The sequence below is a fragment of the Staurois parvus genome, unplaced genomic scaffold, assembly GCF_062004578.1.
Source record: "Staurois parvus isolate SC_StPar_1 unplaced genomic scaffold, SC_StPar_1.0 ptg000356l, whole genome shotgun sequence".
NCBI lineage: Eukaryota > Metazoa > Chordata > Amphibia > Anura > Ranidae > Staurois > Staurois parvus.
In genome coordinates this window covers 271,698-343,786 of record NW_028318152.1, presented here as the reverse complement: position 1 = coordinate 343,786, position 72,089 = coordinate 271,698, and the positions used below count along the sequence as shown (strand labels likewise).

The following is a 72,089-nucleotide window of genomic DNA, read 5'->3' as shown; positions in this document are numbered from 1 at the left end:
GCCCTCTAAAAGGCTAGCTATGTTTACTACCCTCAGAAGGTCGTCTCCTTCATTATTCTGCTTGCAGGAAACTCATCTCCACCCACACACTTTACATTTTTTGAAAAGGAATCAATACAATTTCCAATACCACGCTACATACACTTCCTATTGCAGGGGAGTTTCTATTTTAGTGGCTAATGGTGTGAATTTTTATTGCAGGCAAGTTCAAAAGGATCATAAGGGACAGTTTATCTTCTTATATTGCACTCTGTTTAAGAAGCCTTTTGTATGAGCCGCTGTTTATATTCCACCCCCATATTCTCCTGAGGTCTTCAAAGAATTCCTGCAACTTGTCTCAGACAAACCTGATGTCCCATGGTTATTATCTAGATTCCTCTTTAGATAAGTATCATTCCACAGGGCAGCCTGTACTGCTTTTGTTACTTATCTCCAGGAAATTGAGTTACTAGATTGCTGGAGGCAGGGCAACTCACTTGATAGGTATTTCTCCTGCTTTTCTTGCACCCATAGAGCTTGGTCCAGAATTGACTTGTCACTGGATACACCCTCAGTTCTGCTCTTTATTTCAGACATAACCTATGCAGCGAGGGGTCTGTCTCATCACTCCACCCCAGTTCTTATTAAGTGTTCTTGCATGGCATGACCACCTACTGTTATCTCACATATATATTCTTATTATTATAGCCAAATTTACCACCCTAACTCCTCCCACAGTTTTTACACTACATAGACAGTAATATGCCGAAATGTGCGGATTGTTCCCAATTGGTGTGCTATTACTTTGTGGAACGTTTTGCTGGATGGTTCACGAAATATGCATTTTTGTGGTGAAATTGGTCCCATAGGAATGAATGGCGGAATGTTAAAAACTAGAGTGGGAGCTGACAAAAGCTAGAGTGTGAGCTGAAAAATCAGGACATGATTTCTAAACTGCCATCACTCCTTCATTTTCAAGCCCACCTACACAAATCTTATAACAAAACATTCAGCTATCCCTGCTGCCACTAAAAATGTCCACGGCTAAGCCATAGTCCTGATAGTTTTCACAATATGACCATTTGTTTGCAACTCACGCCGCCGATTGACATTCATTGAAACTCCACTCTAGCCACCTCAAATTTGAAGGGCAATTTCTAAACTGCGACTGTGCCTTCATTTTTAATATTTCAGAGACATACTATGCATCAAAATGTAGGTCTGGGTCTTGTGATTCTCACAATCTAAAGCTCTTCGGTGTAGGATTTATAATTTTTACACTACAACCGTTTGAAGATGGCAAACACCAGTGAAGTGAGCAAGTTGGAGCAGTATGTTTTTAACAGCTCTTCTCTGCCCTTGCTGTAGAGTGAGTTGCCATAGAAACCCAGGTGTGTGACAAGCCACTCCACCCATTTACTCTGCCCACTCCAGTTGTAGACTACTGGTGGAGGCAAGAACACTTCACACAATTTCTCAAGAAATTGTAGCTTTTCTAGTTTTTTCTGTTATCCTCTGCACGAATAATATCTGGTTTGTTGTGAATTGGGTGGAAAGGATAGAAAAAAATTTGTTTCCCTAAAGTGAAGACTAAAAGAACTAAAAGTTTCTAGTACTATTATTACAATTAGATCCACCCCTCTGAGGAGGTCACTGGATCTTGGGCATAATATTGAATTTAGAGGCTGATTATATTTGGTGCAATTGAGCACCCATCACATGTGAGTGTGCATTTTATTTTGATAGAGATATGTGGAGCCTTTTATTCATGACGTGATGTGATGGATGGAGTATAAATCCGGGAAGCTGTGAATTGTATTTGGGGTGATTTATTATTGATTCTGTAGCGCTGCGCTAATCACTGTATTTGTAAATTGGATCCACCCCACTACTTTTGGAAAGTGAACCCCTATTAGTTATTACTAATTTCTTCCCCAGAAGGTATACTGATAGACTTAGAAGTATACGGTACCACTAATAAGTCCTCCGTGGCACTCCCTGTATGTTGGGAGTCACTGAAAGCTTACCTGAGAGGGATCCTTATTTCACAAATCTCTGAGATCAAAAAGCAATACAGGGCATGAAAAAAATAGCTAGCAGACACAGTAGTTAGGGCAGAGGCAGTGTTATAATATATTGTCAACCCTACTGCAGACAGTCAACTTGATTCGATGCAGAGCCAACAAGCTTACACATACGTTTCTCTTAGGAAGGAAGAGCAGAAACTTTTTTTGCTCCAAAAGCCGTACTATGAGAAGGGGGAAAACACAGGCCACCTATTAGCTACTATAATAAAGGCCCAAAGATTGTCAACATATATTTCAGAAATTCAAACACCCTTAAACACCATGTTATTTGATACTCAGGGGATCTCCCCAGTTTTTTGTGACTTTTTTCAAAATGTGTACAGTAGTAAGGTCTTTTACTCCAATGTGGACCTATCTGGCTTCCTTAATTGTAATAAGCTGCCAGTACTGTCAGTAGCAGATAGAGAGGCCTTAGATAGTCCATTAACTCTAGAAGAATTGAAGACAGCTATTGCTAATGTCCCTAATCCAAAGCTTTTGGAGTGGATGGCTTGCCCAGCAAGGTATACAAAACTTAAGAGGATTTATTTTTACCAGAATTACTGGAGAACTTTAATGATGCTTTTGACAAGGGGTATCTTTCATCTTCCATGACAGAGGTTGTTATAGTTTTGTTGAAGCCTGGTAAGAACCCGTGTAGCCCAGAATCTTACCACCCGATGTCTTTATTTACCTCAGATGTAAGGCTTCTTGTAAAAGTATTGGCCACTTGGCTTTCAAAACATATTGCTAAAATTGTCCACCCAGATCAGTCTGGGTTCATCCCAAATAGGTCCACACTTATCAACAATAGACGTCTATTTCTTAACATACAAGTCACAGTTACATAGTTAGTCTGGCTGAAATAGTCCAGCTAGTTCAACTATAAAAAAAGTTATAATCCTATACCCACAGTTGGTCTAGAGGAAGGCAAAAAAAACCCAGCAAAGCATAATCCAATTTGCTCCTGCAGGGGAAAAAAATCCTTCCTGATCCCACGAGAGGCAATTGGATATTCCCTGAATCAACTTTATCTATAAATGTTAGTATCCAGTTACTGTATATTATGTGCATCTAGGTAAGAATCCAAGCCATTTTTTAATCAATCCACTGAGCTGGCCAGAACCCACTCTTGAGGGAGTCTATTGCACATTTTTACAGCTCTTACTGTGAAGAAACCTTTCTGTATTTGCAGATTAAATTTCTTTTCCTCCAGATGTAAAGAGTGCCCCCTTGTCCTCTGTGATGACCTAAGAGTGAATAACTCTGCATCGAGTTCACTATATGAACCAATGATGTATTTATATATGTTGATCATATCCCCCTTAACTCTTCTTCTCAAGAGAGAATAAATTCAGTTTCTTTAATCTTTCCTCACAGCTAAGTTCCTCCATGGCTCTTATCAGTTTGGGTGCCCTTCGCTGTACTTTCTACAGTTCACCAATGTTCTTTTTGTGAATTGGTACCCAAAGCTGAACTGCATATTCCAGATGAGGTTTTATTAATGATTTGTACAGGGATAAAACAATATCTCTCTCTCTCTCTCTCTGGAGTCTATACCACTTTTAATACAAGAGAGGATTTTGCTCGCTTTAGAAACTGCAGCTTGGCATTGCATGTCATTATTAAGCTTATGATCTACCAGATCTCCCAGATCGTTCTCCACCATTGATTCCCCCAGTTGTACCCCCCCTAGTATGTATGATGCATGCATATTTTTAGCCCCCAAGTGCAGAACCTTACATTTGTCAACATTAAACCTCGTTTGCCACATAGTTGCCAAATTAAGCAGTGCATTGAGGTTGGCTTGTAAGTTGAAGACATCCTGTAAGGACGTTATTCCACTGCAAAGCTTGGTGTCATCTGCAAAGACTGAAATGGTATTTTTAATCCCAGACCCTATATTGTTTATAAATATATTAAAAAGTAAGAGTCGCAACACTGAACCTTGGGGTACACCACTAACAACCCTAGACCATTCAGAGTATGAATCATTAACCACTACTCTCTGAATACGATGTTTTAGCCAGTTTTCTATCATTTACATGCTGATTTTTCCAAGCCTGTAGACTTTACCTTACACATTAGCCATGTGTGGGGAACTGTGTCCAACGCTTTTGCAAAATCCAAGTAAACCAAGTCCACAGTCACCCTTCTGTCACCTCCTCAAGTCCCAACTATTAATACTGGTAATAGAGCTGTACTAGTGGCACAATGTGGCTAAAGCTTTTGATAGTATCGAATGGGATTTTTTATGGCAGTGTCTGTGTCAGCAGTGTTTTGGAGTTGGACCTCGTTTTCTTCAATGGGTGCAACTTCTTTATGCTGCTCTAGTGGCCAGGGTGCATTCCCTGTGCTCCAATCAGGTAGTAATGGACCCCAAACTAGCCCTGCTGGGGCTACTACCTGAAGAAATGCATTTAATGTGGACAGGGTCTCTTTATTTGGTCCGTAAACCCATACTGCAGAAATGGGTCTCGCACATACCCCCCCACACTAACCCAATAGTGTGATGCCAGTACCTTCACATTATGCAGAAAGGAGATTACTTATAAATACAGGGGATGCCAAAAAAAAGTATAAAAAAATATGGTCCTGGTGGTTGGAATCCAATAACCCCTCCCACCTCTCTGATTCTCAGGACAACGAGGTAGATAGTTGACAGTAAAGGTAGAGCCAATGTGATATGTGCTTAAGTTGTGGAGCTGGTCAACATGAAATTGGGGTAGAGGGTAAAGATAGCAAGAAAATTCTAGTACTTCTGATATAGCCTTACTGGTTGCTCTCCCTGGTTCACTTCTCTTTTTCTTTGATGACTACTGTGTGTCTCATATGTATTGTATGATATAGTAGAAACAGCATTATGTACGTGTCCAGCACATCCACCTATGTGCTAGATTTTATGTTCAGTATTTGGAATGTGAAGTGTACTATTCCTTTTTCTCTATATATACTATGTAGTTTTTGTAATTTTTCTTTTTCTTTCTTAACAATAACATATAAACCCATTTATAACTCTGCCTCAAATTACATCACCAATCTTGTCTCCAAATACCACCCAAACCGTACTCTCAGCTCCTCGCAAGACCTCCTTCTCTCTAGCTCCCTTGTCTCCTCTTCCCATACTCGTCTCCAGGACTTCTCCAGAGCTTCCCCCATCCTCTGGAACTCTCTACCCCAATTTATCAGACTATCACCTACTCTGCTCATTTTTAGGCAATCTCTGAAAAGCTATCTCTTCAGGGAAGTCTATCCTGCCCTCAGCTAATAATGGAATCTTCTACTCTTCCAACCAGTCCATTCCCCAGTTACTACCTTTTGTACCACTAGCCCCTCCCTCCTAGATTGTAAGCTCCAAGAAGCAGGGCCCTCCTATCCCTCTTGTTTTGAACTGTATTGCTGCTGTATTGTCTCCCGTTATATTGTAAAGCACTGAGCAAACTGTGCTTTACAATATAATTGTAATGCAATTGAAAAATCTGATTAATAAAAATTACCTAATTAAAAAAAAAATATATATATATATGTATTTCATCTACTGTATGTTCACCTGAAGATCAACTATAATATTTTTTGAAGGTAAGATCACAATATGCAAATTTGGGTTAGCCTTCAATTAATTTTTCTAAAAGTATTGTTAAAAAAGCAGTCATGACCTGAATTACTTGTTCAATGTTTCTTTATATTATCCGGTAAAATGTTTCAGATTCAAAGATATAAATATTACTCTCTTCCATACTTCTACCATCTGCACTTACTCATTGAAGAGGGCTACATGACTATATTTTTCCCTTACTGAACATTAAGTTTAACACTGGAGCTCTGTTTCTCATTCCTCCCTTATATGTATTATTATATCTTACATCTCATGTGTCAAAATATATTTGTTATTTTATATGAAACTTTTTTCTACTCTCTGATTGCCTTTGTGTCTGCTCCCTCTCATTATTACAGTAACCCTGTTTAATGATCTGCTTTGGCATACTGTAAAATTGACAATCTTCTCACACACAGTTTTACTTCACGGTTGACAATTTTATGGCCCTTTCATTACATTGAAAAGCTCAGGCCTGTTATAAATAATAGAAATGGTTGTAAAAGAATAATTAAAACACATTTTTTCAAGCTTTGACACATTGCAGTGTGCAGGGTTTTTTTTCCTCTTTTCACTGAGGGAGAAATTCAGTTTTATCGCTTTGAACACTTTAAGATCCCTTAATTTGATATAAAAATAACTGAATATCTGCAGGAAAGCAATATACATTTAAATTATATTCATGGTGAATCATGAAACATCATGAATGTTGAGGATGAAAGAATCAAGCCATGTGTCACAGTTATAATTTAGCAGGATTGTGAGTCAGTATTCTGTATGCTGCACAAGGTGAGATATACTTTAGAAAGCAATTTATTTTAGTTAAATAAAACAGCATTTTTTTCATTGAAGTATGAGTACTTTTTATGGAGTAGTTTCAACATGTTGATGTGATGCTGTACATTTTCTACATTTCTTGAAATAATAACTATAGTACTGCACATACAGTATGTTTTGATGGTAAGTATTAAAGAAATAATAAAATGATCAAAGTATTTAGAGTTTTCCTCTTAATAAAACATACACTACATGTATCAAACTGCATGCATACAGCATGAAGCATACGTATGTATGGAGGAAAATAATGTATTGGGTTGTGCGATTTTTTAGTAAAGGAACCATTGCATCTCTATTTTCTGCTAAACATACTAGTTGCCTAGTCACCACCTCTGACCTTAATACTTTCTAAACAGCACCTAAAATTAAGCGGTATATGCTATGCTGCCCATAGTAATAAAATAAGCAGCCCAGGGGGGCCTGAAATGACATGGAGTAGGATTCGGATGACTGAGGCTTCACTCAGTCCACATCCTTTGTACATATCCTGAGGATTCCAACACTGACTACCTGTTCTGGTCTGTGAGGTCCATGGTGCTCATACATCAGGCTGAGATATCCCATCCTTGAAGAACACCTGACTCTATGCTGAACAAATACCCGTGACACAATCAGTAAGTAGTTGGAGAAGTTGGCAGCTCTTCTTCTTCAGCCTTAGACCAGGATGCACCCAACACCTCATATCCACCTGCCAAACCACAATGAATTCTAAACTGGAAGAAGTCAAGGTGGATATCTTCTTCATATGCCAAGACCAACGCAAGCTCTGAGGCAGAGTGACAGGGTCAGGGGACCTGTTTGGTCAGGTTCAAGAAAAGCTCCCACCATTACAATGTGTCTCTAGACACAGGCAATAGAAGCTTCAACTGATGATCCAGAAACAACATGATCTTGAAAGCAGGCTTTGATGCAGCAATCTGTGACTCATTGGCCTCATGGAGGGTGTTGACAACATTTACCCAGCCACATTTTTTGAGTGCCTGATAATGAACACCTATGCTAAGAACTTCTCATCCTCTTTTGTGGAGTTTTTCATATTAAATATTGCATGCTATGCTGGCTCATTTTTGGATATTGGGCAGGAAATACACTCATTTCTTTTAAAGCCCATAGAATGAGCTGAATTGAACACAGATCAGGTCAGAGATCCTGATTTGAGGTGGTTGTGTAGACAATTCTTCTAAACTTGTGGGTACCTCTCCCATTTTTTGCTCTAAGCACTCTTCATCATATAATATCCTTGCCAGATGTCAGATTGCCCCTCAGTTACTTGGTTCACTTGATTGAAACCTCCTTCGGTTCCTTTACTCGCAGAGCCTGTATACATATGTAGGCCCCATATACACCTGAGCGTTTTGTAACTTGAAGCTTGAAGCTCCAAAACACTTGAGGAGAAAAAACAATTATTCTCACATCTCCACTCCAAGTCGCCTGAAATAAAATGCCTGTACCTTAACCTCCCTAGCGATATGGTTATTTCAGATTTTTGGTGCTGAAAGCGGTACCATTTTTTTGCATGGAAATATGTCGTTTTTTTATTGTAGGACTGTAATTTAGGAATAACTCACTGAAATCTGTCCAAACAAGAGTCTAGTAAACATTCCGGATATGATAAAACTTGAAACACGAAATCATAAATTATAATTTAATAAATACTCATAAAAATTAATAATATAATAATAAATTTAATTCAATAATATAATCAAACCAAAAACACTGAAATTTGAAATATAGCACCAAGTTCGCACATCGCTGAGCAAAGCCGCAAAATCATTTTCAGTGTCTGATGACGAATTTCCCCACAAATCATTATCACTCAATTCTGCAAGTGGTTCTGATTTACTATCGCTGTTCTCTAGCCGGTCTAAAACCGATTTTGACATAAAGGGACGCTTTTTGGACGCCATAGACTTTTCTAAGTTTCCAGGCAGAAAGAACAGTCAAAATGCAGGCAGGGCACAGGACAAAGCAGTAGGGACAAAATGTATGTGAAATGCTTTGAAACAGCAATGTTTTACTATGTAATAATCGTTTTAAAAAAAATGTCATTTTATTAAAACTTTCAAATTTGCTGCCGGTTTTGGCGCCCGTACGTCCCGACGTCACAGGGACCGGAACACGGAAGCCGGATGCCGGCATCGGCCGAAGGAGATGGCTGGGGACGCTGCAGGGGACTCATCGCGGGAGCGAAGGACAAGGTAAGCGCTGCAGGGAATCTCTGTGCAACGCTGCATGGTAAGCCCGAGTGTAGCTCGGTAAGCTTTTGGTACTGAAAATTGGGCATATTTGTGCATTTTTGGCATATTTTTATTCCCATAATTGAAATGCGTGATTGGCTTTGATGTTCTGCTCAAATAAAAAAAATTAAAAAAAAAGAAATAGTATTAATATCTGAATAAATAAATGTAAAATAAATACATAAATAAATAAAAAATCAAGATAAATAAATAATACATAATAATTAACCCCAAACCTTAACCCCCTAACCCTAAAAAATATATTTTAAATAAATAATAATAATAATAATAATAATTAAACACCCAAACCCGAACAAAAATTCAACAATAATAATAATAATAGTAATTATTATTATTATTATTATTATGTTACTATTTAGGGGGTATGGGGTTAAGGTTAGGGGTTAATTATTATTTATATATTATTACATAGTATTTATTTATGATTATTATACATTTATTTATTTGTGTATTTATTATACATTTATTTATTAATTTATCATTATTATTATTAACACCCTAACCCTACAAAAATGAATAATAATAAATAAATATTAAGATGATAATAAATACAATATTAACCCCAATCCAAACCCTAACCCCTATCCTAACCCAAACCTAACCTTAATTCTAATCCCTTACCCTAACAAAAAACAAATTAATAATATATTAATTATAATAATAAAAAAGAAGGAAAAGCTGACAGAAAAGTTAAAAAAAAGCAGAAAAACCTAGCAACAAATGATGCAACAGATGTTATTTTTGTCTACTGGTTAAAAAAAAAAGATTGCAAAAACGTGCAAGAATCACTGTAAAATATGCGCAAAAGTACTAAACTCAGATGTGAATGGAGCCTTACTGGGACTGGCTTGCCATGCTTTGCGTATGCCTGAATATTTCTCTGTAACATGCATATGTCCCATTAAGAAGAACTCATTGCACTTTTGTTTCTAAATGGGCCTCTATGTCTACTTTATCTCAACAGTTCCATTGGCCTCATCTATGCACCCTCCATTGTGCGGAAGCAGCTGTTTGTTCTTTCTGTATTGTATTATTTACAACATACACGCACTACTGAACTTGCTTTTCTCCTTCCATTCAAGAGTGGATATACCAAGCAGTGATAGTGACCTGTTATCACCTGAAGCCTCTATATATGATTCACACGGCGTCATCTACACTATAGTGCTATTCAGAGAACAGTAGTCCCACTAGTTTTGTTTCCAATTTGTTTCCAATTCCTCCCCGCACTATTGGCCTAAAACCTGGGCTGCTTTTCTTGTTGGATGGAAGAATATATTGTCTATATTGTCTGAGGCCATGGTTGGGAATACTGTTCAATGGGTATTATGCTTACACAAAATAGTGTCGGTATACAGCTGGGTAAACTAGGATTTTTACACTTGTTTTGTTTTTTATGTGCTTTGTATATCCAATACATTTTTGCAGTGCTCCATCTATTTATGAAATGATCCACACACTATTAGTTTACCTGCTACATGTGGTGATGCTATATTTTTCTATTGCTTGCTTTGATGGTCTGGTGCCTCTCCTATGCTTTACATATTGTCATGGTTGGCAATAGCAGTACTAAAATGTATCACCTAGCACACTTCGGGTCTCTGAGAGCATACAAAAACAGGGCATTATTGTCCTATTAGAAACTAACATTGAAGGCCACTGCAACAGGTGTTGAGATACCATGACTTGATTTGGCTTACCATGAAATCTACACTGCAAAATCTGTATTAGTTTCCAGTGAAATTTGAGTTATTGAAGTTGGCATCGAACTGGCAGGGAAGATAGGTTTTTATGCATGCTCTTTCTTTTTGTACCCCATTACTTCATTAAGTGTTCTTGCATGGTAAGACCACTTACTGCTATCTCACATATATATTCTTATTATTATAGCCAAATTTACCACCCTAACTCCTCCCACAGTTTTTACACTACACGTTTCGCCGGATGGTTCACGAAATATCGGCGTTTTTGTGGTGAAATTGGTCCCATAGGAATGAATGGCGGATTTTTCAAAACTAGAGTGGGAGCTGACAAAATCTAGAGTGTGAGCTGAAAAATCAGGACATGATTTCTAAACTGCCATCACTCCCTCATTTTCAAGCCCACCTACACAAATCTTATATCAAAACATTCAGCTATCCCTGCTGCCACTAAAAATGTCCATGGCTAAGCCATAGTCCTGATAGTTTTCACAATATGACCATTTGTTTGCAACTCATTGACATTCATTGAAACTCCACTCTAGCCACCTCATATTTGAAGGGCAATTTCTAAACTGCGACTGTGCCTTCATTTTTAATATTTCAGAGACATACTATGCATCAAAATGTAGGTCTGGGTCTTGTGATTCTCACAATATAAAGCTCTTCAGTGTATGATTTATAATTTTTACACTAAAACCATTTGAAGATGGCAACCTTCAGTGCAGTGAGCAAGTTGGAGCAGTTTGTTTTTAACTGCTCTTCTCTGCCCTTGCTGTAGAGTGAGCTGCCATAGGAACCCAGGTGTGTGAGCAAGCAGCAGAGTGACAAAAGCTAGAGTGTGAGCTGAAAAATAAAAGCTGAAATGCATTTCTTACTCTATGAAGCTTGCCATGTGCACTTTTTAAATTTGATCAATCGATTAGTTAGTGTAATGTTTACTATCTTTACTCACTCCAAACACTCCACACAGTTACTTTGCCCACTCCATAAAGTTACTCTGCCCAGTCCAATCTTTTCACAGTTACTCCAGCCACTCCAACCACACAATAGTTACTCAAGCCACTCCACCCAGTTACTCCGCCCACTCCAGTTGTAGACTACTGGTGGAGGCAAGAACACTTCACAAAATGTCCCCAGAAATTGTAGCTTTTCTACACCGCGTTCCAAATTATTATGCAAATTCTATTTAAGTGTCATAAAGATTAAATATTTTGTTTTTCAGTTTAACTCATGGATGGCATTGTGTGTCAGGGCTCTTTTGATCACTGAAAACAATCTCGGACACCTGTGATAATTAGATTGGCCGGTAAGCCCAATTTAAGGAAAAACTACTAAAGGAGGATGTTCCACATTATTAGGCAGAGCACCATTTTCAAGCAATATGGGGAAGAAAAATCATCTCTCTGCTGCCGAAAAGAGTGAAATAGTTCAATGCCTTGGACGAGGTATGAAAACATTAGATATTTCACGAAAACTTAAGTGTGATCATCGCACTATTAAGAGATTTGTGGCTGATTCAGAGCACAGACGGGTTCGTGCAGATAAAGGCACATTGAGGAAGATTTCTGCCAGATCCATGCATCGGATCAAGAGAGCAGCTGCTAAAATACCATTACATAGCAGCAAACAGATATTTGAAGCTGCTGGTGCCTCTGGAGTCCCACGAACATCAAGATGTAGAGTCCTCCAGAGTCTTGCAACTGTGCATAAACCTTCTATTCGGCCACCAATAAACAATACTCACAAGCAGAAATGGCTGCATTGGGCAGAAAAATACATAAACACTAATTTTCAAACAGTCATGTTCACTGATGCGTGCCGTGCAACTCTGGATGGTCCAGATGGATAGAGTAGTGGATGGTTGGTGGACGGCCACCCTGTTCCAACAAGGCTGCGACGTCAGCAAGGCGGTGGAGGAGTCATGTTTTGGGCCGGAATCATGGGAACAGAGCTGGTCGGCCCCTTAGGGTCCCTGAAGGTGTAAAGATGACCTCTGCAAAGTATGTGGCATTTATGACTGACCACTTTCTTCCCTGGTACAGAAGGAAGAACTATGCTTTCCATAATAAAATCATCTTCATGCATGACAATGCACCATCTCATGCTGCAAAGAATACCTCTGCATCAATGGCTGCTATGGGGATAAAAGGAGAGAAAGTCATGGTGTGGCCTCCATCCTCCCCTGACCTCAATCCTATTGAGAACCTTTGGAGCATCCTCAAGCAAAAGATCTATGAGGGTGGGAGGCAGTTTACATCCAAACAGCAGCTCTGGGAGGCTATTCTGATATCTTGCAAACAAATTCAAGCAGAAACTGTCCAAAAACTCACAAGTTCAATGGATGCAAAACTTGTGAAGCTGCTATCAAATAAGGGGTCCTATGTTACAATGTAACATGACCTGTTAAAATGTTTAAAAAGTTAAAATTTTGTTAAAAGTTTGATTGAAATAGCTTTTGATTTCAGTAAATATGCTGCAAACACAACAAATGACAATTTTCAGTTCTTTACAACCTATAAAGTGTTTTGAAACTTACAGTGCGTAATAATTTGGAACAGTGCATTGGAAGTGTTTTATGTTTAACAAAAATACTGTTATCATTAGGAGGTTTGTTCAATAAAATTTGAATTGTACTCTTAATAGTTGATAACATGAGAATTATGCTGACTGTTATTTACATCAATTATTTAGGTAAATGAGAAAAATATAATTTGCATAATAATTTGGAACACGGTGTAGTTCTAGCTTATTATCTTTCTCTCCCATATACTGTACATCTGATGATGATCGTGATTAGTGAAGGTCTCAACACCACAAAGTTCCAGAAATCTGGCTGGTCAATTTTATTACTGTTATAGATCTTTCTGTAGGTAAATTACATCCTGTGGGAGAACCCCCTGTTTCCTCATCCTGCACCCAATGTGGCCCATTGCTAGAGGAATTTTCTTTAACTGAGGCCTGGTGCTACAAATGCTAAAATTATTCTCTCCTGCTTTTTAGCCTCATACACCACAATGTTCTGCAACAACGCATTTACCTTTTATCAATAAATGAGTTTTTGAACATGGGAAGTGTTGTGGTAGATTGCTAGCCTACCTATCCCATAAAAAATGCCTATTGTTAAAACTCTGCAAAATTGAGAAGTAGGCCTTATCAGGAACTCAAATTTGGTAACTGAAGGATATTGAAACTCCATTATTACTTTGTACCCTTTCACATTTGAATGTTTAGACAACGGCAATAATGTTTTATTGAATCTAATGTATTCTAATTAACACCTGAACAAGTGCAACTACTGGAGACAACACTAAAATTCAAGGAGATAAAATTGTCCATTACACAGTTTTCAAGGTCTAAAGCCCCCCCCCCCTGCCCATTGAATCCTATGCATTACATTTGGAGATTCTTGCTCCAAAGTTAATGTAGGTTTCATTCTGCCTTTAACTCATTTACTCTTCCTAACTCAATGAAAGGTGCCTGATGTGTGTCACAGCATTGAGCGATAGAAGTGGAAATTGGTTCCAATGGATCTACTGTAAAGTGATTTTTTTTCTTCAAAAAAGCAAATCCAAGTCCATAATTGAAGTCTAGTATAGGTGGACCCTGTTCTACTCCCAGGCTGCTATCTCTCTGATAACAACAAAAGAAGTACTCACCAGACAATTATCTGTTGCATGTGTACAGAGGAGCACCAAGGATAAAAAGTTCACCTCACTTAAAGGATGTTTTAAACATTTTAATAATTAAGAGTATCAGATGTAGCCAACATATTTCAGAGGGGAAAAACCTCTCCCTTTTTCAGGACTTGAGCAACACAAAGGGACCTGCGGTAAACCTAAATGTAGACTAGTGACTAACACAGGTCCATTTGTACTTTGTATGAGATTTTATTAACATCAACTGCTCAAGCCCTGAAGAATGGGGTGGTTTTCCCTTCTGAAATATGTTGGCTGTATCTGATGCTCTTAATCATTAAATGTTAACTATTAAAAATCTGTTAAGTGAGATAAAGTTTTGTACCAGCAACTCCTCTGTGCACACTCAAGAAATAACCCAATGAAAGAGACATGGAAGGGCTGGTAAAAATCTTTTTTTTTTTCCTGAATTGTAAAGACCTATTTCTCTCCTTCAAGTTCATAGTAAAATCCTAGCCAACTAATTTAATCTACCTGCACTGTCCCTGATCCATACTGCCCAATCAGACTTTAGACCAGATAAAAACACAACCTTTACTACTAGACAGTTGTTTTTGTATCTCTAGGTACCACATGATTGTAGAAGCACAAGGGTGATTGACTCCTTCCATGCTGTAATAGCTTCAACTCAACAGAGTTGCTAGAGTGGCAATGCCTACATAATTATGGGTTTAGTTCTAACTTTATTAAATGGTTGCAATTACTATGCCAACATTATTTTGCTAGGCTGTTAGCAAACAAATGTATCTTAGAGCCCTTTCCTTGATTTTGGGTGACACAGTCTGTTATCCCCCCTATCATATGCTCTTGTTTTAGAACCATTGGCAATCTCTCTCTGTGCTAATCCAATAATTCAGGTGAGAAGCTTTGTAAAAAAAAATGTGGTTTCTCTGCTACCTGTGGTTTTACAAGCATGTGTTCTGTTCTCACTTCCTTGCTGCACAGAGCCAACAGCTATGTGTGTCATCCTCCCCACCTACTGATTAAAATACCTTACTTCTTGGGCACTACCTGCCTAATATCCCAATTTCTCTCATTATTTAAGTTAGTCTCAAATCAGCTCACATTGTTTGAGAAACATATTATTCTCATTTTGTTTGACATGACTCCTATGGATGCTCCATCACACTGGCCAGAGGCTCACAGTTCATCTGGACAGTACAGTACTTAAGTGCCATTTGGTTCATCTGTTTTTAGCTTCCACCAGAGAAGAGGATGGACTTATTACATCACTAGGCTGTCTTGAATACTGAAAGATATTTAGATATATACCTGGTTGGTGAACCTGCCTTTCTTTTGAATTTTGAATATATGCTAAAGCTAAGCTAAGCAAACAAATGACAAATGCTTGTTTCCCTTCTAATACTGGCCTCTACATTGCTACTGTGTCATGAAGTAACATAGATTCTGGCAGGTGGAACTACAGTACGCATTGAGAGACAGGAATCCAAAAATGTAAATGTAGGATAACAGCATTGGCTGTGATAATACATGGTGTCTCAGCAAAATTTTTGTTCTTAAATATTTGGCTTTAAAAAAATCCAAAAATAACCTATCAAAAAATAAAAGTCAGCAGCCACAAAAACTGTAACTGCTGACTTTTAAAAAACAGCCACTTACCTGTCCCTCGGTCCCGTGGTGTGTCCCCGGCAGGTCGTTTCACTGGCTGTCCTGTATTCCAGGAGGCTGGCATCTTCAGTGTGGGGAACCGGGTGTGATAGCTTGCGGCTTCACAGCCGGGTACTCACTGCTCATGCGCGAGTAGCGCTGAACTTCATGAATGGTCGTGTAGTCTTCTGGGACCTGTCACATGTCCCAAAAGACTACAGAGAGGGAGGGAGAACACCTTCTGCTTCTGATTGCCTAGGCGATCGGACCGTAAGTGGGAGCGGGAACCTGTCAAATTTGGGTACCCTCTCCCCCCGACCCCCCAAAGGTGCCAATCCTTAATGGGGAGCGGGGGAGCAGTCCTTAAAGCGGAACTTCCCATTTTGGGTGGAGCTCCGCTTTAAAGTATATGTAAACTCATTGAATAGGACCCTAACCAAGAAAAACTAGAGGGGCTTTGAAGGTACAAAACCATATATATAAACATAAATTGTACAAAAATGTAATGACAGTTAGTAAAAGTTAACACCTTTTATTAGGTAAATAAATAACCACCAACAGGTGGAGCATAATCATCAGACATATACATGGAAAGTCATAAAATACAATTGGTGAGACCTGGCCACAGTAATTGTTACTGATGTCCTAGATGAAAAAATGCATCACGAGCCTCAGCTACATATAACCAACAGTTACAGCCTCAAGACACCAAGGCTGGGCTGTAGATAATGATAGACATTAATAGTACATGGCTATCAACTTGGAAACAAGAAGTGATACTTGGTTGGTGTAAAATACCTAAACTGATAGTATCATATTATAGGTGTTAATAAACATATAAACATATAGTTTCCACTTGGGACCATGAATGGGCACTTTGTATCAACATTCCAACACATTTCACAGGACAAAGCCCACTTCTTCAGGGAAACAAAACACAAATTCATACAAAACACAAATTCCTACAGCAAGCAAATACAGAACTAAAGATATATAATCATACAAAATTATACAAAAAAAACAACAAAAATTAATAAAAGGCTTAACAGCAATTACCAGTTGATGATACCAGCACATTCCTAGATGGCTCATGCAAAATATAGGACCTGTAAATCGTATCTGATGGAAAGAGGGGGGCCTTCATCAACTATGAGGAATGATCATCAATCAGGAAAGGAGCTATATCCACTCGTAAACTTGTAAAACAGCAGAATTGTCATTCTAGGGAATCACAAAGTACATTGGTAAAAAAATCTAATCCCAACTTCACCCCTACTCTCCATATTGGTCATAAGTCCAAACCCTCAAAGAGGGAGAGGGGGAAAGAAGAAAGTTGTTACAAACAATAAATATTGATCAGTTCCGCAAATCAGATTCAGCTTAGATAGATAAGCAACAAAGTACAAACATGTCTATAGGTGTGTGAGCCCAACTCCATCCAAATACATACCACACAATTAGAAATACCTTGGCCAAATGCTTCAAAGATGGGGTACCGTAAGGCTAATATTGTTTCCCATCAACAGAAGGAAAAACCATGAGAGGCTACGATTGTTTCCTGTCGAAAAAGGGGGGAGAAAAAACCTCACCCCTAATCCCCCTGTGTAGTCCTGAATTGAATCAAGCCTACAGAGCTTTAATAGTGGTCAATTGGCATCAAAATGGTGCTGTTGGGGATGTACTGCACATGCGCAATGACATCAGTGACGCACGGTGATGATGTCATGATCTCTGACATCATTGCATCATGCAACGTGACGCAAAATGTTAAAAAAGGTCATGGCCATCTTAAAGAAGCCCACGATAGAGGACAAATAACAATAAAAAGACAGGGAATCAAAAAGGGGAAACAACCTCAGTACAGCATGGCCAAACATGGCCCTGTAAATCAAACAACAGGGAATCAATAAGGGGAAACAACCTTTATAGAGCACAGCCAGGCATGCCCCTGTAAATGGACAACAGCTCGTTTAGGACCCATTAAGAAAAAAAGTAATGGCAAAATAATCGTAAAGGTAAAAATATATGCCAGAAAGTCCAAAAAGCATCCGGGAGGTTGGTATCATCAGCTGGTATTACAGAGCACTGTTTTATTATAGTGACTGCAACAAAAAAGTATATAATAAATCCAAATCATCATACATCAAGGAAATATTTACATATATCAAATTATGGAAATTGTTCATAACAACAAGAAAAAAAAGGGGGGGGGGCATAAAAGGGGCTGTGGCAAAACCAGACAAATTTAAGACAAAAAAGGTTTGAAGCTTATATAATCATTTAAGCCTGGTGGCTGAGTAGCTGCCAGGTTATGTATCCATTGTGCCTCTTTTTGGAGGATACGGCAGTCCCAATCACCACCTCTTGGATCTCTACAGGGAAGGATATGTCTCCCAACTGAATAGTGGAGACATGATCATAGATCCTTTCCAGAATCGCCATTTGCTTTTACCTATGTAGAAACTTCCACATTCACATATCATCATATATACCACCCCTGCCATTTGGCAGTTGGTATAGTGTCGTGCCCTATGATGTCCCCATTTGGTAAAGTATGGTTACAGTCTTGAGAGATGAACTGACAGTATGCACATAAGAAAAAATTGATGTAGCGCTAAGACAAATGTCACTCAACATACATATATAAACAAGTGCTAATAAATGGTCATGCATATATAGACCTATTGCTTATCCCCTAATGGGGGAACGTGACTATATGCTTGTGATAATTGCACAAAACACCATGCAAAGGAATAATATATTCCTACAAGTGACAAAGGTGAATATATTACAGTCCACTGCACACAAATACTGTGATCCTTTTAACAGGCGTGAGAGTGCCACTGGTGTCACTGGTGCCACAATCCAGAAATGGTTTGAGTGCCTCCTCACCTCCCCGCACTGACCACAAGGGCCAATACGCCTTTGAAGAAGGCCAGTGTATCACGGAGGATGCTGGGAGCTCCTTTATATCTGGGGCTCAGTGGAGAGGTGCGGGCAGAGCGGTGTGAGAGGAGCTGTGTACACAACAATGGCAGAGGGGGACAACAGGAGCACCAACCAGCTGGCTGCAGAGACTGCTAGCCTGGAGGACCATTTTCATGGATGGGGTGAAGTGGTCCTGCTTTCAGATTGTGTCCTTCGCTGGGAGAAGCAATGGTTTCCAGCTGCTATAATGGGAACAGTGTCTTTTATCATCCTGATGATCTATTACCTGGATCCTTCAGTTCTTTCTGGTGTATCTTGCTTCGTTATGTTCCTATGTCTTACTGACTATCTTGTTCCCACATTGGCTCCCAGAATCTTTGGCACATGGACCACAGAACAGCAACAGAGGCTGCATCATGAGATCTGCAGCAACCATGTGAAAACCCAATGTAGGATTATTGGCTGGTGGAGCCGGCTCTTTGTTTTGAAGGAAGAATATGTATTTTATGTCTATGATCACGCCTCTTGCTCTTGTACCTTGGATTGGACAGCAAGTTTATAACCTCTTCCTAACCAATCTTAGGGCTCGTTCACACTTGACTGTTTTACCAACGCTTGCCAAATGCCCCTATAGAGTTTGGCAAGCGTTGGTCCGGCGTTTCCGGAGCGTTTTTTAACGCACCACAAATGCTGCAGGCGCAGTTTAGCAGCAGTTGCTAGGCATTTGCAGAGCGTTAAAAACGCCCCACAAATGCCTATAATGAAGTTTAAATGGTGTTACCGCTCCGCAAACGCCCCGCAACCATGTCGCAACCGTGCCGCAAACGCCGGCTGGGTGTTTGCGGAGCGGCACCATAGACTAGAATAGGAGGCTTCAACACCTCCTGACTCGACCAGAGGCGTCCGTTTTGCCGCGACGCATCACTGACGCTCCCGTTAGAACAGCACCATGTGCTGCAATGTGCAGAATTCTCCGAGGCGTTTGGTAAGCGGTAAAGACGCTTCCCAAATGCCTCTCTGCCGCCTGCACACAAAGCTAGTGTGAACGTAGCCTTATAGTGAGGTTTGCACTTTTGCTACCTGGTCTCAACAAACATGGAATTATTACAAAATTTGTAGGAATGGGTAAGCGGGAAATAAATAAACTTCTGAAGCAGAAAGAGAAAAAAACTGAATAAGGTCAAGTCAACTATCACACTGAAATTTCCATGGGAGAATTTAATTTTTTATTCCAAGTTTGCTATTTGGGGATAAAGTATACGCTGACCTTTTGCCGAGCACTCCCCCAATAACTGCCAATGCTGTATCTTTCTAAACTTGTTGAGCTGAAACTTGTAATGTTTCTCTAGTGTAAAAAGTCTTTATCTCTGGAGTGTTTGACAAACTGTTGTAGTTCTCAGTCGTCCATGTCCTGTGGACAAAATTCCTGTGTCCCTCTATTTTTAACCACTTGCCCTCCAGAGGATTTACCCCCCTTAATGACCAGGCCTCTTTTTGCTACTCAGTGCTGCAATAATTCAATAATAATAGTAATAATAATAAATAAATATAATAATAATTGCACGGTCATGCAATGCTGTACCCAAATGAAATTTATGTCCTTTTTTTTCACACAAATAGATCTTTCTTTTGGTGGTATTTGATCACATGTGTGCTTTTTTTTCCGTGCTATAAACAATAAAAGACCAAAAAGTTTTAAGAAAACCGGTATTTTTTACTTCGGCTATAAAAAAATATATAGTAAACTCAAAGTTAGTTATAAATTTAGGCCAAAATGTATTCTGCTACATGTTATTGTCAAAAAAAAAATCCAAATAAGTGTATATTGACTGCTTTGTATGAAAGTTATAGCGTGTACAAACTATGGTATAGATACTGCAATTTACACCATTTGTTTGCTATACAGCACTGCACTAGTTTAACTGACAAATGCAATACGGTACATAAATGAAATTTATGTCCTTTTTTCACACAAATAGAGCTTTATTTGGGTGATATTTGATAACCTGTGCGCTTTTTATTTTTGGCGCTATAAACAAAAACATTTTGAAAAAAATGTTTTTGAAAAAACTATATTTTCTCATTTCTGCCATAAAAAAAATCCAAAAAAACTAAAATTTCATCATAAATTTAGGCCAAAATATATTCTGCTACATGTTTTTGGTTAACAAAATCCCAACAAGTGTATATTGATTGCTTTGTGTGAAAGTTATAGCATCTACAAACTATGGTATAGATAATGGAATTTACAGTACACAGATTTTACTTTCTGACTGCACATTTCTTGAGGTGCTAAAATACCAGGATAGTACAAACACCCAAAAACGACCCCTTTCGAAAAGTAGACACCCTAATCTATCTTCTGAGGGGCATATTGAGTCCATGGAAGATTTATTGTTTTTCCACAAGTTTCTGAAAAATGACAAAAACATTTTTTTTGCACAAAGTTGTCATTTAAATGATATATTTCTCACACAAGCCATGGGTATATGTGGAATTACACCCCAAAATGCGGTCTGCTACTTCTACCAAGTATGGGGATACCACATGTGTGATACTTTTTGGGAGTCTAGCCACATACAGGAGCCTAAAATCCAATGACCACTTTGAAAGCCTGAAGGTGCGTAAATTCCTCATTTCTCAGGATAGCACAAACCCCCCCCCCCAAATGATCCCTTTTTGTAAAGCAGACACCCCAAGGAATTTAAATAGAGGCATGTTGAGTATTTTGAAGATCTCATTTTTTCTCACAAGGTTTTGAAATATAAAAAAAGAAAAGAAAAAAATATGTTTTTGTTTTCTTTCTTCACTTTCCACAAACTTGTGGCAACAAACAAGATCTGTAAAATACTCAACATGTTTCTTATCAAATTCCTTGGGGTGTTTACTTTCCCAAAAGGGGTAATTCGGGGGTTTGGTGCTATCCTGGTATTTCAGGGCCTCCGAAACGGTGATAGGTAGTCAGGAAGTGTAATGAGGAAATAAAGCCCTTTAAAAGCCTGAAGGCGCTTATTGGATTTTGGGGTCCTATACTTGGCTAGACTGCCAAAAAGTCTCTCACATGTAGTACCCCCACACTCGGGAAAAGTAGCAGAATGTATTTTGGGGACTAATTCCACATATACCAATGGCACGTGTGAGCAATAAATTATTTAAGTGCCAATTTTGTGTAAAAAAAATTTATTGTTTTTGTCATTTTCCAAAAACTTGTGGTAAAAAAATATATTTTTCTATTGATTCAGCATGCCTCTCAGCAAATAGTTTGGGGTGTCTACTTTCCAAAAAGGGGTTGTTTTGGGGGGTTGGGGCATTTTATGCCCAGCATTAGAAGTTTATGCCACACATCACTCACTCTTCTAACCATCTGAAGATCAAGCCTTTTCTGACACTTTGGCCCTGATTTACTAAGACTTGAGTCTACCAGCAGACTCTGAACATTCAGGCAGACTCAATTAAATCAATCAAGACCTGTCAGTCTTCTGAGCGGCGTCTAGCAATCTCATTGACGAACCTCTACTTTACTATTAGTAAATGTGAAATTGCCTCTGGCACATTTTTAGGTGCAATACCGGATATGTTCGCTAGATGGCGCACAAGCGTGGGCATGGTACCATTGGCGTTTTTATGTTAGCAAAAGAGAATACTTAGAATGTAACATAATTAGTACACCTATATTATTTTTTTTTTTTTTTTTGCTGTTTCTCCAAAATGATCAGACAACTAATGCATTTACTAATGAATGTCATACATTCTATTTTCAAATGTTAAACATTTCACACTTATATCTCAAATAATTTGGAATGTCTAGTTCTAGTTTCCCAATATAATGATATATCTTCATTCTCTTTAATCACGTAACTATTCTATGTTAAAGTCAAGTGCAGCACTATAAATGCATGTGATCAATAATGAACGCATGTAAAAACCAAAAAGTGCAAAGAATTGCAATAATGGTGTAAAATGGTAAATGGTGCTAAAATAAGTTCATATAATCATTCCTGAATAATGGAATGTCCTTCGTGTGAGAGTACCAACTCAGAGAGTGCCTATGAATGGCACGTGTGGTTTCTCCGTGACGGACAGTAGTGCATGAACTCGTGAAAGATAAACCACCCTTAGGACTGGTCTACACTCACCAGAACAAAAGTATTAATGCGCATGGGTTATACACATCACACATCTGGGGGTGCAGCGGTATGCTGGCAGCTATGGGTTAGTAATCCAGCTCCAGCCATCCATCCATCAGGGTGGGTGCCCAAATGGTCCTGGGGAGGAATTAGCTCAGCCACAGGAGCCAGAAAGGTGCTTAATAGTGTAGTACACTGTCACAAGGGTGGATGACCTTTCACGAGTTCATGCACTACTGTTCGTGGTTATATTTATCTTGTGTAATACCATTTTAGTAGTCTATATAATTTGACCAGCGCTTGCGTTATCATTTTTAAACAGCACTTGGGTCATGGGTTCTAATCCCAGTCATGGCTGCATTCCAGTTTGCATGCTTTCCCTGTATGGATGTGTTTCTGCCAACACTCAGAAGACATGCTGTTAGGTTTGTTGGACCTAGTTACATGGCTGAGTTTCTGCCCTTAGATTATAAGTTCCTTGACATTTATGAACATTAAAAAAAGGGAGATCAATTTTCTGGGTTGTGTCAGTGCCAGGAATATTGATCAATCAATTATGATTTTTCCTAATGACTAGAAAGTGGATGAATGTTACCTGCGTCCTGTTCTTCTGCCAATTAGGAAATGTGCAAGTTTCATGCTGTGTATATTTCATTGTAACTTTTTTTTCTTCTTTTAAATCTGTCTCCTTATACAACTTGACCCCCTCCCCCACCCCATCATCCCCTGTCCCATATGCAAATCTATGGATCACCGCCCCACTCTTTTTAACTATTTACTGATCAGGTGAATGTGTCTCATTTTCTATCAGCTACAGCTCAGATCTCACATTATTATACGATTGCTGATTGTATATCACCACTAGTCTGATTGAATTCACAATCCCTGGTCAGTCCCATTCCCTTACCTCTAATAATCTTTAGGGCCAGTTCACACTACATGTGTTTCAGTTGCTTTTTTGGCATCATAAACGCACAGAAAGAAGGTTATCTGGTTGTCAATGTTATAGTTCACATCAGCGCTTGCATTTTCAGTGCATTGCAGGTGCGGTAAAGAAAGTTGACCACACTGCATTGTTTCTGCACAGAACTGTACTGGAACACATTGAAATGTCCTTGAATGTACTAAAACGCACATGTCCCTAATTAAATTGAATAAAAAGAAAGTAGAAAAAACTAACTGGAAGGGATACAAAAATGCAATGCAACGTGTCCAAAACGCATCCAAAATGTACTGGAACACACTAAACATGCATGCCAAAAGGGCATGCAAAAACACATCAGGAACACATCTAGACTGTTTCTATAGTGTGAACTGGTCCTTAGGACTTGTTCACACCATTGGTGGTGCAGAAACGCATGCAAGAACACACATTTTCCAGCACAGCAAAGAAATGCAGTGCCCTTTGCATATGTGCGCGGTTAGGTGCAACACACTTTTAAAATAATATGCCTGCAGTATTTTTGCATGTTCCCACACATTAGGCAGCCCATTGAAATTAACGAGCTGAGGAAAAAAAAAAGTAAAAAATGCCACATTCACACAGGTCCTCTGGCCTGTACAGCATGAATGAGTGGGTTGTTTATGTGGCTAGAACCACCTGTTACACTATGGGGACACAGCAGCTGTATGAACACAGGTTTTAATCTGACAGGTGTGAAGGCGTGGGGAAGTGGCCCTGAATGCTCTCACTGTCTGTGTTCAGGGCTGTACACCTGCAACCATATGCTTGTCAATTTATGACCTGCAGCAATTCCATAGTGTAACATAGGTTGCCTGCAAATGGCAACAGCCACAAAAACAAACCACTGATTCCCACTCTACAGGCCACAGCACCCATGAGCCCCAAAACCTCAATTACACCTCAATTACACACACAGCTTTATTTATAAACGCAGTACAGTTTTATAATTTAGATTTCACAGGAATATGGTTGGGATTATGTCCATTAATAATGGTTTTAGTGTATTTTTACCATAAATATAATTTGGATATTTTCTCTGGCGGTGGGGGGCTGTCAGGTATGCTGTACAGGGCCCCATGATATCTAACAGTGGCCCTGGGTGTATGCTTGTGTCTGTGCCACCTGTATAGTTAGGAAGAACCTTGAACCTCTGCTATGTACCTCAATGGATCTAGGAATTGGACATGTTTTCAACTGAAAATACAACAATTATTAGTAATGTTTCCCCAGCAAATGAGGATCAGCTCCTCGGTGGAGAACAGCGATCTCGCCATGTCCAGATGTAGTTTGGAATTCCACAAAAGAACAATTCACAAAACTAAAAAATAGACTTGCAAATTACCACTAAACTCTCCTAACTACACTCCCATCCACTCACACTCCCCACTTCCACTTCCGGGTGTGTGCAAACGTCCTTCCGGTATGACAGCTGCTCTAGCGCCTCCTCCAACAGCCGTCTTGGCGTTTATTTGTGCACCATAGCAATTTTACATGCGGCTCCATTGTGTATATGACATTCGCAAATATATGTTTGCAGTTCTATTGTAGATTTGGCATTGGTGAATGTATGCTTGCAGCTATACTGTGTATATGACATTGGCAAATATATATTTGCCAGTAAAGGCCCAAAGTCAACATAAATTGGGGGCCCAATTTATTACTGTTAAGAGGATTGTAGAAAAAGAATAGCTAGCTGCACATTGAACACGACCTATTCATTGGTACATAACATAGTCTTGTGGTGCAATAGGGGGCTTTTGGTTTGTTATTTTGGACATACTTGCACATGTGCGCTCTAACAAGGATGATTTGGGCATATTATATAGCTAGCAAAAATAAGCGTTAGGGGTGCTAGTACATTTCAGATACTTATATAGCGCTGTCAATTTACACAGCGCTTTACATATAGATGTGGTAAATTCACAGCAGTCCCTAACCCTCAAGGGGTGTACTAAGAGCCCTAACTTACATTCATACATATACTAGGGCCAATTTTGACAGGATCCAAGTAACCTACCAGCATGTCTTTAGAGTGTGGGAGGAAACACAGGCACAGGGAGAACATGCAAACTCCAGGCAGGAGGTGCTGTGGCTGGGATTTGAACCAACAACCCTAGTACTGCCAGGTGGAAGTGCTAACCATTTAGCCACTGTGCAACATTCAACTAGACCATGAAATAATGCCCCAAAAAATACATAGTACAAATGTTTATTGATCAAATACACATTCCACATTTATTTGGACAGCAACAAAAAGCTACATTCAATATCTTGGTGTGAAAACCCCCCCAAAAAAAAACAGGATTGATGTTGCTAAAATAGAACGGTCCTGCTCATAAGAGCTTACAATCTAAAAGATTATACGTATAATGAACTGTGCTTTCACAGGTTACAGCAGGAAACAAACGGTTAAGATCACTTGGGCTTATTCACAAAACAAGCTGCAGATCGAAATATCAATATAAAAATACATACGTGCCAAAAAAAAAACACCTCCCACCTCCCCAAATCCCACACACATACATTTCTCACCTTGTTTGTCTAAAAACTGCATTTCATTCTAAATAAAGCAAACTTGGAAGAGCAGAGCAATGGACATGCGTTAGGATTACAATGCAAAAATAATAAACACAATCATTGTACAATAACACACAAACACACCTTCGAAGGTAGAACATGCAAAACATTTACAGCCTACATCAAAACACAGCGTGAGTGTGGCCTGGGGGCAATTCACCACAATATCTCTTCCTCCCCAAACCACCACAGACAAGGACATGCAAAAATAATGTGCCTGTACAAGGCACAAAATCACCACTACTGGGTCTCTTTATATAAGGTAGGCCACACCCACCACTGTCATTCACTTGGTCAGAGAAAGTGTTTGCACCTGATTAATTCTCTTCCCACTTGCGTTAACCCTTGGTATACAGGCCCCACAAATCAGAGTCAGAAAGAAAGCCACAGTGAAGTGTACCTGTGCAGCATACAACAGAACATTGAACAGGAATGTGAAAGGGAACCCTATTGGCAATATTTCTTGGCCCTATGGGCACAATTCACTCCAGATTATCGCATGAGTTAAGGCAGTCACATGACCACATCTCGCATGCAGTACTGAAAATGTCAATTCACTTTTGCTAGTATGTGGCATTTCCCATAAATCGGAAAAACACTCAGGAAATCAAACATAAAAAGACCTTACACCCCAGTCACATCAAAGCCGATTTAGAAATTGTGCGACGTACAGTGAAGATGCTGATTTCCTTACGATTTGCAAGACATCTGACACAGATATCTATGCAAATTGTCACAAAAGTAGTACATGTACTACTTTAGAAATCAGTGTCGGAAACGCACCCATGTGACTGCTCTAATAGAAGACAATAGGGTGCGACTTGGCATACGATTTGCAAGTTGCATGCCATGCAAATCGCATGCCAAGTCGCATCCAGGGTGCACGATTTCAGGTGCGATTTGGGAATTGAAATTGTACCTAATATCCGATCTAATGAATGTGGATGTGAGTGTCTTAACGTAAGCGATTTGCTGCAACACAATTTCAAAAGTAGTTCTCGTCTAACTTTTTCAGCATTTTGTAGTGATTTCACATATAGACTACAATAGAAATCGCAATGCAAAAAACACAATTGAAAACGCAATAACTCATTGGTAAATCTACAGAAAACATGGTGAAATTGCCAACAAAAAGCACAATTTTAAATCACATCTAGTGTGAACCAAGCAGGCAATTCAACAAAGGAAATAAATCTTTGAAGGCATGCGGTATCTGCATGCTCAGATAAGGGTCTGTTATGGATTTGGGGGGGGGGGGGACTCCATGCCATTATTTTTTTTTCATGGTTTGACAAACTTTCCCAAAAGGAGGTGGAGTGCAAACCAGCATTATCCAATCAATCATTAGTCCAGGCCCTTATCTCATCCCATCATTTGACATTCACATAAGGTGCTACTTTAAAGGTGTTTGAACAGACAAGGCCTCATTCTAATTCACATTCTAGGGATCATTTAAACAGAAAGCATAGATGCTGCCACCAGCACATGTATGTGAGGGTAGTCACATGGAGATCATGAAAATTCTTTGCTGTGGTTGGGATTCAAACCAACAACCCTAGCGTTATGAGGCAGTAGCACTAACAACTAATCCACGGAGCTGTTGAACACTAAACCTGTATTTCTGTGGTGTGAATCAATCCTAGGTCCCTGGGCAAGGTCAGTGTGACTAGCCAGATATCTCAAATGCGACACAAATGTTATGCTATGTTGCCAATTCAGATGTATGTTGGTTCTATGTATCCCAATACAAAGGATTGCAATACTAATACAGGCGTACCTCAGTTTACCAACGCCTCGCTTAACGTAATTTTCTCTCTACAGTGAGTGAAATTCCTCTGGAAAACCCTGACTACACACTTTTTGTGGATGGCTCCAGATATGCAGATGAAGGAGGCAAGTACCACACAGGTTATGCTGTGACCTCAGAATTTGAAATTCTACAAGCAGGAGCATTACCACCAACTTTATCTGCCAAGGAAGCAGAGCTTCAAGCCCTCACTACAGCGTGTAAGATGGCAGAAGGTAAAAGAGCCAACATTTACACAGACTCAAGGTACGCCTTTGGAGTAGATCATGACTTCGGTATCATCTGGCAAGCCAGAGGGTTTCTGACAGCGGCTGGAACACCGGTGAAACACGGCCCAGCCATCAAGGATTTAATGGATGCACTGCTCCTGCTTGCCCAAGTGGCTGTCTTGAAGATTAAAGCACATGGCAAACTGAATTCTCAAGAGGCCAGAGGGAACCACTTGGCGGATATAGCTGCCAAAGAAGCAGCGAAAAACCAACGAAAAACGTCCGAGGTGGCTGAAGAGGAGAGTGAGACCTCAGCACAGATACTTTTGGCGGTGCATGTGCCATCTGACAAGCAATACCTGATCTCTATGCAAATGGCTGCTTACACAGAAGAAAGATTGGAATGGATTGATAAAGGAGCAGATTACGATGGAGAATTGTATTCGATGAAAGGAAAAATTTGTTTACCAAAACATATGTATCCAGCAGTTGTCCAATGGGCGCATGGACATGCACATCTCTCTAAGAACTTAATGAACTCACTGATCAGCAAGTATTACTGGGCTCCAGGGATAACCACCTTAACCAGAAATTACTGCGCCTCTTGTGTAGTATGTGCAAAATGCAACCCGGGAGGACAGAAAAGACAATGCAGAAACATCTGGCAAAACCCCTCTATCCATTCCAGAGGGTACAGATTGATCATATACAGATGCCAAAAAGTGGCCAATATGAATATGCCCTAGTGGTGGTGGACATGTTCTCTGGTTGGGCGGAAGCCTATGCTGTTACAAACATGACAGCCAAGACCACGGCTAAGAAACTACTGAGTCAGGTAGTCTGTAGATTTGGGGTCCCAGAGGTGATAGAGAGTGATCAGGGTCCAGCCTTCACAGCAACCCTTACAAAAGAGATTTGGGCAGCACTGGGGGTTCAGTTGGCCCTACACACCCCATATCACCCTCAAAGCAGTGGGAAGGTAGAAAGGATGAATGGGACTCTAACAAACAGGATGCTAAAGATGGCCCAAGAGACTAACATGAGTTGGCCAGACAGTTTGCCCATTGCTCTGTTTAGTGTCAGACACACCCTCCGGGGGGAAACATGCCCTATCCCCTTATGAGATTTTGTTTAGCTCAGCCCCAGACTTGGCTGTTACTTTCCACAACAGTTGCAATTACAATCTGATGTGTTAACTAATTATATGACTGCATTATCCCGTGAATTAACCCGTATCTATGTCCAAGTGTTTTCTCCATTCCAGATTCTGAGTCAGATACAGGAACTCACAGTCTATTACCCGGAGATTGGGTATTAGTAAAGACATTTATGAGCAAACATTCCCTTGAGCCAAGATATGATGGTCCATTCCAAGTTCTGCTGACCACAGCCACTTCTGTCAAGGTGGGAAGAACACTTGGATACACACCTCCCACTGCAAGAATGTCCCAACCCCTGAGGAAAAGGTGTCATCTACACCATGACAACTATGTTGTATATCCTTTTTCTTATGAGTCTGACAAAGGCTCAACAGGTGGCTAACACTGAAATAGGTGACACCACTATATTTTGGTACAACTCATCCAACACTCATGTAGCTATTTTCACCTTTGATTTCTGTAGTATAGATCCCATGTGGTGCTATGACCGTGATCCATATGATCTTGACACAACGAGCATGTTCCGATAGTAGTGACCAGGTATACATATGTGTCATGGATGATTACTGGGGACCAAAAGATTAGAACCAGATTGGAAGGGATTTGGACTGGTGAGTATGCTCTTGCAAAGGCCGATATGATTCTCCACACCCTAGCAGAAAATACCCATGACCCAATACCTGGCCGTAGGAGGAAGCGAAAAGCTCCTTCTGGTGGTTTAGACCCACATGTGTATATAGATGCCATTGGAGTCCCAAGGGGGGTGCCTAATGAATTTAAATCCAGAGACCAAGTAAAAGCAGGCTTCGAATACCTGATTCCCATGATAACTGTGAATAAAAATGTAGATAGGGATAACTATACTAATAATTCTGATTCTTCTGGTCCTGGTTGTATGCTGTGTTATACCATGTGTGAGGAAATTGATGAGCAAATCTGCAGACAACAGTACACCTATCTTCCTGAACATGAAGCAAGAAGATCTCCACATGATAGATGAAGAAAAACCTTATACCCCATTACGGTCCCTCCCCGCCAACAGTAATCTCACAATTTTGTAGGGATAGCATCTGACTTCCTTATGTACAAAGTCTGTGGCAAGGGGGGTGATGAAATAGTCATCCCCTGTCTAACGTACAGCATAAAAGAGTTCCAAGGTACATAAGGACAGATGAGCTAGGCTTTATAGGGACAGAGTAAAATAGTCATTTTAAGGGGGGACTGTGATGGATTTGGTAAAATGCCTATTCGGTTTCCTGTTTAAAATATACATTTTATATATATATTTACTTTTATACTTTTTCATATTTCTAAATATATGTGTGCGTATATATTTTGTCTGCTGGGCTTTGCAGTCCTCCTTAACTTGTTTGTTCAGAGCGATGTTCTCAACCCCTCCCTTCACACTGAGAGGATCTTACTTAGGCTTTGAAAATGTGAGGGGGAGTGAATAGATAACGGGCGAGAAGCAAGCATCAAGTTTCTGCATTTCTCCCATATTTCAGCCAAGCAAAATGTGCCTTTTAGAATGTGACTGTATTTACATAATAGTGACGTATACCCTATCGTTCTCCTTGTATAAAAGGTTAAGCACCGCCCTGCAATAAACAGAGATGATGTGAAAGTGGTTGTACTGGACAGTTGTCCGTGTAATTATTCTGGCGTGCACGCAATCCATATCTCAAAATTAGGAGCAGGAGCAGACATTTAACCCTGAGCCCAATTTCGGTTCCCAAAACCTTTATATGTGTCTAGGCTCCCAAAACGTCTCACACATGTGGTATCCCCATACTCGGTAGAAGTAGCAGAATGTATTTTGGGGTGTAATTCCACATATACCCATGGCTTGTGTGAGAAATATATAATTTAAATAACAGCTTTATGTTTTTGTCATTTTCCAGAAACTTGTGGAAAAAAAATAAATCTTACATGGACTCAATATGCCTTTCAGCAGATAGCTTAGGGTGTCTACTTTCCAAAAAGGGGTCATTTGAGGGTGTTTGTACTGTCCTGGTATTTTAGCACCTTAAGAAATGTGATGGGCAGTCAGAAAGTAAAAGCTGTGTAAATTACATGATCTATGCCATAGTTTGTAGATGCTATAACTTTCACACAAAGCAAGAAATATACACTTACTGTGATTTTTTAACCAAAAACATGTAGCAGAATACATTTTGGCCTAAATTTATGACAAAATTTCTGTTTTTTTGGATATTTTTTATGATCGAAATAAGAAAATATATATATATTTTTTTTAAATTTTCTTCAAAAAGTTTTTTGTTTATAGCTCCAAAAATAAAAAGCGCACAGGTGATCAAATACCACCAAAATAAAGCTCTATTTGTATGAAAAAAGGACATAAATTTCATTTATGTACCGTATTGCATGACCGCACAATTGTCCGTTAAACTATCGCAGCGCTGTATAGCAAAAAAATGGCATAAATTGCAGTGTCTATACCATAGTTTGTAGACGCTATAACTTTCACACAAAGCAATCAATATACACTTATTTGGATTTTTTTACCAAAAACATGGAGCAGAATACATTTTGGCCTAAATTTATAACTAACTTTGAGTTTACTATATATCTCTGCGGCTTTGGACACGGCCGACCACCCCCTCCTCAAAAAAAAACTATACTCTCTGGGCCTCAGAGACTCCGCTCTCTCCTGGCTCTCTTCCTATCCATCACAACGCTCCTTCAGTGTTACCTATAACGCTGCCACCTTCCCCTCACTCCCCCTTTCTGTTGGGGTCCCCCAAGGTTCTGCCCTCGGGCCCCTTCTCTTATCCATCTACACCTCCTCCCTTGGCCAACTGATACACGCCCACGGCTTCAACTACCATCTCTATGCTGATGACACGCAAATCTATCTCTCTACCCCTCGCCTCACCCCTTCAGTTTCCCCCGAATCACTAGCCTTCTGAATGACATATCAGATTGGATGTCACTCCACTTCCTCAAATTAAACCTTTCCAAAACTGAGCTCCTAGTTTTCCCCCCAACCCACCCCCCCCTGACTTCTCCATCACGACCAACAATGCCACCATCAGCCCCACCCCGCAAGCCAGAGTACTAGGTGTCATTCTAGACTCCAAACTGTCATTCCAGCCCCAGGTCCAATAGCTGACAAATTCATGTAGACTCCACCTTCACAACATCTCCAAAATACGCACGTTCCTAACCCCAGGAACTACAAAGCAACTCATTCACTCCCTTATTATATAACGACTTGACTACTGTAACTCCCTCCTCACCGGCCTACCTCATCACAGGCTATCCCCGCTTCAGTCTATCCTGAATTCTGCAGCCAGACTCATCCACCTTACTAACCGCTCCGTATCCGCCACCCCCCTCTGTCATTCCCTCCACTGCCCAAAGCATAAAGTTCAAATTACTAACATTGACGTACAAAGCTGTTCATAACACTGCCCCAAACTATATCACCGACCTGACATCCATTTACCACCCAAAACGTACTCTCCGCTCCTCACAAGACCTCCTACTCTCTAGTTCCCTGGTCTCCTCCTCCCATGCCCGTCTCTAGGATTTCTCCAGGGCTTCCCCCATCCTCTGGAACTCACTACCCCAATCCATCAGACTGTCACCTACCCTCCTCACCTTTAGGCGCACCCTGAAATCCTTCTCTTCAAGGAAGCCTACCCTGCCCTCACCTAATTGCCGATCTCCCCCACTCTTCCATACCACTCCATCCCCCACAGCTATTTCCTCCTGTACCACTATCCCCTCCCTCCTAGATTGTAAGCTCCAAGGAGCAGGGCCCTCGAACCCCTCGTGTATTGTATTGTATTGTTACTGTGCTGTCTCGTGTACTGTCTCCCATTATAATTTACAGCGCTGAGCAAACTGTTGGCGCTATATAAATACTGTATAATAATAATAATTTTTTTTATTGTTGAAAGTAAAAAATATTGTTTTTCTTCAAAATTTTAGGTATTTTTTTGTTTATAGCATAAAAAATAAAAAGCACACAAGTGATCAAATACCACCGAAAGAAGGCTCTATTTGTGTGAAAAAAAGGATGTACATTTTGTTTTGGTGCAGCATTGCATGACACCGCAATTATCAGTTGAATTAGTGCAGTGCCGAGTAGCAAAAAGAGGCCTGGTCATTAAGGGGGGTAAATCCTCTGGAGTGCAAGTAGTTAACGGCTTATTACCAGCTTCTTAATGTGAGTCTAATTTTAATAAAAAATCATTTGGCATTGTATATACTATACTATGGTGGCTTCCTTTGTCCCTGTGAGTTCTATCTGACAAATTGACAGCAGTGGGAGTCTACCATTACCAGTGTGCAGTGGAAGAGAGAGAGACTAGAGACCTATGGAGACATTTATACAGATCCCCCACAGATGGGGATTTCAATTAAATAGGTTCATATGGGAAGGTGAGGGTTCATTTCAGACACACAATTTGCTGTGGTGCACAGAGAGTGGATTTGACAGCATTGGGGAAAAGGGCACAGTCTTCAGCAGGAGGATCACACATTGCATTCTGTTGGATACTAGTGGACGTATACATGTTGATTGTGTGGGATACATGATAGATTGTGTTATATAACTTGGATTGCCGTATCAATATCCTGCACTATATAGAATTTTTTTGGGATGGGGATTATTTTTCACTTATGTATACACTAGTAGCAGAACAACACACTGTTCGATATCATTTTTATTTTGGTTAGAGCTACAAATATACTATTGCTGCACTCCAACAACAGAGTCTAGATACACTACAATTTTATTTGAATCTTTTGGATTTTTAATCATATATAATAACATATTTGCCAATATATGTTGAGCATAGCTATTTTTGGAAGAACAAGGTAATTAGATTTGTTAATATACACAATTTTAAAACAATACAATCTAAGTAGTTTCAGCACTGAAACAGTTACCTTAGATTAACTGACAAAAAAATGTTCATTTTCTTAAGGGATGCAATAAAGAAATTACATACTTATTTGAGGGTAACATAAATAAAGATTAATAGGTTAATGAATTATTTTCCTTTCATTACTCAACTATTGTACTTTATTATAATTGCCTTGCACTTGTTTAATTAAATTTGAACTAAGGCCAGAAGAAGATAATTTGTTTTTCCCTGTACCAAACAATGAGTATGCAGATTGGATGTACTGAAGCAATAATCAGCCCTGTGTTTTTGGAACATTCTCCTACCCTGTGTAGACATTATAATTGATAATTTGATTGTTACAGCACTCAGTACAATATATTTTAAGGCTACATTAACATAATAGAAATTATGTTGTGTGTCTAATCTTAGTGTTTCATTGTAACAGCACAGAGAATCTTCCCTGTATGAAATTAAATATTCACAATATCCCGCAGATGATAGCATTTGCAGAGAATAAATTAAATAGATTAAACTTGGAAAGATATTGCTAAATTCCTATCTATCTATCTATCTATCTATCTATCTATCTATCTATCTATCTATCTATCTATCTATCTATCCACAATTGCTAATATATACAGTATATTGTCCAGGGGTTATAGAACCTCAATGGCTTGTCCAACATGTCCCAGACATATGTCATCATCATCATCATCATTATCAATTCTATTGTCCAATTAGGTACCAGTAAGACCTTAAAATATGTCAATAACGTGGTATTACTTTAAATATTGGTAGTTAGGAACAGAACAGCTGACATATTATCATAACGATTTTTTAATTATTAATTTTATCATGTTTATTTTTGCAAAATAAGTCAAATCACAAATACGGAAGATAGCTACTACTAGTAGATGTTTGCTTTTGTGCAAAACATGGACTTGAGATACAGGTTTTAACAATGTTATTTGCATGTCATCTGACACATCAAGTTGATTTCTCTGCTTTGACTTCAGAATTAATAATGTAGAGATTCCTGTTTCAATTTATTTTAAATTATCCAGAGATCCAGTCTAATACCCCCATCACTGGATTCCCATACCTGCAGTCATGTCACAACCTTTCTATAATCCAAAAGCTCTTGTGTTAATGAAAGTTACATGTTCCACGTACTTAAACTGTTAAAACAGTAGTATGTATGTAAACTCCATTACCTTACAGTCTTTTTTATGTCCCATTCCACCCCTTTTATCAACAGTTACCATGCATCTCCTTCATTCCCATTCACTCCTTTCCTGCACCAAAATGAACATACACAAACTGACCTTTCCACTTTAGAAATCAACATGTATTCTGCAATGTCCACTGACAGTATAAAAATATTTCCCACAGCATGGTCCTACAAATGCCTGTCCTGGTGCTAAAAGTATCTGACGGAATATTAGTCACACACCTTGACCAACACTGATTTAAAGCAGGGGTGTCCAACCTGTGACCCACAGGCCACATGTGGCCCAAGACAAAATTGTAAACTTTCTTAACCACTTACCCTTTTGAGGATTTACCCACCTTCCTGACCAGGCCATTTTTTGTGCAGCACAACAATAAAGCAAAAACAGGCCACCAAAAATGACACAAATTACCCGTGTCATTAGCATATCTCCGACTCACTTGTATAAGTGTGGATACAAAAACCCAAAAACTACATACTAAACAATATGGTAGTGTGACAAGAACACCCCTACCTAAAAAAGCAGGTTACTAGATGATCCACGCGGAGTAATATGAATTCAAAAGAATTTTTAACAATACTTTATTTGATCACATAGATCATAGGGAGGTTAAACATAAGCACGGTGTACATATGAAAAAAATAAAATCATGTTAAAAAACACTTAGCGTCTTCAATTTAGGGTCATCTTAGCAAATAGAGCACCATATAAGGCAGAGTTGTGTAATGATGCGATAGTTATCCTGGATTTCCGTGGGTTTCCCACTTAAATTCGAGTAAACCATGTGTTCAACAGATGTGTTCCCCATGTATGTCAGGGACCTCCTGGAATGTAAAAGCTGGAACACAAAAATACATAATGTATGTATAGGAATATGAAAACCAATTCACATCCAAAAATCACCAGGCCTCCCTCCACATTAGTCAATGGATACTACTGTTACCTTCTCAATAATGAGACTATCATGCCCGCTTCTCAAATGTAGGGACTTCCTGGATAGCCACCCCAAGTAAAACAAGGTCCACAGTACCAAATGATTCTGAGGATATATATAGAGAAAAATGACAAATATATAGATCATAGGCATCAAGTGACCCCGAAAACAAAACACACACAAAATGTGGATATATTACCATCAATAAAGATCAAGAAGACTCCTGTCAACTTGAAATAGGATCAGGTCCTTGATGCTTTTTCAAAAATGCATATGGGGGTGAGGAGCCAGGTAGTCACAGTGCGTGGATTCCAAACACATATATAGTGTGTATGTAGCATATAGCAGGCCGTAGATACCTGAATTTAATATACCCAATACAGGGTTTCCAAAAATTGCTCAATTAGAGAAGGTTATTGCGGTTTTATAAGGATGTGGCTATGTCACAGCAAAAAATGCCTGAATAGGATAGCGTATATATATATATACATGTAGATTATCCTCCAAAGAGGGTTTCCAAAAAATTCCCCGAGTATGCAGGGTAAATTAGGCCCATAAAACATGCCCTATTGCCACCATATAGGCTCCATATAGGCTCTATAAATCTCAACAGCCGTAAGCTTTAAATAAGTTCTGACGAAGTCTGCGTTGATTGGCGGACGAAACGCGTCAACGTATTGACGTCACTACGCCCGGCGTCTTCACTGGGTGCGGCGCCCACGAGGCGGGAAGGAACGGCGGTGTCACAGCTCCCTGCTAGGAAGGCCCAAGACCCTCTGAGAACTACCACTGGGCTACTATTACAGCGGTTCGCAAAACGGCAATCCTTCAGGGAAACATACCTTCCACCGGTGGCAAGTTATTTAAAGCTTACGGCTGTTGAGATTTATAGAGCCTATATGGTGGCAATAGGGCATGTTTTATGGGCCTAATTTACCCTGCATACTCGGGGAATTTTTTGGAAACCCTCTTTGGAGGATAATCTACATGTATATATATATATATATATATATATATATACGCTATCCTATTCAGGCATTTTTTGCTGTGACATAGCCACATCCTTATAAAACCGCAATAACCTTCTCTAATTGAGCAATTTTTGGAAACCCTGTATTGGGTATATTAAATTCAGGTATCTACGGCCTGCTATATGCTACATACACACTATATATGTGTTTGGAATCCACGCACTGTGACTACCTGGCTCCTCACCCCCATATGCATTTTTGAAAAAGCATCAAGGACCTGATCCTATTTCAAGTTGACAGGAGTCTTCTTGATCTTTATTGATGGTAATATATCCACATTTTGTGTGTGTTTTGTTTTCGGGGTCACTTGATGCCTATGATCTATATATTTGTCATTTTTCTCTATATATATCCTCAGAATCATTTGGTACTGTGGACCTTGTTTTACTTGGGGTGGCTATCCAGGAAGTCCCTACATTTGAGAAGCGGGCATGATAGTCTCATTATTGAGAAGGTAACAGTAGTATCCATTGACTAATGTGGAGGGAGGCCTGGTGATTTTTGGATGTGAATTGGTTTTCATATTCCTATACATACATTATGTATTTTTGTGTTCCAGCTTTTACATTCCAGGAGGTCCCTGACATACATGGGGAATACATCTGTTGAACACATGGTTTACTCGAATTTAAGTGGGAAACCCACGGAAATCCAGGATAACTATCGCATCATTACACAACTCTGCCTTATATGGTGCTCTATTTGCTAAGATGACCCTAAATTGAAGACGCTAAGTGTTTTTTAACATGATTTTATTTTTTTCATATGTACACCGTGCTTATGTTAAACCTCCCTATGATCTACGTGATCAAATAAAGTATTGTTAAAAATTCTTTTGAATTCATATTACTCCGCGTGGATCATCTAGTAACCTGCTTTTTTAGGTAGGGGTGTTCTTGTCACACTACCATATTGTTTAGCATTTTTTGTGCAGTCCTGCAACGCTGCACCCAAATAAAACTTACATCTTTTTTTCCCTACAAATTGAGATTTCTTTTGATGATATTTGATTGCCTGTGCATTTTTTTTTTTTTGTAGTATAAAAAAAAAGACCGAAATTTTGAGAAAAAAACAATATTTTTGACATTTTGCTATTAAACATGTCCAGTAAAAAATGTTTAAAAATCAAATTTCATCATAAGTTTAGGCCAAAATGTATTCTGCTATTCTGTCTTTGCTAAAAAAAAATCCCAATACATGTAAATTAATTGGTTTACGTGAAAGTATTAGCGTTTACAAAATATACAGTATATACTGGGATTTTGTTTTTTTTTACTAGTAATGGCGGCGATCAGCGACTTATAGCGGGTCTGCGATACTGCGGTGGGCATTCTGACACTGGCGGGAACTGACTTGGTGTCACTGACATCCACAGTGACACCAATACAGTGATCAGTGCTAAAAAAAACACTGGCACTGTACTAATGTCACTGGACAGGAAGAGGTTAACATGAGGGGTGATCAAAGGGTTAACCGGGTGCTGTGTGCTATCTTACATTGGGCTGTGTCTGTGTGCTTCACTGTAAGCACACTGCTTTGCATGGCTTTGCTGTGCACAGCCATCCAAAGCAGTGTGCATGAGCTGACAGGGAGGAGAACTGTTTTGTTTACAAACAGCTCTCCACTCCATAGGGGATGCTCGGCAATCACCAGGTGCTGGCATAGCACAGTCTTGCAAAGCAGTGTGATTACAGTGAAGCACACGGACACAGACACAAGTAAAACAGCACACAGCACACAGTTAACCCTTTGATTGCTCCTCATGTTAACCCCTACCTGCCCAGTGCCCTTAGTACAGTGTCAGTGCTTTTTTTTAGCACTGATCACTGTGTTAGTGTCACTGGGGATGTCAGTGACACCAAGTCAGTTCCCCCCAGTGTCAGAATGCCCCAGTCCCGCAGTCCCACTATAAGTTGCTGGTTGCTGCCATTACTAGTAAAAATAATTGAAAACAAAATTCCTGTATCTATACCGCCATTTGTAAAATCTATAACTTTCAAGTAAACCAATTAATTTACATGCATTAGGATTTTTTTCAGCAAAGACATGCAACAGAATACATTTTGGCCTAAATTTATGATGAAATGTTATTTTTAAAAAAAATTTTACTGAACATGTTTAATAGCAAAAAGTTTCTCCAAATTGTCTGGCTTTTTTTTTATAATACAAAAAATAAAAAAAATACAAGCAATCAAATATCACTGAAAGAAAGCTCAATTTGTGGGAAAAAAGGACATAAATTTCATTTGGGTGCAGCATTGCATGACCACGCAATTGTCAGTTAAAGTAAAGCAGTGCTGTAACGCAAAAAATGGCCTGATAAGGAAGGGGGGGTAAATCCTCAGCTGGGCAAGTGGTTAAACCCTTAGTTTAAATCTGCTATATATATTCCAAGTGCATCAAAACAAAAGGTGCTCAATATCATACAGTTCATTTTCTTTGTAAAGCAGCCACAGCCTGTGTATAGAAGCATGCCCCCTGCCCACAGCTGCATACTAACATAGTTCTCTGGATGCAGTGGTTTGAGAGGTCAACTAAACTTATAGCTCTGCAATCATTAAAGCTCATGTTCCCCACTGACTGGAAGTACTGGGTTTAACTCATAAGGGATGTGTTAAACATTTGCAAAGAGATCCCTGCTTTCTCAGGGAGAGTAATCGTCCCACTCTGCAGCAATGCTGGCAGGGGACAGGATTATGTATCCAGGTTATGACTATATTTTAAAGAAAACAAACTGTAATCTTGTTAATGTGGAACCAGGAATGAATTTAGCTCATTTAAACTGGAAGTTCAGTTAAGCTTTAAACAATCCTCTTATTCATCTGATCAAGCTACAGTGCCTACAACCTACTGTACAAGTAATTGTATTTTATCCCGTTGTCTTTGAAGCAGTTTGACCTGTAAAGGAATTGAAAGCTTTAGCTGCTCATAGTCTCCTTAATAGTTTAAAGTATATGGGGGGGTGGGGGGGCTGGCAATGCATAGTACCAGTTGTACCTTAACTTCATACACCAACTGACTGATCTGGTCATTTGTCTGCTGCATCAGCAATCCCTGTGCTCAATATCTAATTTTTACACTTGATCAGTTGTTAGAAGTGTTAACCCTTACCAAGCTATTTGAATGTATTTTCTAAGTGATGGTGAACATAAGATAGTTTTCTAACTGTTGTCAAACTATTAGCAATAGCATTATGTAAAATTAATCAATTAATACAGTAGATGGAACACCATAATCTATTACTACTACAGCAAGCTCTACTTCAATACACTTCCTGAAGCAATGGTAAATAGCCCAGTCAAGCTTTCCTCTTCTCAATTCTCACAATATGCATAATAGCTTAAGAAACTACTCAACATTTCCAGTTTAATTGTTTTATTGATGCCAAAACAAATATATCAGCTTTAACACATTATTTAAATATCATAACTTATATGTCAAAAGATAAGACAACCGTGTTAGTGCGTGCATGGAATAGCGTGTAGTGATGACGTTTCTTGTGAACGAATGCGTAAAAACTCACTGATAACTACAGAAGACTTCAAGCACAGTATGGTGATGAGATGCTCAGCCACAGTAAGAATGGTCTAAACGTTTGTCCATCAGTGACAATCCCTGCTGTGATGGCAGAATACAGCAGTCATTCCAGTGAGCATTCAGCATGTGGAACACCTGACCCTAGATACATGACACATGACCTGTTGTGAAATTGTACACGAGACAAATCTTTTTGTGGGAACGGTGAACACAATAATGACGAAGTGAAGCTGGCTGTCCTAGGATAGTTCAGGTGTACTGACAAATCTTTCTATCCCAAAGCTTTCCAGGCATTAGGTAAACTTTGGGATAAGTGTATAAATGTAGCAGGGAAGTATGTTGAAAAATAAATGTTTCCACTCCTTGAAATGTGTTCTTTTATTATATAAGGATTGAGAAATGACAATATTCATATGAGCACCCTCTAAACACTTTAGACCCCAAAAAGCTTTGGGTCTGTGTCAATGACAACAGTTTGACATCAGCTTAAAGGTAATTTTATATATATATATATATATGTATATATATATATATCTACAGTGAAGGGATGTTTGCCCACTCACAAAGAAATGATCAGTCTAAAAATCGAATGGTAGGTGTATTGTAACACTGAGAGACAGAATAGCAACAAAAAATGTCTTGTGGGACACGTGACAAGTCCCACAAAACTACGGGGCCATTCACAAAGTGCAGCGCTTCTCGCGCATGCTCAGTGGGCACCCGGATGTGAAGCCGCAAGCTGTCACAGCCGGGTGCCCATACTGAAGATGCCGGTGCAAGGGAGAGAAGACGACCGATGGAAGCAGGACACCGCTGGATTGAGGAACAGGTACGACGGAGGAACGGATTCTTCTTCACAGTAGAGCTGAGCGGCTGGCCAGGTATTCTAACATGGCTGCAGCAGGAATACCAGACCAAAAGCTCCATATTTGCTCCATAAGACGCACAGGCATTTCCCCCCATTTTTTTGGGGGAAAAAAGTGCATCTTATGGAGCGAAAAATATGGTAGATTTGCATAGCCTTCGACTTGTATGGGAATGCAAAACAACCCATTTGATGTGAATAAAACTCCATCAAGACAGGTCCATGGAAAGAAGGGGCAAAGATTGATTATTCAAGATGATATTTTTTTAATGGTCAATATTGTTCCTTTTATAGGAATCTAACATACTGTCAAATGCATAAACATATCTGCTTTTGTCTGTCCCTACACTTTACTTCCTTCCACCCCACCATTTTAGCCCTCTCATTTACCTTGCTCTCTACTCCACTCCAAACAGTATAGGCAGTTATTTTTTAACATTTTACAAAGCTATATCAGCAAAAGGGGCCAGTCTGAAGTCACCTAGCAGAACTTAATTTTCTGACTAAAGTTCCACTTTAACCATCATACAATTCTTTCCTAATGTCATTGTTGCAATTCCAGAACAGTCTTAGATAATTCCAGTGATGTTCTCAAATGATAAAACAATTAAATATCTGCTGGATATTAGCCATGAATGCAAAAGGTTCCTTTCTGAACCATGCCAATACCCCAGTGAGACTGTTAATATTCTTCCCTATGAGAAGTACTTTAGTTTGGGAGAATCCCTTGTATGTGCATTTGAGTCAAACATCCAAATGATTTGTTTTAGATTATGTCGATGGTAAACTGAAATGCCAGTATTCTTTGTACGTTTCAAGGGTGGCGTTGACACAGCATATTTTATTATCAAGTATCTATTCCATAAATTTGGAAAAATGTTTTCTCATATCTCATTTTTTTTCAAGAAATATTTTCAATAAAGCAAACCTTGATTGAGCTTGTTCACTTTTGTTTGGGAGAATGACCCTTGGGATACAAAACGGTAGTGGCTCTACCCAGTTTCTGGAATTATCATTATATAATTCCTTGTTAACAATGGTGATGAATCATTTGTCTTTAACCACTTTCATACATGGCACTTTTATCCCCTTCCTGCCCAGGCCAATTTTCAGCTTTCAGTGCTGTTGTAAGTTGAATGACAATTGCGTGGTCATGCAACACTATACCCAATGCAAATCCCACATTTTGGTGTTGACACCACAACACTAATAGAGGGGAGGTCCCCCCAATGGGACATAGATGGCAAAAAAAAACTGATGGGGGCCTTTAGTTACACTGTAACCACTTCAAGTCCGGACACTTTCACCGCCTTTCAGTTCAGGCTAATATTTGGTTTTCAGTGCTGTCACATTTTGAGTGACAATCACTCAGTCATGCAACACTGTTCCCATATGAAATGTTGAGCATTTTTTGAGGCAGACAGAGCTTTCTTGTGGTGGAATATGATCGCCACTGGGTTTTTAATTTTTTTGCTATGCAAATAAAAAAATATTTTTGCTTAGTTTTTGTTATGTAGTTTTGCAAATAAATTATCTTTCTTCATAACTTTAGGCCAAAATGTATTCTGCTACATTTGTGGGGTAAAAATAACCCAAATCAGTGTATATTATTTAATTTGTGTGAAAGTTATAGCATCTACAAGCTGTGGTACCAATCATTGAAAATTTATCACACCTCATCACACCTTAACATGCTAGGAAAGTACAAATAACCCCCAAATGACCCTTTTTTGGAAACTAGACCGTTTAACGTATTTAGTAGGAGACATTTTGAGTTTTTTGAAGTTGTAATTTTTTCCCACAATTCTTTGGACAATGAAGACTTTTTTTCACACATAATTCTCACATTGACAATTTATTTCTCACGCCTGGCATAGGCATACTTGCAATTGCACCCCATAACACATTCTGCTACTCCTTCTAAGTATGGTGATACCACATATGTGAGACTCTTCCACAGCCTGGCCGCATACAGAGACCCGACATTCAAGTAGCACCTTCACGTGTTCTACAGGAGCATAAATTACACATCTAGTTTCCGACGAGAGACGGAGACGTGGTGACATCACTTCTGGCACAAGCGCCATCTTGATACACTCATAGGAGTACACCCAGGAGTTCCTATGAGGATCTGTGAGCATTGTTTTCTCATAACACATGTGAGTGATCATTTATAGTATTCTTTTACATCAATAAATGAAACAATATCACCCAATGGAATTTTTTTTCCTCTTGTTTTATAAACACCGATGAAGAAGCTGAGGTACAATTAGATCATATGAAAACCATCCGGATATCAGGAGAGGTGATACTTGTAAGTTCTGAAGGGGGATACCACCACTGTTTGTGATACCGAATCTGATGTGGAGGATTGAGCAGTTGGCTGTGCTTAATAGCAAAAAAGCGTTTTGACCCTGTGGGGTCGCTTCATGAAGGTGAGGGGGCAATCTTACCGGTAAAGGATTACACTTTTTTATTTCACCTGCCAGATTTATATTTATCGCTGGAGGTTTTTATATATCCAGCCATATTGAAGATTACACACGTGCACAATTTTGTTTTTTTTTTATTAATAATTGGTGGCACGTACTTTTGTGGACTTTTTTATAAATTGATTTAAGTTATGTGTTTATCATAGAGTGTCACTGGATTTTCATTAGTGGATTCACTCAATATTTGATTTAATTTTTTTTTTTTGCTATTTGTATAGCAGTATAGTTCCAAGTTTGGGGACTAGAGCATGGCAATTTTCACTTTGGTACATGTGGGCACTTGTTTAGTGGTGGTCGCACATTTATATTGAAGGATTTATTATAGTCCTTGTAGATTGTCTTATAGTCAGGGTTAATTTATCCTGACCGTCCTATTGTTTGTTTCTATAGGCACAATAGTGCCATTTGTCAGTTTATTTCCACTGCACCTTTGGGCATTCATTTATGGCAAGTGTTTTATCACGTGTGGTTTAGTACATGTTTGTGATTTCACCCTGTTTAGGGACACAAGTGGGTTTATGTATTGGGGCTTTATGTGTTTTGCACATTTATATTTTATTTCATATGGTTTATTAAACATCACTGTATAAGATTGAAGAACAATATGAAGAATTAAGATTGTGATAATTATACACAGGAGGATTCACTAGGGGTGTAATTGAAACCTCATTTTGATTTAATTATTTATATAAGTACAAGTGTGGGAGCGCAGCACCAATTTTGAACAATAGTTTATTCAGGGTAGTGCAGGTGGTTCTCCATTGTTAGTTTCCTGACTGGCTATCACAGTTTTGCAGGCCCTGGAGCACCAGGTCGGTGGAAACATCCACAAAATGCCCCTATTTTGGAAAGCAAACATCCCAAGGTATATTCTATCAGGCATAATGAGTCTTTTGCACTTGTAATTTTTTTACAAACGTTTTTAGAATATGTGGAAAGAAAAATGAAAACATTTGTTTTTCACACAAAAGTTGTCAATTTATAAGTTATTTCTAACACACAGCATGTCCATACCCAGAAATATGCCCCAAAATGCATTCTGCTACTCCTCCTGAGTATGGTGATATAACATGTGTGAGACTTTTCCACAGCTTGGCCACACAGAGGGGCCCAATATCCAAGTAGCACCTTCAGGTGTTCTAGGGGCATAAAAGGGGCATAAATTACACATCTAATTTCCTGACTGCCTATTACAGTTTTGAAGGCCTTGGAGCACCAGGACAATGGAAACACCCACAAAATTACCACATTTTGGAAAGCAAACACTCCAACGTATATTCTTTGAGGTATGATGAGCCTTTTGAACATGTAATTTTTTCCACAAGTTTTGTGCAGGGGTAAAATGATATCTCTCTCTGTTATCTTAAATCCCACTACTGCAGTAGCAGGATAAAAGATCAATTCAAGCGGCAGGCAAAAAAACCTGGTCTATTTACAGGCCGAGGTCAGTCCAGGAAGAAGGCATAAACATGGTTGATAATCCAGACAGCAGACAGAAGCATAGTCAATAAATAGGCCAGGGTCAGTTCAGGTGGAAGGTAGAAATGTGGTTTAGAAACAATCCAGACAGCAGGCAGGGGCATTGTCGGTAAACAGGCCAGTGCAGTTAAGGTGGAAGGCAGAGACATGGTCAATAAAGGCAGTAGGCAAAAGATCAGCACAGATAATAAAAATGGGGAAATGGCAGGCTGTTAAAAATAAGGGGAACTAATATGTTGGTAATGTGTGATAATGTTGGAAGCGGTCTCTGATGCATAGGTTTGGACATTGGGGACAATGAAACCTGGTGTCTCTCCTAACGCCCCCCTGTTGCATACCCTACATTTGTTTGGCATCTTCTTCCTGTTTCTGATGGTGGAATGTTCTCAGGGAAATGGCATTTATGAAGTTTGCTGACACAATTGGAATAAATGCTTTGTGGTGGAGATCCTTATTGATAGATTAAGGCAGTGACATCTTTTATAAATTTGAGGAAGGGGGTAGGTATTTCCATTGACTTTTGATAGGTGATGTATGCATTAAAAATGTCCAAATGGAAAAAGTATATTGCAACTTTTTTATATGAGAAGAGGAACTTATTGATAAATAGGGCTGCAGCATCTGATCATTTAAATCCCCTTCCCCCATGAATCAATTCTAAATGTAGATACACTCTGGCTTTCAGATGGTACCTTGTCTTCCATGAATTTCCACTATGGTGTCATTGTGGATGGTGGACAGGGTGTAAACATCTCTCCTATCCCTCCACTTCATGGCCAACATTTCCTCATTCTTCAGACTTGCAGATTCCCCCCTTTGTTGCCTTGTGTTAACTAGATTTTGTGGGAAGCCCTTTCTGTTTGTTCAAGTGGCACCACAGGACAACATTTTCTTAAGGTACAGGTGGCGGAAAAGGGGCAGTCTTGTGTAATAATTGTCTAGGTAGATATGATACTCCTTTTGGAAAAAGTAGAAAAGTCAGGTACCAAACAATTTTTCGACTTAGCTAATGTAGGTTAAGCACCCAAGGGGCTAGAGCTGGGAGTCTTTGTCTTCATACACACTGAAGGCATGCACATATTCCGTGGAACTTTCACAGAGCTTGTTGAGCTTCAGTCCATACCTGGCCCTTTTATTGGGACTGTATTGCTTAGTTCTCAGCTGGCCAGTAAAGTGGACAATAGATTTGTTTACTCCACACAGATATTTTGGTCAGGGACATAAAGCTCAGCAAATATTTTAGAAAGAAATACATTGGCGAGTGTATTTTGCAGTTTGCCATAGCCAAGCTGATCTTGGGGAGGGCACTGGGAATTATCACTGAAATGCAGGAAGTGCATTATAATGTGACCTGGACATTACAGCTGAAAAGATGGGAATGTGATGGAAGGGGTGGGTGGACTAACATGAATGTAATTCAAATATTTTGTAAGCCCCATGTTGATCGTAAGGCCCAAAACAATGTAAACTCCTCTACTGTTAGGCGTCTCCATTCAAATGGGCGGGCATAGCATGAATTGGGGTTGCCTGCGATATATTGTTGAGCAAACAAGTTAGTCTGGTCCACAATAAATTGAAAGAAATTATCTGGGAAAAATACATTTTAAAAAATCAATCAGGGAAAATGTCTCTGTGTTGGAATGCACACCTGACTGTGATGTGAAAGGGGGATTGTAGCTTATCCTGAGCTGGAAGGCAGCCATAAAGGGTTTGCTAGAATATCTGGTAGTTATGTTTGGGCCTTGAATTTTAGGGTCTGGCGTGATATTCCAGTGCTGGTACTGGGCCTTTCATCGCAGGGTCTAGCCGATTGACCATTGGGGTGTATGGTGCTATTCGTGGTTGCCTGCTCTTAGGGGCATCTTACTTTTTTAGGAGGGACTGCTTCCTCCTCAAATTTGGTCACTGATCCACTACTTTCTACTGGCTCATATTCCGAATCGGAATTGCATGGTGGGAGCTCCCTGCTGCTCTTGTCTGTCATACTTAGGATTTTGAAAGCCTCCTCACTAGTGAAATATTTTTTTGACATCTTGGCTGTATGACAGGCAGCTGTGATGAGTGATTAGAACTACTGTATACACTTATTAGAACTGCTGCATACCTATCAATGGAAACCTACATATCTTTGGCTGTCCCTTGATGTCTCCTCTCTTTAAACTTCTATACCCCACCATGTTGGCATATGGGCCATACAACATTTTTTATCAGAGGATGCTACCATTAACCCTAGACAGGCCACATTTGTTCTCAATGCTACACTATTTTGCCTTACTCATAATTATTTTCAATTTGATAGAGATTTCTACTTGCAGCTACAAGGTACAGCGATCGGAGCTAATTTTGCACCCTCATACACCAATCTCACTATGGGACACTGGGAACATCTTTATATCTGGCAAAACAACCCATATCAATCATACATCGTGTATTACGGTCACTACATTGACAATATTATAATTATTTGGGATGGAAACATTACTGGCGTTCAGAATTTTGTATCCTACTGTAATATCAATGATATGGGTCTGACATTTACACATGTAGTCAACAAAGACCACCTAGCATTTCTTGGTCTTGATATTTATCACAGCAACAATCAGATCTATTCCAGGAACTACACCAAACCCACAGCCAGAAACTCTTTTTTACATTATAAGAGTTGCCACCCCCACGTTGGCTTAGAAACATTCCTAAAAGCCAATTTTGTCGATTGTGCCATAACTGCACCCAGCAATCTGACTACATTTCACAAGGTACAATACTTAAAAATAAATTTATCGAGAAGGGTTACCCCTTGTATATTGTAGAAGAAGCCCACACACTTTATACCAATGGCCCTACAACATCAGAACATCCTACTGACAATATGCCATCACAGATTAGATTTGTCACTCAATTCCATAGTCATCATAAGCAAATGGAATATACTAAACGCTAACAATGGGCAATCTTGCACCAAGACCCTTACTTCAAATCACTTTTACCACAACAACCCAAGTTTTCATATAGGAAAGCTCCCAGCTTAAATGGGAAAATAGCACCTAGCAAACTTAAAACTAAGACAAAGAACACAGCTCCTCTCACCCTTTCCCCTCTTGTTGGTATGTATCAGTACAAAAAACCCTTATGTAAAACATGCCAGTTTATGGACAAAAGGAGTTCACTGTTAAAGGGATATCATATCAGATTAAGGAATTTTACACATGCTCTTCTGAATACGTGGTCTATTGTCTAATTTTTCCTTGTGGTCTGAACTATGTGGGTAGAACCACACGTAACCTTCGTAAACGTTTTGGTGAACACCATCGCCTTATAGATGATGGAATAGATCAGCATAGCATACCCAGACATTTCCTTGAATGCCACGGGAAATCCACTGATGGTCTTAATGTGTGGATCATTGAAGAAATGCCACAGGACCTCCCTCTGGCAGTGCACGTTTTGCGTTTCTGTCAGAAGGAAACTTTTTGGATCTACACCTTAGATGTGTTATCCCCTGGTGGCCTAAATTAAGAGCTTGAAATAAGCTCCATTTTATAGAGACATTTGCTTCCTTCCAAATGGTGGTTATAAATATCAACACAATATCCTTATACAGCTCTTTGTACTTTATCACTAGTAGTCCTTTCCTCCAACAAATTTAGGTATATCCCTTCCTTATCCCTCTCTCATTTAACTACAATCCCTTTTATTACCTCACAAAGGGATAATAAGGAGATACACAAAATTCACATACTATCATAGCAAGCCCATTTATTAAAATGTGCTTTTTCTTACTTTGTTTTTAATTTTGCTTTTATATTTATTTTTATTCATTTTTTATTTATGGTACAATAATCTACCTTTTTCATTATCTCATTGATTTATTAATTATTATTAGCATTTATTTTCACCTCCATTGTTCTATTCTAATTTATTTTTAGAATTCATTTAATTGTCATTTTCTATTTCCCTTCTATCGAATATGCCATTTTTTAGATATATGTTATTATATGTTATTATATGTGTATATACACACTCGTATACTTTTTAACCCAAAAGCATTAGAGCTATTCTCTCGTGTGTTTTTATTTCTGTTTTTATATCTGTATTAATTCCTGTATGATGCAGGAAAACATAAAGGTCCTTAGGACCCAGAAACTACTTGCCTCACTCCCATTCCTTTCACACTATAAAAATGTCAGGGTTCTATTGGGGCTCAGGTTTGAAGAAGGAGCCTACTGAGCATGCTCCAAAACTCGTTACCACCCCCTTCACCTCCTACATCTGACTCTGCTCTCCAAGCCTCATTTTGATGCACAGGCACATTCTGGGCTCTACTTCCTGATCCTATAGACAACATCTCCCTCATGGCAAGAAGCAATTCCACCTGTAACAGGCACATATTTATGACAGGCTGCTTGCTAACTGTACCTTCCATTGCTCGTGGCAACCACATGTATAACGTGCACTAGAATGACTCTTAACCTACTGGCTCTTCATACCCCATGTGCTAGTGACTCAAGATGTAGTCTAAGTGCACATGTGTGCTGTACTTGTATTACACCCCTTTGAGTTAACTTCAGACCAGGCAAAAGGCAAAGTTTCAATGCTTTACTGAATATAGTGTAGACAGTACAGAGTCCAACATGATATAGTCATTTCCTAAGTCCCTAATCCTACTCAGGCTATCTGCTATCCTGATATACCTGCAAAGGTAGAGTCCATGTAATTACAGAGTCCATTAGCGGCAAAGTCCATGCTTGAGGCAGAATCCAGCAGCTGGCATCTTCAGGATGGACTACAGGTTCCAGCAGTCTTTGGCAGGATCCTTCAAGTGGAAGCTCTCTGTAGCAGCTGGAGATTACACCTTACTAATTTTCTGTGTCTCCTCTCCCATTGAGTAGACTGAACAAGTCTCAGCTTTCAGCTCTCCTCAGAGAATCTCTCTTTTGAACAACTGTCCCTCTTATCACAGGCTCAGTGGGTCAGACATAGAGATATCCCACCAAAAACTGAAGAACTGGGAAAGGCATTGTTGTGGGATTTTTAAACTGAGGTATAAACACCTGATCCTGATTAATCAGTGATACCCAATTCAAGAGATAGTATGCAGCTACATAGAGACCATACAGGCTCAAGTATCTCAAATCAGTTGATCCGTTCTTTAATTTTGTGCTTGATTTTAAGTACACAAATGGACGTATGTAATGTAGGTTGTGTCAAGATATGACATAGACCAATCAGAGATTAATATGATTACAGCAAGCATTGAGTTAATTGTCATATGATCATAGTTCATCAAGAGGTCATCATAAAGGGTGTTTATTTCTTGTGGCTTTAGGTGTCATTCAAAAAATAGCCATCTAGATGGGTTTCTAGGAACATGCTTTGCCACAGGTTTTCATTTCATAAGTTCTCCTTTCTTGTAAATCATACGTTTCAGGTAGTCATCAAAGTTAGTTTTGCAATATGCCATTATACCTGTAAAGGAAAGAAATAATCACAGATTAAGGTTCTCATAATTAAGCCATTTGTCCTAAACAGCCATTTTGCCACCTCAGGCATTAATCCCTAACTCTCCCGTCCAGAAAAGCACCTACTGTATATAACTAATTTCAACCTGCTTTCAGGCTATCCTGAAGAAATTAGTATATGAGGATTGCCAAAGGGTGAACAGAGTAGGTGATAGCCACAAAGGCTGGGGTAGAAAGTTCCAGATGAAGGGAGTGGCTCTGGAGAAATCCTGTAGGTGAGCATAGGAAGAGGTAGAAAGCAGGAAGATTTTGGAGGAATGAAGAGGAGGTTTTGAATTATATTTTCAGATGAGGTAGGTGATGTAGTTTGGGGCAGAATTGTGGATGTTTTTGAATGTTGTTGTTATTAGTTTGAATTTTATTTGTTATGAGAGTGAAGCCAGTAGAGGGATTGGCATAAAGGGGCGGGGTAAACTACGCAGTTGACAGGGTGGACCAAGAATGAAGAAGTTGCAATAGTCAATGGGAGAGATAACAAGGAAGTGAATTAGTAGGTTTTTGGTGTCATTGGTTAAGAAGAGACATTTGTAATGAAATGTTATGGGGGTTAGGGCAGAAAGATTTGAATAGTGATTGAATGTGGAGCTGAAAAGAAAGAACAAGATTACACCTAGTACCCTGGTATGAGGAATGGGACTTGAATGGGACTTGATCTTGATGGAAGAGGAGTGGCCAGTTCAGATGAGATTTCGTCATATAGATAGTCTGTTTCAGAATAATAATAAAAAAGGAATTATATGTTTAACTTTTTGCTTTTTGGAGATATAGAGGGTTGAAGGGAGAGCATGAAAATTATAAGTTTGTGATCAGGAAGAAGAAATTGAGTGTTTGAGAGGTTGTAAGGAGTGCAGAGGTGGGACCTGCCATCAGAGTGAGTAGGAGTGTGTGTCTTTTGTGTTAGGTCAAGAGGTTAAACTAGGACGTTGATAAGTAACTGGAATGTTAACATCAACAGGGATGTTTAAAACACCAAGAACGACAGTAGGTATTTCAGGGGAGAGAAAGTAGGGTAGGAAGGCAGAGACATCATCAAGGAAGCATGATGGAATAGAAATTGAGAGAATGTGGATTGTAGCTGCTATCAAAGGAAGGAGGGTGCTGGGTTTTATGGAAGTTAGATGGTGGAGGGCCAGGACTGGGAGATATATCCCCAGATGTTAGGAAATGCAGATGGGTGAAGGAGGTAGGATAAGTGTGAGATTCATATGAAAGCACATGCTGCAGTGTCTTGGAGGTTTTGTCAGCATGTAGGTTTAGAATTAACAGGAGGTGATGAGTGAAGTAATAGAAAGAGGGCATGAGGGAGGGTGATATGCACAGTATAGGCTGTATGATGGTAGAGAGGTAAAGAAACAATAGTTTACAGAGGGAGGACACTATTGTGAAAAGGAGAGGCAGAGAGAGCATATTCCAGGGTTAAGAAAGTAGGAATCAGACTGGGAAAAGAAGAAATGGATAGAAAAATAAAGGGTCATCTGCAGTCTGCTTTGTGTGATATGTGTGCCCAGTTATATGTTGTTGATTTCTTGTGTTTTAGTTGAAGTGCTGTGTCCAATGGTATTTGTGGAGCTAATACTAAGGCAAAAATTTTACATGTCAGTGCCCAAATCTAGCTGGCAGCAACTCTTCCCTATACGCTGAACTAAATTTATACTGAGATGGGCTGGGGTAGTGTTTGTCAATTAGTCAATTTGGAACTGTTAAAAGACATATGGTTGAGAGGGGAAACTTGCCATATTAATGTAGACCACAAGAAAATCCAGAATTGCGAAGATAAGATCAACTAATTGATAGAGCAACGTAATTCAGTGTTAGCAATAGAATATGGTGGCATTGCTACCATTGCTAAATGACACAACTTAGCCACAGAGGATCAGTGTTGGAGGAATCACTGTTGCGGGAGGATTGGAGCAGTGGGGAAGGGGACATAAGAGTGCAGAGAGGCCATTTTAGCTGACAACAGTGGTGAGGAATGTGGAGCGACCAGGGACAGAGGGAGACAGGGTACAGACAATAAAACCAAAGTTCTATTAAATCTATATATCTTATATAAAGCAGATAGCTGTTTGAGACATATCCCCCAAAACAAAAAGGGATAAATAGATATTTCTTATATGGATAATACCATGTCCAACTGCCCAACGCTGTCAAGACTTGCTCTTCTTCAATCCAATGGACCATCATAATAAACATGGAGAAGTGAGAGATACATACACCCACACATTTTTTACTCACTTCATGACATAGTGATTGTAACTACTAACAAACAAATAATGTCATTGATATTATCCTTATACAAAATATCTATTTACCCCTTTTTGTTTCAGGGATGTGTCTTAGACAACTATCTGCTTTATGTAAGAAATATAGATTTAATTGAACTTTGGTTCTATTCTTTATGTGGGGTATGTGAATTTTTGGCTGTTGCCAATGGATTTTATCTTTATTCTTTAGAACAATAAAGTTTTTTAAATGGTTATCTGATTTGGTGCCCTTAAGATTCCTGCAACCCATGTTGTTTTCATTTAGCATTTATTAACACTTTAATTTCTTTATGTTGGAGCTAGATTTAGAGTTGGCACTAGGAACAGAGATCAAAGCTAGTTTGGTTTTAACAGCAGGTTGAATAATTGGGTCATTTTTACTATAGAGTTGATGAGACAAGTTTTAAGATCAGATTTAGGACTAGCATTAGGGATGGGCTCACTAGATTGTGTAGAAAACTTTTTAAATTTAAAAGAACTTTATTATTGTGAACATCAGATAAAGAAAAAGAGAAAGAACGTGGTCCATCAATAACAGGTGTTACAGTGGTAGGAACCTACAAGTGTTACAACAAGGAGCACTACCAGAAGACAATTGGCATGGCAAAAGAAAAGTAGACAGCATACATAGCACAAATCAAACAGCTGAGCAAAGTGCACTGACATTGAATTCCTGGGGGTAGAGTAAAACAGGGTTCAGTAAGGGGGTGGGGGCAGGGGAAACTAAGCCACTAACAGATTTTGTAGAAAACTTTAAAAAGCTTTTATACTTTTTATCAATTATTTCCTTCAAAATCATGCAAAACTGAAAACATTAAAAGTTTTAATATAATGCCATAAAAATCCCAAATAAGCTAAAAAAAAATCCAGAATGCTTTCACCATCACATTAAATGTACCTCAGGAATTACAGCTTATTAACAAATACTGAAAATAAGTTTATTGACATGCAGTAATTCAGCAACTAATCCAAAATAATATGTAGCTGAGCTTTCTGCTGCAAAGTACAATCTTTTAGGTCGCTGTCACTTTTATTACATAATTGTTCTATTGAGACATAACATATTCATACTGGCGAATGGTAATTCATTTATCAACTTGAGGATAAGTTCACTTTTGTAAAAATAAAATAAAATAAAGCATGCAGTGCATTGCACCCATGATCAGCACATTATGGTTGAAATGTTAGGCACATGCAGACTGTCAGTACAGCTGTCTGCCTGTACTTCCTATACAGGCAGGCAGAATCAATGCGCTATGAGGCCATTCACCAGTGCCATCTCAATTCAATGATAACTACAAGCTGTCTGCCACATTGGAAGATGGCACATTTATAGAATTCTGCAAATGAAGGACATGGATGTGAGGGCGGAGCTGTGTTGTTTTGAAATTGTGATAATGGGTGCAGAGGGAGGATCCACCACCCACTGTAACAATGGGGAATCGGGGGGGGGGGGTCTGCTGCATTAGTAACATAGTACATGTTACACCCTGAATATAGGTGTAACATGGTACTAAAAGTGAACTTAGCCTTTAATAGCTGATGGATCTATAAATTTAAACCCAGTGCTAATACTTTTAATTATAAACCATGTTTCAAGTATTTAGACAGTAATAAACTAATTTTTTTAAAATTTAATGCAGCAAAATTATTACTACTCCAATACTATTTCCAAAAGGTGAATACCATTTCCTATTTATGAATAACATTGGTGACTGTTGGTGAATTTATGTGCATTACAGTATTCGTTAAAACTGCATGATTTAAAAATGCCTTTAAGAATCCCAACAGCATAATCATACATATGGAAGCCATCCTCTTAACATTGCAACCAATGTTTCCTAATAATATTGGAGAGTAAATCATAATTATTTCATTCTGGTTTTGTTTCATGATAACACCTTCTCATTTTAGAAATGCAATTTAAAAAGCTGCCACTCTATCTATCTATCTATCTATCTATCTATCTATATTAATTTATCTGTATAAACAACATTATGCACTATAACGTTTTAATAGTAATGAGAAGAGTTACTACCCAGACATAAGTAATTACTGCTTTTTATTGCAAAATACTGCAGCAAAGAAAAAGTTACATACCAGTAGCACCAATATAAAAAAAATGCTAGGTTTTTACATAAATGATATGTCTTAACATTAAATGTATCACAGTTTATATATAAATAGCAGTGGTTTAAATACTGGTGGGTTACAGCACAAATCAATTCCTTAAATTATAATTATAATTATTCTTCTACACATTATCCAAGCAAAACTGTTTTGGCTTTAGATACATTTTATGACATTGTTCAATAGTTGATATTTTTTTTTTTTGGATATGCCACATTTTACACAGGTTTAGCTTACATTATTAGTCCAACATATACATATGTATTTAGTTTTGTATAAAATCATTACAATGTAATATAAAGAACAAGGTTTGCTAGAAAATGGAAGTCAAATAAAGTTCAATTATATTTTTATTTTCAGAGGTCATTCTAGGGCAAGTTCCAACATATTCACTATGTTGTGTTATTTTTAAATGTAATGAACAAGGTCATTCATTTTCATTTCCTTGCCACTAACTGCATCGCATCTTGTTCTGAGTATAAACTTTGTAAACAGGTGACATTGAAAGGAGCTTGAAGCTGGTCCAGAAAAGCAATGTTCCACATACAGAAAACTCTTTAAGATAACTTACTGTGCTACAAAGTATAAACAACTGCAGATGCATTGATTTAAACAAAGTACAATTATGCAACATACTGAGGTGCTTGTAGATCAGCAATACAGTTCAGTACAAATCCAGATAATATTTTATTCTGAGTTATATTAAACTTGTACAAAAATACATGGAGATTACATACTGTAAATTGTTTCTGTCTGAAAATGTTTAAACACGCACATTGGCACACACCCATGACAAATAGTGGCCTTATTTGCTTAAACATTAAATTCAATGTAAATATGTATCTCCATCTGTTTGCAAATAGTAAGATAATATTGGGTCTAGTCATTAATTGCTTAACATCAACCTGGTACTGTTTATGAACCCAAGTTCCCTCCAACCAAGGTCATAGATTAAAAATACACATAACTGAGCAGAAGTGGTTATGCAACAATTATTTTAAACATTTACCTATCAGTACAAGGTAGAAAACAAATTCCTCCTAATTGAAAGCTAGATCTTTCATGCATGCAAATATGTTGTATATGTGTGTATGTATTTGTGTGTGTTAATGGTAAAGTAAATAATTTTATCAATAAGTGTTAGGTTGGTTATAGACATGAAACAGGAGTCAAACATAAAGATATGATCTAAGCAATCTCTGCTTTGCCCAAGCATGCAATTTTATGCTATAAAGATAACTTAGGAAAAAAGAAAAGCAGGTCAGACAGATTTCGCAAACACGACTTATGAGAGAGGAAGAATCAGAATAGATTTTTAAATCTTATTGACTGATTCCTCCCTCCATTCCTAACCTGTAGACATGAATTAGCCCAGTCCAACCAAAAATTGCTACATCGATCAACTATCATTTCACATCTATAGATACCTTTAATGCTTTAATAATTTTGTGTATAGGCTGGACATACTGTATATATGTGCATTGGAATGGATATATTTTCTTTTTACATATGCAAAAGTAGCTTTTTTATTAGTAGTGACACAAAATGAAGATGACTCACTGAAAAAGTTCAGAATGTTCTCAAAAAATTGTATTTACTTCAATTATCCAATCATGTGAAATCAAATTCCCATTTGCCTATTTTATATGCATCTGGTTGTGTACTCAAAAGAAATTTAACATTTTTGCTTTTTACATTGGAGGATTAAAGTGAATATTCACATTCTGTGAAGAGTTCTAACTCCTTTAGTAAATCAGCCCAGTGGAGTTTGCATTTGTCCTGGTTCACACTAATGTGGTGCAAGAAACGCAGCAAATCCTGTGCATTTCCCGCATTGCATTGCAATCACACTGCATCCTTGTGATCTGGTATGGGTGTCAATGTTAAATTAACAACACCCCAAAACAGATCGCAAAACTCAGTGCGATTACCAGAATTTGCATTGCATGGCTGTGAACACCCATGGGATGCGAACACCCATGGGATGCAAATCAGGTATGGGAAAAAAAAGGGTCCTGTACAAAATGTATGGCTCAAATCTTGCAGCACAGACATTGCATATGATTTGCACAGGAATGAGGTGTGGTTCCTGTGTGAATCACTTGTCATGTGCCACACCGCATTAATGTGAATCAGAGCTTAATGTTTCTTTGATAATTTTCTAAGTCTGACCTACTGAATACTGTATGGACTGTTTATACGGCTCACTGAGCTTTAGGGAAAAGTAAATCTGCTTTAATCCAATGCTTCCTGAAATAATCAAAACCCATTTAAGTCTATGGGAGGAGGGCGTGTGTGTGAACTAATTTCTGGCCATTTTTAAAGTGATATACAGTATATATATATATATATATATATATATATAGGAAGTATCATGCAGTGGGAAGAGGGTCCTTTTAACCACTTGCCTTCCTGAGTATTTGCCCCCCTTCCTGACCAGGCCTCTTTTTGCTACTCGGCGCTGCATTAATTTAACTGATAATTGCGCAGTCATGCAATGCTGCACCTAAACGAAATTTACGTCCTTTTTTTCACAAAAATAGAGCTTTCTTTTGGTGGTATTTGATCACCTGTGCGCTTTTTATTTTTCACGCTATAAACAAAAAAAGACCAAACATTTTGAAGAAAAACAATATTTTTTACTTTCAGTTATAAAAAATATATAGTAAACTCAGAGTTAGTTATAAATTTAGGCCAAAATGTATTCTGCTACATGTTTTTGGTAAAAAAAAATCCCAATAAGTGTATATTGATTGATTTGTGTGAGAGTTATAGCGTGTACAAACTATGGTATAGATACTACAATTTAAGCCATTTTTTTTGCTATACAGTGCTGCGCTAGTTTAGCGGACAATTGCGTGGTCAGGCAATATGGTACATAAATGAAATTTATGTCTTTTTTTTCACACAAATAGAGAATTTTTTTGGTGGTATTTGATCACCTTTGCACTTTTTATTTTTGGCGCTATAAACAGAAAAATTTTTCAAGAAAAAAAATGTTTTGAAAAAAACAATATTTTCTCATTTCAGTCATAAAAAAAATTCAAAAAGACTAAAATTTTGTCATAAATTTAGACCAAAATGTATTCTGCTACATGTTTTTGGTTAAAAAAATCCCAGTAAGTGTATATTTATTGCTTTGTGTGAAAGTTATAGCATCTAAAACTACGGTATAGATAATGGAATTTACACAGCTTTTACTTTCTGACTGCCCATCACATTTATTGAGGTGCTAAAATACCAGGATAGTACAAACACCCTCAAATGACCCCTTTTCAGAAAGTAGACACCCTAAGCCCTAAGCTATCTCCTGAGAGGCATATTGAGTCCATGGAAGTTTCTGGAAAATGACAAAAACATTTTTTTTTTACACAAAGTTGTCATTTAAATGATTTATTTCTCGCACAAGCCATGGGTCTATGTGGAATTACACCTCAAAATATATTCTGCTACTTCTACCGGGTATGTGGATACCACATGTGTGAAACTTTTTGGGAATTTAAAAAGAGGCATGGTGAGTATTTTGCAGATCTCATTTTTTCTCACAAGGTTTTGAAATATAAAGAAAAGAAAAAATATGTTTTTGTTTTTTTTCTTCATTTCCAAAAACTTGTGGCAACAAATGAGATCTGCAAATTACTTACCATGCTTCTTATCAAATTCCTTGGGGTGTCTACTTTCCAAAAAGGGGTCATTTGGGGGGGTTGGGTGCTATCCTGGTAATTCAGGGCCTCTGAAACGGTGATAGGTAGTCTGGAAATGTAATGAGGAAATAAAGCCCTTTAAAACCCTTTAAAAGTCCTCTACTTGGCTAGACTGCCAAAGCGTCTCTCACATGTGGTACCCCCATACTCGGGAGAAATAGCAGAATGTATTTTGGGGAGTAATTCTACATATACCCATGGCATGTGTGTGCAGTAAATCATTTAAATGACAATTTTGTGTAAAAAAAAATATTTATTTTTTTGTCATTTTCCAAAAACTTGTGGTAAAAAAATAAATTCTTCTATTGATTCAACATGCCTCTCAGCAAATAGTTTGGGGTGTCTACTTTCCAAAAAGGGGCCGTTTTGGGGGGTGGGGGCATTTTATGCCCAGCATTAGAAGTTTATGCCACACATCATTCACTCTTCTAACCACCTGAAGATCAAGCCTTTTCTGACACTTTTTGTTCACATGAAAAAAATCTGTATTTTTTGCTAGGAAATTGATGTAAACCCCCAAACATTATATATTTTTTTAAATCAGACACACTAGTGAATAAAATGGTAGTACTCGCGCAGCGATTTTTCAAAAGCAAATTTTTTAAAAAAATACACTTTTTTTACTTTTAATGCACAAAAACACAATATATTGGCCAATTATTTGGTAAAATATAAAAGATAATGGTATTCCAAGTAAATAGATACTAAACATGACATGCTTTAAAACTGCACATGCCCTGTGCAATGGCGACAAACTGCATACATTTTTAATATCCATAGGTAACTCTTTAAAAGCCTTTAAAAGCTACCATTTTAGATTTACAGAGGAGGTCTAGTGTTAGAATAGCTGCCCTTGATCTGATGTTCACGGCGATGCCTCACATGCATGGTTCAACCACTGTTTACATACCGGCACAGGGTCAACGCTTGAGCACACAGGTGTGTGCGCATGGGAGGGGCGAGTTTTTTATTTTTTTATTTTTTTTAAGTTTTTTGATTTTTTTTTATTATTTTTACACTGTACCTTTCTTTTTTTTTTTATCACTTTTAATGCTATCACAAGGAATGCAAATATCCCCTATAACTTGAGAAATCTGGGGTCTATCAGACTCTGGATATCTCTTCTGCCCTTACATTATCTAATCAAACTAAAATCGGTGTGATCAGATGCTTTCCCAATTTACAAATGGCGCGGTTTATATCCTGCGAAACTGAAGTGAGGAAATGCTCATAGCTTCCGAATTCTTAGACTATAGAGATTAATGGCACCACTCTGGTCTCCAATCAGCTCTATGGTCAGCTGGAAGAAACACCGGCTGCATTCTCAGGTTCCCCTGATGGCACGGGACTGCCCGAGAAGACCATGGAATGCAGTGGGGGAGGGGGGGCATCATCTCCCGCTGCTTGTAAAACCAATCCTGTGGCTAATTAGCCACTAGGATTGCTTTTACATGAAAGCCGATCGCCAGCTGAAAAAATTATACCAGGATGATGCCTGCAGCTGTAGGCATCATCCTGGTATAACCATTCAAAGTCCAGTGATGTACTAGTACATCGCTGATCCTTGTTGCCTATATATGCTATGCAGGGATGGACTGACCATTTGGAAACTCGGGCACTGCTCGAGGGCCCGGGGTCAGTAGGGGGCCCCATGAGATGCCCCTGGTACCTTTTCCATAGGCTTTTTTGAGTTTTTTGAGTTTGGGCAAGGACACAGGGGCCCCATGATCCCCTATTGCCCGGGGGCCCCATGAGTTGTCAGTCCGCCCCTGATGCTATGTTCTTTTTTTTGTATGTAGCGTGTGGTCTGAATGAAAAAAAGAGAAGAAATCTCTGCCAGAAAAAGTGTGTGGTATGCCCACCATTAGAATATACCACTCTGCATCCACCCACTTCTAATGGTGGGCACACATTAGGTCACATTTTGCCACAAGCGCCAGTTCCAAGATTGTACAAATGTTTAAATAGTGGCACGCTTGAATAAAAATTGTCCACATATAAGTGGTACCCCATATGGAAAAAAGATGACGCCAAGTCTGAAACTATATTGCCACTGCTCCCAATGTAGTCTGGGCATCCGGGGGGGCTCCACGTGACTATCTTTTCCCTCATAAATCAGAAACTTATAAGTATAGCCTGTTACCCTCTCACAGGCCTTCTACATCTTGACCCCATATCTGGCACGCTTGCTAGGGAGAAATTGTTTGAATGCAAGGTGGCCAGAAAAGTTAATCAGGGACTCATCAACGCAGATTTTTTGCTGGGGAGCATAGTATCTGCAAATTTTTGGTTAAGGTGATTTACAAGGGGCTGAATTTTGTGGAGCCGGTCAAATTCAGGGTCACCTTGAGGATGACAGAAAATGTATTGTTGTTGAAATGCATAAAACACATTATACTCTCATATCTATGCCTGGCCATGACAGCAGAGAACACGGGCATATGATGAATTGGGTCTGCGGACCAATACAACCGCAATTAATTTTTTTTAGTAATGCCCATGTTGAGGGTTAGGCACAAAAAAAATGTAAATTCGAAAACTGTAATGAGTTTCCATGTGACTGATTTGGCAAGGTTTGAATATGGGTTGGCGGCGATAAATTGTTGTGCATATAAATTGCTTTGATCCACAATCAACGCATACAGATATTCCGTGAAAAAGAGCTCCAAAAAACAAGGGGAGGAGTTAAATTTACTATTTCTACCTGAATTCCGGGTTGGGCAGTGGATGGGGGAAGTACAAGTGCTGCAGAATTTGTGGGCTGTCAATCGGGATTTGCAAGCACATCTGGAAGGATAATACAGGCCTGTGTGTGAATTCTTGGTGGTTGCGGGACAATACTTGTAATCGCCACCACACCAGCTTGTACTGTACTTATGGGACTCACCATGTCGCCGAGTCATACTGCAGTGCTGGTGTTATTATTATTATTATTTTACAGGATTTATGGTGTCAACAGTTTGCTCAGCGCTACAATATAACGGGAGACAATACAGAACAATACAGTTCAATACAAGAGGGTTAGGAGGGCCTTATCCTGGGAGTTTACAATCTAAGAGATATGTGAAAGACCAGGATGTACTAGGCCACTAGTACTCACCAGTTCACCAAAAGGTAGCGTGGCACTAGTACTGGCACTGCTGCATATGAGAGTCATCAAAATTTACTGACAAGTGCTAACAGAGATCAGGCCTGATTCTGTGAACACTGCGGTTTTGTGTGCAATGTATCAAGTGACAGTGACCTACTGACACTGCACTTGCTGGAGGAGAAGGGGGGGGTAAGCGTAGGGGCTAAACGCAGGTGCTGGCAGGTGTCGGGGCTAATCCCACTAACATTGCATTTTTGGGGACATTATACTAATGTGAACGCTGGTATAGTGCTGATCTGATCAAAGATATTGATCTGTTCAGACACTATGCTAGCAATGGAGATTTATTGTGCATGAGTGTGTTCCTGGCAATCAAGGGGTTAAATGTGATGACTGGTGTACTGACAGACAATCTGATGCTATCTGGGAGGGGTGTGAACACCATGGGAGCGCGAATCACGTATATATATATATGTGTTTTTGTGCACCCATTGCGCCCTGTAGCAGTATTTCTGCTATAGGGCGGTCAGGAAGCGGTTACAGAAGTGGTTTGTGTTACGTCGCTGCGTTACTTTAACTGACAATTGCACGGTCATGCAACACTGCACCCAAATTAAATTTACAGCCTTTTTTCTCCACAAATTGAGCTTTCTTTCAGTGGTATATGATCGTCTGTGCGATTTTTATTTTTTTGCACTATAAAAAAAAAGGCTGACAATTTTGAAAAAAAAAAAATATTTTGGACTTTTTCCTATAAAACATGTCCAGTAAAAAAAATTTAAAATCAAATTTCATCATATATTTCGGCCAAAATGTATTCTGCGACATCCCAATATGTGTAAATTATTTGGTTTATGTGAAAGTTATAGCGTCTACAAATGGTGGTATAGATACTGGATTTTAATTTTTTTTTAATAATGGCGGCGATCAGCGACTTATGGCGGTGATCATCAACTTATGACAGGACTGCGGCAGACATTGTGACACTGGGGGGGGACTGACTTGGGGTCACTGACATCCCCAGTGTACTAATGGCACTGGGGAGGAAGGGGTTAACTTTTTTAGGCAATCAAAGGGTTAACTGTGTGAGGGGAATGTTTTACTAGTGGGCGGGGGTGTGTGCGTCACAGGAACACACTGATCCCGAAAGCTAAACTCCGCTCTCAGGAACAGTGTGTTGGGAACTGACAGGGAGCAGAGCTGCATTGAAAACAATGCAACTGTGCTCTGTGTCAGTGTTTTCCGGCAATCGCCAGGACCCGGTGGGTAATGACCGGCAGGGACCCGGTGATTGACACCCGCGGCCGCGATTGGCGGTGCGGGTAGGGCGGTCGTGCACCTCACACACGCCCCCTACCTGTTTTGCAGAATGACGTTTTAAAACGTGATTCTGCACAGCGGTGCTGCCCTGCCGCAGTATATACACTGTGGCTGGTAGGCAACCAGTTAATATGACTTCAAGATGGAAAAAACACCAATCCAGCTGTATGTGATGTTATGAAATAGTACAGTTTCCACGAACAATATCAGAGACACCATGTGGTTGATTTACTATGGGCAAATAGACTATGCACTTTGCAGTTGCACGCTACAAGGGAATTTGCTTCAGAGTTTGGTAAATGAGGAGAAGCTTCACTTTACAAAGAATACCCAATCACATGCAAAGAATATAAAAAAAACAGCATTTTTGCTTGCACATGATTGGATGACGGAAGTCAACAAAGTTTCACATCATTTATTACGTTCTAGAGCAAATTCCATTGCAGAAGTGCAACCAAACTGATAAGAGGCATGGAGGGGCTTAGGTATGAGGAAAGATTAGAGGAACTGAATTTATTCTCTCCTGAGAAAAGGAGATTAATGGGGGACATGATCAACATGTATAAATACATCAGTGGTTCATATAGTGAACTCGGTGTAGAGTTATTCACAGAGGACAAGGGGGCACTCTTTACATCTGGAGGAAAAGAAATGTAATCTTCAAACAAGGAAAGGTTTCTTCAGAGTAAGAGCTGTGAAAATGTGGAATAGACTCCCTCAAGAGTTGGTTCTGGCCAGCTCAGTGGATTGCTTAAAAAAAGGCCTGGATTATTTCTTGGATACACAGAATATAACTGGTTACTAACATTTATAAGTAAAGTTGATCCAGGGAATATCCGATTGCCTCTCGGGTCATCAGGAAGGATTTGTTTCCCTTGCAGGAGCAAATTGGATCATGCTTTGCTGGGTTTTTTGCCTTCCTCTGGATCAACTGTGGGTGTAGGATTATATATTGCTTTTATTTTAATGGTTGAACTAGATGGACTTTTGTCTTTTTTCAGCTAGACTAACTATATAACTTGCAAAGTGTGCAGCCTATTTGCCTTTACTAAAGCAACCCTATATTCCGACATGATACTTTTTTTTACTGTAAATATTTATTGAATTTTAACAAAAACAATGTCAACTCAACCATCATAATACAAAATGTGTAGTTATCAAATTGTTGATTAAGACAACGGTGAGACATTCAGTAATAAGGCTATAGTATACATATATCAAAATTAATGTTCCAGATATACAGAAAGCAACATTTTGCCGAGTTGTAAAGTAAGGAGGAAGAGGATGGAGGTAAATAAAGACAATAATAAGTAACAACACAGAATTAAGAAAGGATTTGGTTGAAAACATGGGTTTAAAAAGCAAATGGAAATATCAACTGCAAGAGTAGTAGGATATGCAACCAGTCAAGCATGATACTTTTTTATTTACAAACATTTCAATTTCAAGACAAGCTTTAGGGATATTCCCTTCTTCTCAGACCAAGCAGTACTAATACTGTATATGAAATGTTAGCAAAATTTTAAGTAGGACAATCTCTGAGAAAAGCACACACAAACCTATGGTAATGTAACTGGGTTAGTTTTTAAGGTAAGGAGAGGAGACAGCTATAAATTTGAAGGGGGGGGGGGGGGTGAGGTTAAAGAGGAGAATGGTCATAAAAATGTTGAATATAGATGTAGAAAACTGAGGTCCACATGTAGTCCATTATATCTTCTGTCAAAGAAAACTTTTATTTGTAGTTCGAAAGTTTTCCTTTCTGGAGTATTTTAAAAGTGCTTTATAAACTGATAGCTGTGTGATAGTGCTGGACTAATAGAAGTAAAACTTGGTTCTGACACATATATCACAAAGTGGTTTCTCCTTAAAAGAAGCAAATCCATAATTGGAGTCTAGTGTAGCTGGACTCCATTCTGGTCCTAGGCTGCTACCTCTCTGTGACACAATGAAGCACTCACCAGATATTAGATTCTTGAATGTGTATGTGATGAGTGTCTGGTACAAAAGTTACTCAGAAGTTGTACTTATCTAAAGGACTTTATTATCACCATTGTTCAAAAGTTTTCTTTTCTCTAGTATTTTTTAACCAGGTCACTGCTCATATATAGCTGGGTGGGACAAGCATCATCTTGCTTACGTGTCTCATGCACAACCTGGGGGAGCATGTAGCAGCACAATCTGTGACTGGATACAGAAGATCACAGATCAGGATACAGGGCTTCTGTGATTGGTCCTTTACCAAGTGATCTCTGTGACCAATTACAGCGATCACATTAACAGCAGTAAATTAAGACTGTCATTCAGACCTTGTTTATTACTGTGATCTGCATTAATTACAGATTTTGAATGAACAGAGATAGTGAATCGATTGCTTACAGCTGTCATCATGACACACACAGTGTCCCTGATCACCACCATAACAGTCACAGAGTCCCTGATCACTGCCACACCAGTCACAGTGTCCCTGATCACCACCATAACAGTCAGAGAGTCCCTGATCACTGCCACACCAGTCACAGTGTCCCTGATCACCACCATAACAGTCATAGAGTCCCTGATCACTGCCACACCAGTCACAGTGTCCCTGATCACCACCATAACAGTCAGAGAGTCCCTGATCACTGCCACACCAGTCACAGTGTCCCTAATCACACTACATCAGTCACAGTGTCCCTAATAACCGCCACACCACTCACTGTGTCCCTAATCACTTCCACACTACTCACAGTGTCCCTAATCACTACCACACAAGTCACAGTGTCCCTAATCACTGCCACACTACTCACAGTATCCCTAATCACTGCCACACAACTCACAGTGTCCCTAATCACTGCCACAACAGCCCCAGTGGCCCTGATCACTGCCACACCAGTACCATTATCCCTGATCACTGCTGCACCAGTAATAGTGTCCTTGATCAACACTACACCAGCCACAGTGTCCCTGATAATTGCCACACTAGTCACAGTGTCACCATAAAGACTCTTTCATATGCGCAATGCTCTCTGAAGAGTGATCCAACTCTATTTAACAGGCAGTGAGAAGGTGTATCACCTCCTCACCACCTGCTATAATCCCTTGGACTCCAGACAAGCACTCCCATTGATTTGAACAGGTTGCGATTAATGGGGGAATGGGAGGGTACATATCCTGTCATAGCTGCTAAGCCTCACAGCTGCAGCATGTGCACCAAGCCTCTGCAGCTAAAATTAGGTTCTGTTGCAGGTTGGTGAAACTGCAAGGTTTTATTTATTACAGGTACCATATTTTCCGGTGTATAAGACGACTGGGCCCCATCATTGGTATTAGTGGAAGGAATAGTGCCCCATCATTGTATTAGTGGGAGGAATAGTGCCCCATCATTGGTGTCAGTGGGAGGAATAGTGCCCCATCATTGGTGTCAGTGGGAGGAATAGTGCCTCATCATTGGTATTAGTGGAAGGAATAGTGCCCCATCATTGTATTAGTGGGAGGAATAGTGCCTCGTCATTGGTATTAGTGGAAGGAATAGTGCCCCATCATTGGTATTAGTGGGAGGAATAGTGCCCCATCATTGGTGTCAAAGCGACAAATCGTGCCCATCATTGGTGTCAGTGGGAGGAATAGCACCCCATCATTGGTGTCAGTGGGAGGAATAGCACCCCATCATTGGTGTCAGTGAGAGGAATCGTGCCCCATCATGGTATCAGTGGCAGGAATAGTGCCCTATCATTAGTATCAGTGGGAGGAATAGTGTTCCATCTTTGGTGTCAGTGGGGGGAATCATGCCCCATCATTGGTATCAGTGGCAGGAATAGTGCCCCATCATTAGTATCAGTGGGGGGAATAGTGCCCCATCATTGGTGTCAGTGGGAGGAATAGTGCCCCAACAGTGGTCTCAGTGGGAGGAATAGTGCCTCAACATTGGTGTCAGTGGGGGGTGGAATAGTGCCCCATCATTGGTATCAGTGGGAGGAATAGTGCCCCATCTTTGGTGTCAGTGGGGGGAATTGTGCCCCATCATTGGTATCAGTGGCAGGAATAGTGCCTCATCATTGGTATCAGTGAGAGGAATAGTGCCCCATCATTAGTATCAGTGGGGGGAATAGTGCCCCATCATTGGTGTCAGTGGGAGGAATAGTGCCCCAACATTGGTGTCAGTGGGAGGAATAGTGTCCCATCATTGGTGTCAGTGGGGGGTGGAATAGTGACCCATCATTGGTGTCAGTGGGGGTGGAATAGTGCCCCATCATTGGTGTCAGTGGGGGGTGAAATAGTGCCCCATCATTGGTGTCAGTGGGGGGGGGGAATAGTGTTCCATCGTTGGTGTCAGTGGGGAGGAGGAATAGTGCCCCATCGTTGGTGTCAGTGGGAGGAATAATGCCCCATCATTAGTATCAGTGACACCAATGATGGGGCACTATTCCTCCCACTGACACCAATTACACTTGCTGACCGATGTTCTAGTATGGTGCTGCTGCAGCCAGCATATGTGGTAGCAGCAGCACCTCTACACTGCACACTTATCGGCCGCTCCTTCACTTGATTTTCGTGGGGCCACTCGGCTCCGCCCCCTCACCGGTGATTGGCCACCTGTGTGCCTTTCCTGAGCTACAGTTCTGGCGGCCAATCACCGGTGAGGAGGCGGAGCCGAGCAGCCACGCAAACATCCAGTGGCCAAACTGAAGGAGCAGCCGCGCTTCCTGGACCGGATCGTCGTGGGACCGGATCCAGGTAAGAAACAGCAGCCCCTGCCCACCCCTGTACTTAGTGTCCCTTCTGTTGGAAAGGGGGGGCAGCGGCGGCACCGCGCCGCCCCCCTAAAAAGTGTCAGTATTTCCCTTTACCGGCGTATAAGACGACCCCCGACTTTTGAGAGGATTTTCAAGGGGTAAAAAGTCGTCTTATACGCCGGAAAATACGGTACTTATATAGCGCTGTCAATTTGTTCTGCGCTTTACATATATATTGTACATTCACATAAGTCCCTAACCCTCAAGGGGTGTACAATCTAAGGTCCCTAACTTACATTCATACATACACATGAAATGTTTGGCTTATGCCCTTTTACAGCTTTATTCTAGAATCTTCCAAACCTCTCCAGAATCCTGGAATTTTTTTTAAGGACTTCCCCAGCCACCTTTTTTTCTGAGTTAGTCAGCAACAGCACATAGAGCTCAAGGGCTATAATAATTTCCTGGCTGACTGACTGTCCATGAAGACCCTGATTCGGCCTTTTGTATTTTTTCAAGCATCATGGGTGAAAATTTCTGGATAAATGTTTGTGGCGTATTCCAACACTTGGAAATTATTTTAGAAGCCTATGAGTTTTGGCAGTCCCAGTTGGTTCTACTATGACGAGTCCTTCTGACAAAAATTGTCTGTGTACCCAAATTTACATTGGGGTATGAAAGACGTGGGGCTTTGGTTGAACCTTATTACACTGCAACAGCCCTACCCAGTATATAGACAAATACCTGTTAATTCTACTGTAGCTGCTGCATATAAAAAGGGCATTTGCTATGCTTTCAATAAGTCTCAATGCAAATGGAATTTTTCTTGCAGATATAAGCATGAATGTTCCCTATGTGCCAGCTCCCACCCTCCTGCAAAATGTTTTAAACACTCTACATTGTTTGCTACCACACAAAAGGATATTTTTCCAAAAGGCCTGCATGCCTGTGAGGCCAGAAAGAATGCTCTCTTGGTTGCAAACATACCCAGACAGGGAGAAGGCAATCTTGCTTCTTTTATTTTGGTTTTAAATTATCTATTCTTTGAAGGACCAGGTTGTGTGTTAGTGAAGAATTTAAAGTCAATTGATACATTTAAGCTGGTTACTAAAGACATTTTTTCTTAAAGAACTCTCTTCCCCTCCTTTCCCCAATTTTTGTTTATCTCCGCTGGGTATTGTCCCCAAAAAGGAGCCAAATTCATTTTGGCTCATTCATCACCTTCCTTGAATGATCAAAATGACAGTTCCATTTCCAACGTTTCCTATTCGACTTTTGACAACGCCATTAAATAAATTTGGATATTTAGTTCAGGTACCTTACTTGCAAAGGCAGATGTAAAGTCAGTCATTCCTTTGCTCCTGATAACACCTGAATGCTTTAATTCTCTTGGTTTTTGTTTTGAAAGATACTATTTTTTGACATGTGTCTTCCAATGGGATGCTCACTATTCTGTTTGTATTTTGAAGCTTTCGCCACTTTTCTTCAATGGGTCATTACTTATAAGTCTGGTTTTAATTACGTGATCCATTATTTAGATGTTTTTTGTTTTTTTTTTGGTCCTCCAGGTTTTAGTCTTTGTTTTTATCTATCAAAACTTTTCTTTTGTGTAACTAGTCATTTTGGTGTTCATTTAGCATTTGAAAAAATGTTTTTTCCCACTACATCGCTGAAATTTTTGGCAATCACCACTGACACTTTGTCAATGGAATTCAGATTACCTGAGGTTAAACTAATGTGACTTAGGTCTACCATTTCCTTTTTTCTTCATCACAAAAAAGTATTATTAAAAGAACTCAAGTCTCTTTTAGATTTACTGGAATTTGCCTCTAGGGTTATGCCAGTAGGCAGAATTTTTTATAGAAGTCTTTCACTTGCTACATCCGGCATAAATCTCCTTTATCGTGTGTCAGAATAACTCATGAGGTTAAGGAAGATCTAATTATATGATCCTAGTTTTTAGACGATTATAAAGGTTGGTTGTATTTTCTTCCTGACTTTATTTTAGATTCTGCTCTTCAACGTTTTACAGATGTGGCAGGCTCCAAAGGTTTTGCTGCTGTTTTTTGAAAACACTGGTGGTGTGGCATTTGACCCAAGTCCTGGGTGGCAAAAAAGGCAACAAAGTGTATTGTACATTTAGAATTATTTCCAATTATTGTAGTCTTTGAAATGTGGGGTCATTTGTTTGCTAATTGAATAATTACTATTCAGTTTGATAATAAAGGTGTCATTTTTGCAGTTAACTGTTTGATCTCCAAATCAGCCTTTGTTATCAAACTATTGTGGTATTTTGTTTTTCATTGCCTTAAGTTTAATTTTTGGGCAAAAGCAAAATATATCGCTGGAGAATTGAACAATATTGTGGATGCTCTGTCTCTTTTCCAGATCTCTCGATTCAGACAGCTTCTTCCAAATGATGATAAAGAGGGATTCATATGCCTGGAACATCTATGGAACTTAATATGAATATTGTCAGTGAGGCTATTAAAAATTCATTGGCAGTAAATACGTGGACTGATTATTCAGTTGCATGGGACAAATGGTTGTCGTTTTCTAGAGAATTTGGTTTTGATTCTACCTCACCTTCTGAACGCTCTATTCTAGCCTTTTTATGTTCTTTGATGCATCAGAATTTTTCTCATAGTCACGTAGTTAAAACCTTAGCAGGAGTTTCTTTTTTTAAGTGTTGCGAACTGCCTGCGTACAACAGTCTTTTCTCTGTTAGGCAAGCTCTTAAGGGCTGTAAAAAGGCTTTGTTTGTGCCAGAAGATAGGCATCCCATCTTCATAGATATTTTGGAATAAATCTGTTCAATTACACAATCAGTTTGTTTTTCCATATATGGATCTTTACTTTTTCGCACAACTTTTGTATTGGCCTTTTTCGCAGCATTAAGGATATCGGAGTTGGTGCCAAAAAATAAAAAAGGTGGGTCAAGTTTGTATTTACATGATGTTATCCTTTCTAATTCATGTGTTAAAATTTTGATTAAAAAATCCAAGACTGAGCAGAGGTTGATGGCTCACTCTACAGGTCTGGTCTCATCATTATATTTGTGCAGTTAAATTGGTCTCAGAATACCTTAATTTTCATTGCTCAACTTCTGGTCTCTTTTTAATTCACGTTGACCAGTCTCCTGTCACTAATGTTCAATTTAGTTCAGCTTTCAAAAAGTATATTTCTGTTTTAGGTCTCCAAAGTTTTAAACTATCATCTCACTCTTTTTGGCAACAGAAGCTGTGAGAATGACTCTATTATCAAAAAATTAGGTAGATCGGATTCAAAAAGGTTTCATTTGTATATTCACCCTAACTTGTCTTTTTAATTTTTAGGTAACAAAAATTAAGTTTGGATTTTCGGACACTCTTTTAAATTTTGGGCTC

At 39.2% G+C, this 72,089-nt stretch overlaps 2 long non-coding RNA genes and 1 pseudogene across 2 annotated transcripts; 2 read left to right on the top strand and 1 right to left on the bottom strand.

The window, feature by feature from the left end:
- The first annotated feature begins 18,772 nt into the window (after positions 1-18,772).
- Positions 18,773-19,847, top strand: LOC149456574 (ADP-ribosylation factor-like protein 6-interacting protein 1; annotated as a pseudogene).
- A 16,342-nt stretch (positions 19,848-36,189) lies between these two features.
- Positions 36,190-36,912, bottom strand: LOC149456573 (uncharacterized). Its single transcript, XR_016313853.1, has 3 exons — positions 36,759-36,912; positions 36,569-36,664; positions 36,190-36,463 (listed from the first exon to the last, which is right to left on the bottom strand). It is a non-coding gene; the product is annotated as an uncharacterized LOC149456573 (long non-coding RNA).
- A 793-nt stretch (positions 36,913-37,705) lies between these two features.
- On the top strand, positions 37,706-38,184 carry LOC149456572 (uncharacterized). Its single transcript, XR_016313852.1, has 3 exons — positions 37,706-37,854; positions 37,949-38,044; positions 38,150-38,184. It is a non-coding gene; the product is annotated as an uncharacterized LOC149456572 (long non-coding RNA).
- Positions 38,185-72,089: the final 33,905 nt, after the last annotated feature.